This window comes from Podarcis raffonei, chromosome 1, assembly GCF_027172205.1.
Source record: "Podarcis raffonei isolate rPodRaf1 chromosome 1, rPodRaf1.pri, whole genome shotgun sequence".
Taxonomy (NCBI): Eukaryota; Metazoa; Chordata; class Lepidosauria; order Squamata; family Lacertidae; genus Podarcis; species Podarcis raffonei.
In genome coordinates, this window is record NC_070602.1 from 115376418 (window position 1) to 115448506 (window position 72089).

The 72089-nt window shown below is 42.7% G+C and overlaps 1 protein-coding gene across 6 annotated transcripts; it reads left to right on the forward strand.

Annotated features, from left to right (window-relative positions):
• Positions 1–4466: 4466 nt before the first annotated feature.
• Positions 4467–47346, forward strand: LNPK (lunapark, ER junction formation factor). 6 transcript variants are annotated; one of them, XM_053410496.1, is made up of 14 exons: positions 4467–4658; positions 6299–6373; positions 8558–8650; positions 14874–14918; positions 16256–16443; positions 20740–20798; positions 24088–24128; positions 32143–32226; positions 32307–32358; positions 35164–35388; positions 40271–40376; positions 41884–41954; positions 44653–44823; positions 46378–47346. In XM_053410496.1, the coding sequence occupies exons 3-14, from the start codon at positions 8624–8626 to the stop codon at positions 46572–46574; spliced, it is 1266 nt and encodes a 421-aa protein (XP_053266471.1). In that variant the 5' UTR covers positions 4467–4658; positions 6299–6373; positions 8558–8623; the 3' UTR covers positions 46575–47346. The 6 variants fall into 6 exon arrangements, with proteins under 6 accessions (XP_053266471.1, XP_053266508.1, XP_053266461.1 ...); XM_053410533.1 differs by having other exon boundaries at positions 14877–14918; XM_053410515.1 differs by lacking the exon at positions 4467–4658 and adding an exon at positions 4881–4895.
• Positions 47347–72089: the final 24743 nt, after the last annotated feature.

The following is a 72089-nucleotide window of genomic DNA, read 5'->3' on the forward strand; positions in this document are numbered from 1 at the left end:
ACCGTTGTCAGTTGACAGTTGACAGTGCACGCGCTTACTTGCCATTAGAACGTTTGTCTACCAATGCTTATACGACTGGTTAGAACACGCCTTGTAACATAAAATGTGTTAAACCCGATACATAACAGATTGATTGTTAAATCACTCTGCAATCTGTAGCTCTCCTAACAACTCCCAACATCCAGAGGTCTTGAGGGGAAGTCATGGCTGTTTCAAGTGGTATCATTGTTGGCATCTGCCTGTCTCAAGAGACCATAATGGACTGCACCTTTGGGGGTGAAGTCAAACCGCTGCTTTAGCAGCACCAAAGTGACCTTCCTGAGGCACAAGCCTGGGCATTGTGTATAGAGGTCTTGGGCTGCCCAGATGACAATACCCCCCCCCCACTCGGCCTCGATGATGTGCTCCAAAGGAAAGCAAAATGTTCGGCACCAGATTAGCTGCAGGAGTTGCTGAAAAGAGGCGTCCAAGGCGTCATTCAACTGTCCTAGGGGCTCCACTCTGGATTTACGCCTTAGCATTTTCTTCTCCCAAAGATATCCCACAAGGCAGCAGAGGTTTAGAGTCAGAGTTTTCCTTCTCCTACATGGGCTACCTTCCCAAGTTGACAAATCCCATCTGCCCCTCACTTTCCTCCACAGCACATGCAAAAACTGCCTTCTTGACTGTTGGACCTGCTATTGTCTCATCTGCTCAATCCGCTGGAGCCTGTCTTCTTTGCATGCAGGGGAAGCCCCTAACTTGCAGGGAGGTTGAAACCCATTGGCTACTCTCACCTGGTTTAGCTGGCCAGCCGAAGCAGTTCCCGGGGTATGGCCACTGTCGCATGCTGACAGCTTCTAGGAGCCACGGGTGAGAGCTGAGTGCAGGGTGGGGACCAAAGGTGGACAAGCTACCCCAGAAGGAGCATGACGTGTCCCCCACCAGAGGTCCTATCCTTCTTCTAACACCCGATATTGCTTCAAATATATGTTATGAATGTGGCCATGTTGTGAGGCAGTATATCATGAGAGCCAGTGTGGTGTAGTGGTTAAGAGTGGTAGACTCGTAATCTGGTGAACCAGGTTCGCTTCCCCGTTCCTCCACATGCAGCTGCTGGGTGACCTTGGGCTAGTCACACTTCTCTGAAGTCTCTCAGCCTCACTCACCTCACAGAGTGTTTGTTGTGGAGGAGGAAGGGAAAGGAGAATGTTAGCCGCTTTGAGACTCCTTCGGGTAGTGATAAAGCGGAATATCAAATCCAAACTCTTCTTCTTCTATATTTTAATATTCATACAACTGAAACTTATGCTAAATCATTCCTGACCTGTCTGACCCCAACTGGATCATTTATTTTGTGGGCAGTTGCCGCCCTCATACCATCTGACCCTCATAACTGACTAGAGTTCAGTCTGCAACATCCTGCCAAACGGTGAGGGTAATTTTACCACTCCCCTGATTCTATGAATTTCTGATTGCTATGTGGGAAAATGATCTTCAAAATGCATGGCAGGGTAATACAGGTGGCTGCCTGACAAAGCAGATACATGCAGATTGTGGTAAGTTACCAGTTTGATAAACGGCTGTCTACATTCACCTACACTGATGATAAAGCGAGACCTTTAATCAGTGTTGATGGAAGTCTGCAATTTTATAAGCTTCACAGTACTTGCAAGCCCATAGGATAAAGCTAAAATCTGTTTAGTTTGGATGGTTTTCATAGGCCAACACCCACTGTTCCATTATGCACTGATCTAAGGTTCTGTGGTCTCTGGTGAACTTATTCATTTGCTGAAAAAAGGTGGGTAAAGCAGTTATACGCAGACAACTGAACAAACAAGAAGACACAGAGTTATCCATGTGACTCAAGTGTGTAGATACCATGGTACTTTGGTACTCAGATGCCTTGGTACTCAAACAACTTGGAACCCAAACACTGAAAACCTGAAAGTAAGTGTTCTGGTTTGCGAACTTTTTTCAGAAGCCAAACGTGCTCCATTTTGAGTGTTACGCTTCTGTTTTGAGTGCCACACTTGAGTGTTATGCTGAGGTCTGCCTGTTTTTGCTATCTATTTTGCGTTCTTGTGGCTTTTTTTGTTTTGTTTTTGCAACTGTGTGGAACCCACTTCAGCTACTGATTGATTGATTGTGTGACTGCAGTACATTGTTTATTGCTTTCATTTTATGGATCAATGGTCTCGTTAGATAGTAAAATTAATGTTAAATTGCTGTTTTAGGGGTTGTTTTTAAAAGTCTGGAACGGATTAATCTATTTTACATTATTTTCTTTGGGAAAGCATGCCTTGGTTTTGGAATGCTTTGGTTTTGGAACGGACTTCCAGAATGGATTAAGTTTGAGAACCAAGGTACCACTGTACTATCTGGATCAGAGTGATTGCTTCACACCATCAAAACTGGTGTCATGCCAATTTCCATTCATTGCCTCTTCATACCCAACCGTTTACCCTTTCCTTTTAATCTGAATATACACATATATTGTAAGGAAGATTTCTGCAAGTTAGGGGAGCTAATCAATAGTTAAGAACGGCAAGGCTTCTTCTGTTTCCCAGGATCTTCTCCTATTCAGCCAATGTCCAGAAATCCTAATTTTTGCCAAAAAAAATTGAATTTTTTTTATTATGACCCATCCTCGAATACTTCTGGATAAATGTGGATGCGATCATAATTAATACTGTTCTATCTTCAGATGTGCCTACCTTCGAGAAATTAGTAAAGTAATTTATCATGAGCAGATATTGTGTCCTACATGCAAATTTCAACTTTGTCCCAAAAGGACTGCAAGTTGCTCATATGATGTTGCTTTTTTTTTTTTTTGCACCTTGGAGTCTGGTATATTTCTGACACACTAAGACTGGAGATAGGTACACTGCTTTCTTTTCACACACACTTCCACCTCTTCGTTCTGATAATGAATATTGAAGCTATTCTATGGAATCAGGCGAACAGCTGTAAGAATATACAGTATTTGTCTGAAACAAAAGAACAGTTGTGGTCAGTTTACGAACACCAGCAGCTGCTGTTACAACATGGTTACAAAATGACTACAACATGGGGTAGAGCTTTTTTAGCAATGTGTAGTAACAATTGCAGAGAGGGGTAAGAACACTTTTGGGGTCTGCATCCACACCAAACTTTAAAGCATGGGTAGATAAACTAAGGCCCAGGGGACAGATTTGGCCCAATCTCCTCAATCTGGCTCGCGGACGGTCCGGGAATCAGCGTGTTTTTACATGAGTAGAATGTGTCCTTTTATTTAAAATGCATCTCTGGGTTATTTGTGGGGCACAGGAATCCGTTCATTATTTTTCTTCAAAATGTAGTCCGGCCCCCCACAAGGTCTGAGGGACAGTGGACTGGCCCCCTGCTGAAAAAGTTTGCTGACCCCTGCTTTAAAGCACGCCCCCCCAATAATTATGGGAACCATAGTTCACTCCCAATAGACCTAAAATTCCCAGCACACTACCATTTCCAATATTTTTTTGGGGGGTGTGTGTGGAATGTTTTTCCAGTGTGTTCTAAAGGTGTGGTGTGTGCTGCTGGTAAACCAATAGTCCAGTGATACTGTAGATGGGGCACTACTAGATCTTATTATTATTTCATAAAACTTATATACTGCTTGATTGTAACAGAAAAATCCCTCGAGCGGTTTGCAAAGAAGAATATCATCATGTCAGCGAGCCTTATATGGTGCACTTGCCAAAGAACCAGTCCAGAGCACTTGGGGAATTTCCCCACCATGGTTTCCAACACAACATACTTTGGGGCTGAAATAATGACTTGCCCTAGGAAACCGATTACTTAATATATTTTAGAAGCCCTGCCCGACAAGTGACCCCAGTAATAAGGAGTCACTTTCCATTCCCTGCTGGCTCGGAATAAGTGTTTTGCTTGGAAAGCAGGCATTTCTAGCTAGTCAGCAATAAAAAGCGCCTTCGGAAAACGTGATTTCACTCCTTCCTTCCACCTCCAGCTAGACGCGCGCTCTCAAAACTCCCGCGCAAGATCCAGCAGCGCCCCGTCCTCCTCCCGCCGAAACTCAACGACAGGTAAAGGGGCGGAGCCTGATCTGGACGGCTGACAATAGCAGAAGCGACAGGCAGTCGTCTTATTCCCCCCCCCCGCGCTCACCTTCGCCCCGCCTTCCTCCCAATCCCGCTTGTTACGTTGGTTCCTCTGCCCTCCCGCTCAAGAATCAAGCTCGACTCGTCCCTTTTGCCCGCTTCCAAAGGCAGCTTCAGCTTGGCTTCCAGAGCAGGCGCGGGCGCTTTAAACACAAAAACAAAACACGCACAGCGCGCGTTGCGTTCCAAAAGCAGGTGTTTTTATCAGCCCGACCGCAGCGGCGGAGGCGGGGCGAAAAGCGATGGACCCTTTTTCCCTTTTCCAAGATGGCCGCTCTGCGCCCGTTCCCCCCCCCCCCAGTAGGACGGTCTCTACTACACACCGCCCTTTCCCAAGATGGCCGCGCTGCGTGCGTTGCCAGCGCTCGCACGTCGTTCCTAGATTTGAGGGACGGGGAGGAAGTTGGGGGCGGGGAGGGGGGCAGACGAGGCGGCGACGAGCCCCGTCCACCTCCTCCTCCTCCTCCTCCTCGCGGCAGTGCGGCTTCCAGCGGGGCGGGGAAGGTGCGCGTTCAAAACCGAGGCGCAGAGAAAGAGGTGTGTTCGTGGCGTCTGTAGGAGGAACGAGCCTGGCTGAGGGGAAACTCGGAGGGGGGGAGAGGCAGGGGGAGGTCGTGTGGGAAACTGGTAAAAGTAGTAGCCGAAGGCGGCCTGTGGAGCTCAAGGGGGGGGGAGGGGGCGGGGGCAGCGGCTCAGGAAAGCAAAACAAGGCGAGTTGGGTCAGTCAGCTCGTCAGAATTCGGCCCAGTGAACCTGTTAAGGTCCACGTCCAGAGTGAGAGAGATTTGCCAGAGTATAAATACCTCCCCCCAGCCACCGGCTGTCCTGCTCTTTAATCCTAAATACGTGGGAACAACGTTAGCCCAGCAGCCCTAACCCAGTTTACCTGGGAGCAAGACCCATTGAATTCAATAGGAGTAAAATATGGGGGGGCGGGCGGTGCCAGGAACTCTTTGCATGTTTACAGGCGTGGATTTTAACAATTTCGCAGGCCTGGTTTTGAAAATAGATTTTGGGCCAGGGTGAGGCATCCTTGGTGATCACGTTTTAATTTAAATCCCAAAACAGCATGCGGCCTTTGCTACAGTTGCTTGGGGGAGTTTTCCTAATGGGTCACCATAACTACCTGAATTTCTCCCTCCTACCTCTGTTTTAAAGGCGATCATAATCAGGGATCATTTGTGTATGTGTGTGTGTCTACACACACACACACACACCCACACACCCACACACCCACACACACCCACACAAATTATATACATATATACACATACGATCGATCTATCTACACACACACACATTTATACATATACACATACACACACACACACACATGTAACTGTTTGTGTGTGTGTGTGTGTGTGTGTGTGTGTGTATGTACATACATACCTCTATATATGTGTGTATATATGGCCTTACACTCTTCTGGTAAATTTTAAATGATTTGGCGTGTTTCACAGTTTATTTATTTTGTGTAAATGTGATGCAGCGAAGGGAGGAAAGTTGTGTAAGGAAGGATTCTGGTTGTGGCGAAGTATGCACTACATAGGCACCCCCACATCTCATACATTTTATGTGCTCTAGACCCAAATCTGGTTACTTAAGCATGAGGGCAACTTTTGATTTTTCTGGTCTTGGTACTGATTCAAAAGGAAGAGCGTATTTTGGATTAGCTGCTGTCAAGTATGAAACATTAGTTAAGGGACCTTAAAAGTGTGTGTCGTTACTGGCTGAAACAAGTCACTGATTTTTATGGGGGTGTTTAGTGGTGGAGGAACCAGGAGAAGTCATCCTGTTTGGGCTTTCTGCCTTGGTTGGTGAGAAAAAAACATTGCCCTATTCTTCCCAGTGAACTGCCTAGGCCCAAAGCAACCCCACCATTTTGCTTCTTTGTCACCCTGTGTGATTTTAAGATAGCATCTTATTAATTTACAGTCTATAACTATTGTATCTGTCATGTCTTTGAGAACAAGTACAGGCATTTGGTGTCCACTCTGGAATTAGACATGTTATAATAGCTAAAATATATCATTTTCTTCTGCTTCTGGTATTGTTCCTTTGGGTTAGTAATTTACCCACTTCAAAGCTTACATGTTTTTTCAGTAATTGCCCAGATGTATTTTTGCTGAAATTGTGGCTTGGCAGTGATTTAAATACTCGAATAATGTTTTCTTCAGCATCCCAAACTATTTCTGACCTCACAAGGAATGTTCCCTGATGATGAAGTAAATGTTGAAAGTGTTGCAACTTGAAGATAAAAATGTAGACTAGTGGATATGAAGGGAAACTATGTGTTAAAACTATCCGCTGCTCCTCAACTGTATAGTTGCTTTAGTTTACAGCCTCCATGGCTACATTTTGTAAATACATTTTCGGGATAAGCTATGTATGGTTGGGAAGCCCTCGGTTTAGGGTAGCAGCCTTGATGATGATCCATTGATTCCTGAGTCCAGTAACAAGTGTGCAATCATAAATACCATATAAGGTTTAGTGTGTCATAATTCATGCAATGCAATTCTATACATGTTTGTTAAGAAAGAAACAAGCTCTGTTGGGTTCAGTAGGCTTAGTTAGAAGTGAGATTATATAGGACTGTAGCCTATCAGGAAGGAAAAATCTCTTCTTTTGTTTGTTTGTTATTTAATTAATTTTATTTATATTCCGCCCTTTCCCCAAACTGGGACTCAAGACAGCCTACAAAAATTCAAACAACATGGATAAAATAAAAAAAGCTAAAAATATATAAATGACAATGCTTAAGAAGTAGTTAAAGTATTATAGAATTAAAACTATATACTGTAAAAGCAAATCTATGGACATACAGATAGTAAAAACAGCACAGCCCTTTTAAAATGTGTTTTGGGGGGCTATTGGGTTGTTGTTTATATTTTTATTATGTATTTTGTGATTTTTTATTTTGATTTTATTCTGTGAACCGTCCTGAGACCTCTGGGTATAGGGCGGTATATAGATTCAACGAATGAATGAATTCTCTTTCCTTAAAAACAGCCAGTTCCCCCAATCCTGTCAGAATTAAGCAGCCTTCATCTGCCAGTGGAAGGACAGCAAAGAGGGAGCCCGTATAGCTTCTTTAAGAAGGAAGTTCCAAAGTTGGGAACAGCTACCAAGAAGGCCTTTTTCTCCCATCTTCCCACCAAATGTGCCTGTGAAGGTGGTGGGAGAAGGGCCTCTACTGAACATCTCAGAGCCTGGACAGGTCCTTCAGATAGCCTGGGCCTAAGCTGTATTTTTTTTACATAGGAAAGAACTCTTTTTGTTAGATGGATTACGATGATTTAGTTTAAGTTTATATTTCTGAGTAGTACAAGTAATTATTATAAAATACCTGTTTTCATTTTTGGGGGGTAAAGGTTAATGTTTGTGTAACATTAACCCCTCTCCTCATGTCTAAGAAAATAATTACTAGCCTTGAAGCATCCATGATTGATATTGTGTTCTATTCTAGCATATGAATAAGTTTTGGTAGCTTTATCGGAATAAATCTGCATAGACTTGTTTTTAAAATTACCTTAACTTATAAAAGTTAAAAATGTTAATTTCTTGGACACCATCTAGGAAGATATTCTTTCTTTTCATTCCTGCTGGCAATAAGACCACTGGTTTCTATTGTGGAAACACAAATAATTGCTCTGATCCTATTAGTTAGTGACTGACTGACAGCTCTATTCTATACATGTCTACTCAGAGGTAAGCCCCATTTATTTGGCTTACTCTCAGGTAAGTGTGTTTATGATTACAGCCTTTTGAGTGGCATGTGTAGGCTATTATGATACGATGTGGTGCTTTCTGTCCAGCTTGCAGAGAAACCCCCATGTCAGAAACCCTGTTCCACAATTTGCATTGACAGGTATTCTAGATTCTCTTGGCCATTATGCCAAGAAATTGAAGTACCATTAAAAATACTTTGAGGCAAGTGAATTAATTTGAGTTGTCTTACACCATATTTGCATTAATGGAAGTCTTGAATTTCAATAACATTTCTCTGATACTTGCACAAAGTTCATAATAAAATTAATATTGAAATTCTTGCAAAATATTATTCATTTCTTAGACATCTCATTGTAGATCTGCAGTTACTAATCCTAGTCACCTAACTGATTGGTAACGTGCTTTTAATTTTAAGATTTGCTTATAATTTATGGAGTAGAATTGTATAGTACTTCTCTGGCTATGTGGTATTGTAGGGTGTGGGTTTTCTAATGACTTCAGATTTGCAAAACAGAATATACAATCTGAAGCATAACGTGAAACACATGTATGTTAAGTTAGAATGTGATGGAAAATATGGAAACTATAGGCCGTTTATGTTTTGTCATGTAATTGTGTGGGTGACTAGAATGCTGTTTGAAATATCTTTATACTTCTTGGATTACACTGCTGGTGTATTTTTAATTAAACACAAATGCTTTAATTCTAGCTGTGAATTCCATTACAAGATTGGTTATAAGTTACCAAAACGACCTGTCTTCACAAATATAGAAATGGGTGGAATCATTTCCAGATGGCGGGTAAGTAAATCTTCTCACCTAGAGGTGCACATTTTTGTAATGCAAGAACACTGTCTCAAATGCTGCTTGTAAGTAATTTGCTGTGATGCAGAGCAGAGTACAGAACTTGTTCAGCGTGCCTAGGTCAAGAAATTTGTCTTAGTTTCATCGCACATATGGTACTTTATCAGTGTACTGGCTCCGTCTTAAGGTACTCCTATTTCTGTTTGAATGGTGTGCCTTCAAAACAAAACATGAGACTGAAATTTTGACATTGCAGAATGACTTCTCACAGGTCTCAAAATGTGCCCAAAGTAGCCGTCTTTTCCCCGAACGGTGGCAAGAATGCAAGATAAAGTTACCTGTACTTGGGCTGCAATTGCAAAACATAATCTGCTGTGCTGGGAAAGGATAGGGTAGAACAGGATAGACTTCTCTCTCCACCCAGCCCAAAATAGCTCCATCAGCCTCCAGCCATGGAGTGATGCTGTTGTCACTCTGACGCAGAGCCCCCGGTTGTGCCTGCCAGTTGGGTTCCCACTGACAGTAGCCCATGGAAAGTACCAAAACGAGGTGTTCCAGGGGAGAGGGTGGGGCTGAGCTGGTTTGGGATCTTCTGGACCCTGGGTGTCCCCATTGTCACCACCCAATAGCATCAGGCCTGATTGTTATGCCAGCTTCGAGCGGGCCTAGTGTGGAGCAGGGGTTTATTTCCCCCCCCTCCAGCTTCCACCCTAGCCAGCTTAGTGGCACTGCTGCTATACTCCTGTCATACCACTGCCTGACAAGAGATAGGATCGCACTCTTTGTAAGTTAAAGTCAGTGGGCTTACGTATATTTTTTATTTTGTTGGGATTGTATTTAGTTCTATTTGGAGGAGATTCCTTGGGCAGAAGATCTGGAAGAGTATGCCATCAACAGTCAAGCACTAATTATGTAGCTGTTCATTGTCTATAAAAAAAGTATTTGTTGGCATGAAATCTGAGTGTTTGTATGCCAGTTTTGTGACCTCTGAAAAATAGCCTGTGGAGCAGCACGGCCTTTCTGTTAATGAGAAGCCCACCTTTATTTGTTTTGGATCACATTTAACTGTTTTTGGACCATGAACAAAGAATATTACTTGCTTAGTATTCAGAATATATATTATCAGTCAGCTTTATAAAAACCCTGTAAAGTAGGCCATTATCATCATCCTTGTGTTACAGATCAGAGAGGGGGAAGGGGAGCTCTGGCTGTGAGGACAGTAACTTGGATTAGAGTTGTTAAATCCCAATCCTGCTAAAATTAGTCAAGGTGATGGCCTGTTGAGAGCACCTGAATGAATTCCCTTGGTGTTCACTTGAATTGTGAATAAGATCGTACTGAACCGGCATAGGTAAACCCTTAAATATCATTGGAAAGTAGCCTATTTCTCAGTTCAAGAAATGAAAGGTTTGCCTCCATCATGAGCTGAGCATGTTCCAGCTTCTTGGCCCCACTCCCTCTGCTTGGGTCATCAGTGCATACTACTGCCATAGAAGGTGGAGATCCACACTGGTTGGCAGTGGCTCTCTAGGGTTTTAGACAGGGGACATTGCCAGTCCTACCTGGAAATGCCAGGGATTTCTGCATGCAAAGCAGATGCTCTATCACTGAGCTACAGCCCATAGCATGTGGCTATGTTACGGCTGCCACACACTTTGAGAGCCTCTCTGGGCTATAAGCGTACTTTATAAACAAATAAGTAAGTTTTCTTTGGCACTGAGATTGAAAATGTAATTAAGTGAAAGCTATGTCTACCTTGGTTAAGATACTTGTGGCTTACAGATGCTGCCTTGAGCACTGAAATATATAAATAATATATGACAATTCTTCCTATGCTTGGACATAAGGCAACAGCCTTCTTCTTAGTCATATAGAGAACATAGTGCTGTTGGTTTGCAGGTGTATTTTGTATATGTGGCGTATGTTTACCTAAGTGAGCAAATTTCATACTTCACTTACACTGGAAAAGACACATTGGCTTAAATAAGGAATGAGGCTTCTTCATGCATAAAGGAAAAAAGTATTTTTACTAAGGAACCAAGAAGATGTTAACACTGTTGTATGTGAGAATTTGTACATGGATTGATACATGTGTGCATATTTGCCATATTTGCTTCCCTCCTCTTCCCTGACGGAGCTCAACTCTATAGACTCATAATTATACACATAGTTGGTTCTTGTTCTTGTCTTAGTTTCATCGCACATATGGTACTTTATCAGTGTACTGGCTCCGTCTTAAGGTACTCCTATTTCTGTTTGAATGGTGTGCCTTCAAAACAAAACATGAGACTGAAATTTTGACATTGCAGAATGACTTCTCACAGGTCTCAAAATGTGCCCAAAGTAGCCGTCTTTTCCCCGAACGGTGGCAAGAATGCAAGATAAAGTTACCTGTACTTGGGCTGCAATTGCAAAACATAATCTGCTGTGCTGGGAAAGGATAGGGTAGAACAGGATAGACTTCTCTCTCCACCCAGCCCAAAATAGCTCCATCAGCCTCCAGCCATGGAGTGATGCTGTTGTCACTCTGACGCAGAGCCCCCGGTTGTGCCTGCCAGTTGGGTTCCCACTGACAGTAGCCCATGGAAAGTACCAAAACGAGGTGTTCCAGGGGAGAGGGTGGGGCTGAGCTGGTTTGGGATCTTCTGGACCCTGGGTGTCCCCATTGTCACCACCCAATAGCATCAGGCCTGATTGTTATGCCAGCTTCGAGCGGGCCTAGTGTGGAGCAGGGGTTTATTTCCCCCCCCTCCAGCTTCCACCCTAGCCAGCTTAGTGGCACTGCTGCTATACTCCTGTCATACCACTGCCTGACAAGAGATAGGATCGCACTCTTTGTAAGTTAAAGTCAGTGGGCTTACGTATATTTTTTATTTTGTTGGGATTGTATTTAGTTCTATTTGGAGGAGATTCCTTGGGCAGAAGATCTGGAAGAGTATGCCATCAACAGTCAAGCACTAATTATGTAGCTGTTCATTGTCTATAAAAAAAGTATTTGTTGGCATGAAATCTGAGTGTTTGTATGCCAGTTTTGTGACCTCTGAAAAATAGCCTGTGGAGCAGCACGGCCTTTCTGTTAATGAGAAGCCCACCTTTATTTGTTTTGGATCACATTTAACTGTTTTTGGACCATGAACAAAGAATATTACTTGCTTAGTATTCAGAATATATATTATCAGTCAGCTTTATAAAAACCCTGTAAAGTAGGCCATTATCATCATCCTTGTGTTACAGATCAGAGAGGGGGAAGGGGAGCTCTGGCTGTGAGGACAGTAACTTGGATTAGAGTTGTTAAATCCCAATCCTGCTAAAATTAGTCAAGGTGATGGCCTGTTGAGAGCACCTGAATGAATTCCCTTGGTGTTCACTTGAATTGTGAATAAGATCGTACTGAACCGGCATAGGTAAACCCTTAAATATCATTGGAAAGTAGCCTATTTCTCAGTTCAAGAAATGAAAGGTTTGCCTCCATCATGAGCTGAGCATGTTCCAGCTTCTTGGCCCCACTCCCTCTGCTTGGGTCATCAGTGCATACTACTGCCATAGAAGGTGGAGATCCACACTGGTTGGCAGTGGCTCTCTAGGGTTTTAGACAGGGGACATTGCCAGTCCTACCTGGAAATGCCAGGGATTTCTGCATGCAAAGCAGATGCTCTATCACTGAGCTACAGCCCATAGCATGTGGCTATGTTACGGCTGCCACACACTTTGAGAGCCTCTCTGGGCTATAAGCGTACTTTATAAACAAATAAGTAAGTTTTCTTTGGCACTGAGATTGAAAATGTAATTAAGTGAAAGCTATGTCTACCTTGGTTAAGATACTTGTGGCTTACAGATGCTGCCTTGAGCACTGAAATATATAAATAATATATGACAATTCTTCCTATGCTTGGACATAAGGCAACAGCCTTCTTCTTAGTCATATAGAGAACATAGTGCTGTTGGTTTGCAGGTGTATTTTGTATATGTGGCGTATGTTTACCTAAGTGAGCAAATTTCATACTTCACTTACACTGGAAAAGACACATTGGCTTAAATAAGGAATGAGGCTTCTTCATGCATAAAGGAAAAAAGTATTTTTACTAAGGAACCAAGAAGATGTTAACACTGTTGTATGTGAGAATTTGTACATGGATTGATACATGTGTGCATATTTGCCATATTTGCTTCCCTCCTCTTCCCTGACGGAGCTCAACTCTATAGACTCATAATTATACACATAGTTGGTTCTTGTTCTGAACACTGCAAATAATACTGACATACAGTAGGGCATCTGGGAAACTTCAGTTGCTGAGCTGAGATTTGAACCCAAGTCTCCCTAGCCCAGGAGGGTCTAAACCACAGAGCCTAGGGTTTTCCGATCAGAAGGTCGGCAGTCCGAATCCCCACGACGGGGTGAGCTCCCGTTGCTCAGTCTCTGCTCCTGCCAACCTAGCAGTTCGAAAGTGCGTCAAAGTGCAAGTAGATAAATAGGTACCGTTCTGGCGGGAAGGTAAATGGCGTTTCCGTGTGCTGCTCTGGTTCGCCAGAAGCGGCTTAGTCATGCTGGCCACATGACCCGGAAGCTGTATGCCGGCTCCCTTGGCCAATAAAGCAAGATGAGCGCCGCAACCCCAGAGTTGTTCGCGACTGGACCTAATGGTCAGGGGTCCCTTTACCTTTACTTCCTAGCCCAGAGCGCTGCCACTCTATAACGCTGGCTATTACGTTGGAGAAAGAATCTCCAATTACTGCAGTTGTTGTGTTTTGTTGCCCTGTTAATTACACAATAAATTTATCTTACCAAAAATTACCCTCATTACTGTTTATTGTAGGAATGTCAAGAAACTTACCATTGAACAGTCATGCTGCCAATGTCCCTTCCTCATTTGTTAGCGTGTTAAGGTATAGGACCCAATCACTTTTTCTTTTCTGTGCTTGTGTGCAAGATCATGATGCAGTTTAGCAGAACTTTAAACATTTTCCAAACACTACAAGTTACCTGTTTCTCAATCCAGTTTATCTTCTTTTAACTATTAAAAAGATCACTGAGAGAGAAGGGGAGGCTAGAATGCATGTGTGTACACAGGTATGCACACCTATAGTTGCTTAGGATCCAAGTTTGTGCATGGATGTCCCTGCCCATGAGATATTTTGCTGTAGAAGCAGGTAAAATTGTTTCCCCTGATTTCCCCCTGTAGATCCCTGTTCCCCTGAAAAGCTGCTTCAGAGGGTCAGAGGAGCGGCCAAGGGGAAGGAGGAACTGGTTCAAGTCACGCCTCCAGCCCATTCCTCCTGGAGTGTCCATAGTATCTTAGCTCTTTCTGCCAATGCAAATCTGTCTCCAACCATAGTCTCATGTTCTCTGTTTTTTGCTTTTTTGTAGATTAAGATCAGGCAGGTACATTTTATCTTCAAATAGTCCATTGTGTTCTTCTCAAGTTTATTTTCACCTTCCTGCCCTGGAGTATTGAGCCAAAAACCACATTATTGTTATTTTTGAAAGACCTAAGGACATTCAAACAATTTCAAGGAAGGTTCACCAGGTTCCTTCTTTCAGTTGCTTATTTGCAGCATGGTGGTGTGTTTGCTGAATTTGAATAAGCAGGGATGACAGAAGAAATTTTGGGAAATATATGTGCCATGGTTTTATTATATAAAGGCTACTTTCAAATATGAGAATCAATTAAAAATTCCCTGTGCTTATTTATTTTCTTTCCCCCTTTCTTCATCTGTTCATACATTTTTAGTTTTACAACTTTCTTCACCTCCTGGTGAACTTTCACATATTCTTAACTGATCTACTGCGTTTGTGCACCACGGCTTTGATCCATAAGACCAATGCTGTTCTATGTGTGTATGGTATAGAATGTGCTACTCTTGAAATTCCTCCACTACTCTGTAAATGTTGATGATGGTCTTCATATTGCACTTCTTTCCTCATATAATCTGAGGGAGGGATATTTGATTATTGGAAAAATCGTGGAGCTTTTGTTTTAAATGTTTCTCTAAGTATGTTGTTGTTTGTCACTTGCGGCATATATCATGTTGGCATGATGTGACTGAGGAACTTGGGATGGTAATATTCAAAATGAGGTTTGAAGATATTTAGTGCAGTACTCTATGTAGTGCTAATCATTACATTTTCCTACAAATATGATATTCAATTGTTGGCTATATGTTTATTATTACTTAGATATTGAGGGCAAATTTTCACAGCTTTTTTTCTTTCCCTTGTAAGCAGACAAAGTCTTCCACAATAGAAGTATTGGAAAAAATAGATAAGGTATGTTTGATCTCTTATTGCTTGCCTTAATGTTAAGAATCTTAGATTTAGCTCTTATTTCAAGTGTCAGCAGTTGCCTTTTATGGTTGGAATTGGACACTGTCAATACATTAAGGCTGGTTCTATGAAGGAATGGCAAATAGATTACAAATTTTAATATACTTGATATCAGTTGTACCTTCTTAGATAATCGGTTGTTAGGGGTCTAAAAATCTGTTTAGAAAGACCAGTTTTGGTTGTTGCATTAAACATGCAGTTCATTTTAAACTATGGTTTAATGTTAATGAGCAGCAAACTGAGACATGCTGCTGCTTAAGCCATTGTTTAAAAATTAGCTATTGTCTAAAGTGAAGTGCAAACTGGGCCGATGTTTACAACATACGTTATGTGGGTGCATATCATTGTAGACACTGACCATGATTCAAATAAGGGAAAAAGAGTGTGCAGGGAAACAGCAAACCAACTGCTGTTTTGGATGCTGTCCCTGCCACCCTTGTTCCAAATGCCAAGAATTTAAGACAGGCATAGGCAAACTAGCTAACAGGACCAGTGGTCAGGGATGATGGGAGTTGTAGTCCCAAAACATCTGGAGGGCCAAGTTTGCCTATGCCTTATTTAAGACCATGCCTTCTTACCCACATAATAATTGTTGGCACAGTCAGTGCTTAGAAGAACAGTCAACTCTCCTTTTAATTTACAAATGCTTACATGATCGTTGGTTACTCCAAGTAACTGGCTATTCACAAGCCTTATATGACAGCCAACGATACTTCCTAGAGTTCAGTTCCATCAAAATCGATGGAAACGGCTTCAAAGTAAAAATGGTTAGGATCAGGATGTTACATGGGGGCAGGGAATATTGGCCATCTGATGTACTGAGTCCACAGTGATTCTGGAAAATAACCTCACATGAAAGCTAAAACTTCACACTTTCCTTGTTTCTATCATTGTCCTGGGCATATTGTGTTATCCAGGACAGGAGATTTTAAAATTCAGCTTAATAGTGCTTATTTTAGAAATAGGAAAAAATATAGTGAAAACCTTGGGTTGATAAGGCCAGCATAATTTCATTCATCTTCCTCCCAATCACAGGATTCCCTATGCTTCTCCCTGCTTCCCCATGTGCAGTGTGCAGAATATTGCCCTTGTGCGAGGGCTGTGCATGTGTGTTGCTGCACACCACTCACAGATCACATCATGCCTTAGGTTAAATAAACCAAGGATGTTAAGTATATTCATTACCTGGCTTCATTCTTCCGTCTCAAGATAAAATGGCTGGAATGTACAATCTTGGCACATGAGGTTAAATGCTCAAAAGATTTGTTTTTAATTTACAGGATATCCAGGCACTAGAAGAGTTTAGAGAGAAAAACCAGAGGCAGCAGAAGCTATGGGTTGGAAGGTTTATCCTCTATTCATCTGTTCTCTACCTTATTAGCTGTCTAATTATCTATTTGTGGTATCTGCCTGATGAGTGGACAGCAAGGTTCGTCATGACTCTTCCACTGTTTGCATTTCCGCTGATGTAAGTAAAACATGACTTCTTTGCAAGCTCCTTTTTTCTAGTGGTGATGCTTAGTGAGTTGTAGTACAGGGTGTATATATTTCACAGTTCTAGAGTTGTCATAATTTACAGGCGGTTTTTGAAAAGGTTAATGTAGCAGAATATCTCTGCATAAGAAGAGACCTGTGGATCAGACCAAAAGCCTTAAAGCACAGCATCTTGTCTTCCATGTTGTCTCACCAGATGCCTTTGGGAAGTCCACAAGCAGGCTATGAGGGCAATAGCATTCTCCTCTTTGGGTACCCCAGAAACTGGTATGCAGAATTATGTTGCCATTTTCTAAGGTCCTCTATGAATTCGTCTAATCCTCTTTTAAAGCCATCAGAGTTGGTGGCTGTCATTGAAATCTAAACTGGTGGGCATATTTCTGAAAGAGCAGATTTCTGAAGTGTAAGGTAATTATTTTGATTTCTGAATAGCTTTTAAGTTAACCCATTTCAAGCGGCAACATCATTGTGCATAAAAGTTAACTGAAACACATAATGAGGGCAGTTCGGAATATAGGACTGATGGACTTCGAGAAGATACAACTGGTGTGGGCAGAAAATATAGGCACTGAGGCAACCCTTTACAGAGTTTTGTCAATTTTGCCCCCTCCCTTCCCCCTTCAGACTTCCCTACTTAAATGAAATTAGGTTAAGAGTTGCATCCTGTTCTAGAGAGAAGGGGGAAGGTTACTCTGAGAAACTGGCCTCTACAATTTGCTTCCTCAATGCAGTCTATTGTTTAAAAATTAATAATTCAGTATTCTAAGTTGTTTGACAACTTTATTTTATATGAGCTATTTTCTTGTTTGTTAGATGCCAGACCCAGGTCGCCTTTGTTTGAGGATGTGGCAAATGCAAATCTGTATTGCTATTTGAAAAGTCCAGCATCCATGAACAGCAAGTGATTAGTTAGCAAAATCTACTCAGACTGATCCAGTTGGATAATCTGATCATAGGGACACTCCTTTGGCTTTTTAATGCATAGGAATCTAATGCTTATGTAACACAATTGGTTGCTTTTTGAGTCTCTTGTTACTAGTGAAACTATTTAGTGGGAAATTTATATATCAAGTGTATCCATATTTTTACTTACCCTGCCTGGTCCAAGCCAAATTTATTTACATTTAATATTTGAGGACCTTTATAATGGTTGCCTCTGGGTATGAAATATTCTCCCCAAGGAAGCTAACCTGGTGCCCTCATAAGTTGTCTTTTCCTCACCAGGTTAAGTTTTTTCTGTTCTCTTAGTAGGCCTTTTTAGAACTTGTTTTTAAGTCCCTATGCTATGCTTGGTAATTTAGTGTGCATTTGAGGCTTGTTTTAGTTTTCTGCTGTATTTGGTGTATTTCTGTGCTGGTTTTGTATTTGTCTTTTGTGCTGGTTGTCTCTTGTAGTACGGTTTTATTATTTTCAATTTTTGTATGTTTCCTTGAGAATTTTTTGCAAAGCACCTTATGATGCAATAATTTTGCACACTTTTGTTAGCAATCTGTTTTGAGACGGACCTTTCAGAACTTATTGTTAATGGTAGCATATAGGGAGCAAGTGTCCCCTCAACACTTCCATGTTGATAATTAATGCGAAGGGTGTGTTGTCACTGTTCAAGACACTGGTGTCTGCTGTTTGCCAAGTCTTTTGCTGGATCTTTCAGTGCATTTCAGTGTTCAGGTAGGTCTGTAGGTATGTGGTCCAGAACTTAAATTTCGACTTGTATGGCTTGCAAAAAATGCAGTCCCACTCTTCGTCTGCCCCCAGAATAGTTTAGTTTTCCTCCTCGCAGGAAATGAATGAGTGGTAAGCAGTTGCCAACTTGTCTTTGTTTGTGGTCAAGTTGTGGAGCTGCACCGTACATCTGGTGTGATCCCCAGCACTAGTTCTAGACGTTTTTCATCCTTAAGCAAGTAAATTAAGCCTGCCTTTTCCAATTGGCAGTTGTTCCCTGTTCAGCAACAGTTGTTGCTGTTTTGGCTTACTCTCGAGGGTCTGATTGTGTTACTAGTGCTGGCAAAATGAGCTGGCTTCCAGGAATATGTAGTTTGCCTAGCTAGATGCCTGCATTTCAATTCCTGTTTGAAAAGTTGAGAAAATAACAACATGGTTTTACTTCTTTAAATCTAAAACATTGTACAAATTCATTATGCAAGGATTTTCTTGAATAAATTTTTGAAAATAAACCTTCATTTTTGACTCTGCATACTAAAATAGTAATCGAAACATTAATACTTCTCTGATCTGCTGATCTATTGGAAAAAAGAAGTGATTGCCAAAAACATTTATGCTTCTCAACTTACACCTAAATAGTCTTTTCCTTGATCATGCATCTTGTGCAAAAGGTGTTTTGCAATTCATAGAATGAAATTGCTTGCAAAACTCTTGATCTAGTGTGACTTTCAAAAATGCCTCATTGTATTGGTCAGCCTGTATTGTGTCAGGGCCAAGTCAAAGGACTGTTTTGGCATGACAAAGTACCGTATTTTTCACCCCATAGGGCGCACCGGCCCATTGGACGCTCCTAGTTTTTTGGGGGGGAAATAAAGGGAAAAACAATTCCCCCCCCCAGGTGCGGGGCTGGGGTGGGGGAAGCCGGAGCTTCCCCCGACCCCAGCCCCTAGAACAGGCTGCTAACCGCTAGCCGTGGGAGAGCTGCGCAACTTCGCGCAGCTCTCCCACGGCTAGCGGAGAGCTGCACGAAGCCTGAAGCTTGGGGCGTGCTGAGCTCAGCGCGCCCCAAGCTTCTGGGTGCAGGCAAGCTCTCCGCTAGCCATGGGAGAGCTGTGTGACTTCGCGCAGCTCTCCCACGGCTAGCGGAGAGCTGTGCGAACCCCGAAGCTTGGGGCGCGCTGAGCTCAGCACGCCCCAGGCTTCGGGGTTCGCACAGCTCTCCGCTAGCCGTGGGAGAGCTGCGCAAAGTCACGCAGCTCTCCGCTAGCCGTGGGAGAGCTGCGCAAAGTCACGCAGCTCTCCGCTAGCCGTGGGAGAGCTGCGCAAAGTCACGCAGCTCTCCCACGGCTAGCGGAGAGCTTCCTGAAGCCTGGAGAGCGAGAGGGGTAGGTGCGCACCGATCCCTCTCGCTCTCCAGGCTTCAGCGAAAGCCTGCATTCGCCCCATAGGACGCACACACATTTCCCCTTCATTTTTGGAGGGGGAAAAGTGCGTCCTATAGGGCGAAAAATACGGTATATTGAGGCTGCTGGTTTTTCCATGATAAAATGGCTGCCGTGGTCAAACTGATAATAGTGTAGTTATGGGCTGAGTTCTACTCATAGTGAAGTTGTTCGCTTCACAATGAACAGAGCTTGCAATTCAGAACAATTTGAGCATAAGGCCTGCTGAGACCCTTTGCCTGTCTTTCACACAGTAGTTTTGTAGTACTTCAGTAAGGGGAGGGGGTAAAAGCCAGGAGTTCAAGTGCTTAGGTCTTTATGCTGTCTAACAACTAGGGAGTTGCTTCAGCAGGATCATTCCCCCCCCCCCCCGGACTTAGAATGTTACAACTGCTGCTCTATTCAGCATTGATCAGGTCTCCTATGGAGTACTGTGTTCAGTGTTCAGAGTGGTTTTGACAATTGGGAAAGGCGATCTATGAATGCAGTAAAGAATTGATATAATGTAAGAGAATAGGTTGTTTGATCCTGATGCTGGGTAAGCAGGACAGGTTAGGGTTTCTGCTGGTTTACCACCCACCTCACTGCCCATCAGTCCTCCTCTCTAAGGATTCTCAGACTGCTGGTTTTGGGGGGACTCCAGCATTCATGCCAATGCGGTTGGCTTTGGGATGGCTCAGGACGTTATGGCGGCCATGACAACCATGGGGATGTCTCAACATGTCATCGGCCTAACGCATGTGACAGGCCACACTCTGGACCTTGTTTTCACAACTGGGAAGGAAATAGGGTTTTCTGAAAGTGATCTGAAAGTCTAGATAGTATAAATGTCCAAGTTGGGGCATGGGCTTGTTTGGATCACAGTTATCATTCACATACTTACTTTGCACTCAAGGGATTCTATTTTGCAATCTAAACGCTCTTTCTTTTAAACACTTTTAAAACAATCCATGTAAGGAACCCATTCTGCTAATATTAAATGAGGTTTCTGTGAAGCAAGCTGATTTGTCCCTAGTTGCTTTTTGAGACTAGCATTAATTGTGAAGTTTTAGATTAAGTTATGTTAAAGTCTGCTGAGGAAGTTAATTCCATCCATAGTGAAGAATGGCACATTCAGTTTCCTTTTGCCTAGATTTTAATAGTGGAAATTCTTTCTTTCCCCACAGAATTTGGTTCATAAGAACACTCCTCATTTTCTTCTTTTCTAAAAGAACAGAAAGAAACAGTAAGTGTATTTTTCCTTATCCACCCCCCACCCCCAGATTGTGTTAGCCTAAGCATGGACTGTATAGATACAATTACATAACCTATAGTTGTCTTGTGTTAAAATACCTTGTGGATGGTTTTGTAGGTGAGATTTATGAGTGAGTTTCTTTTAAGACTTCATGAAATCTACTCAACCTTATAGTCAGCTATAAAATGGAAAATGAATATAAAATGTTTTGAAGATGAATGGATTAATTGTTAGGTACTTAAATGTGTCTGAAAGCTGAATAGCAAAGGATATTTAAATACACTTATCTTGCTATACTAATAGAAAGTAATTATGACTAATTTATCTTTTGGTAAATTCACAGTATTTTAGATACTCGTGTATTGTACCCAATATACATCAAAGCATCACTGGAATTAAGGAAGTATGTGTTTGTTCTACGTTATGAAGCAGCCAGTGTGGTCTAATGGTTATTAGAACGTTGGACTGGAGAACTGGAGAAATATATGCTCAGGCACTATTTCTGAGTCAAACCTATCTCAGGATTGTTGTGAAGCTAAAATGGTGAGAGGAATGGGAACCAACTTCATTTTGGAAGGAAGTTGAGATGTATAATAATAACAATAGCAACAACAATATGGATTCAATCTGAAGTTGGATGCAGCTTTAGCAGGACTGTCCTTGGTTAACCTACTGAAGACCCTTTTCTTCCCTTGGTTATTAAAGAGTGCCTGGTTTTGTTGTCCTCACTTGCATGACATTTGTGCCCGCAGAAAGGGTCTGGTTTAGAATCCCATGTGCTACTGTTAAACATGATTCAGTTCCCCAAGAACCTGATAAGAGTCTTATACTTAATTTTTGTTGGTCTGTGACTGATAAATTCTTTTAAAAGGTGAGTTAGAACTCAGGTGGTGGAATTGACTCTCAAAGGCTGTATTGATGTCATGACAGCAATGCAGGTTAAAAAATTAAGTGCAGCTTCCTCTCTTTATTTTGCTACTTTTAAGTTCTGCTCGTTAATGAATTTTGCCCAAAACTTAGGGTTACCATGGCACCGAAGAACTTGCTGTTGCTTCTGCATGGACAGTTGTGATTAGAGCAGTGGCTTTTCATGACAGATGTTGCTTCTTCCTTTCTCATTTAAATGATTTTTTTAAAAAAGGAAAATGGCAGAAGAAATCTTTACTTAGCTAAGGCAAATCTACCTGGAGGTAATGTGGACTGGAGGTAATGGAGGTAATGTGCACATGGGCTTCCTAGGGAAATGAGAGGAACCCCAGGTTTGAGAGTTATTTCTTATGCAGCCTCTCTCATGCTAGTGGCTTGTGGCTGAAATCTGTTGTGCTTTTGCCATATTCACAGTCACATAGGTGTGAGCATTGTTTGCAACATAAGTGACTGTTAAAGTCATTTGTTCACTTCTGTTATGCCTTTCTTCCTGCAACAACCCAGTGAGAGTGATTTTACCCAAGGCCAGTTAGCAAGCTTCACGGTGAAGATGCCAACCTGGTTTTTCCAGTTTCATGCAACATCCAGTCTCTTTTTTGCATTAGCTCTCTCTATTTCCAAACAGCCCAGAACCTTGTTTGAATGGTTTATAATAGCCTTTGCCTGCCTGGTACTCTCCAGATGTTTTGGACAGTATGTCCCATCAGCCACCACCACATGTAGTCCAGAACATTTGGAGGATGCCAAGTTGGCAAAGGCTGGTTTATAATAAACCTGTTGCATTTCACAGTTGGATGTCCTTCGCAAGACGTTTCTCTGTTCATTACTGCATCTTGACACGTTCCTTTCTGCTTAAACCCTTAAAAGCCTACTGCTCCACAAACACTGTAGGTGTGCTAGGCGCTTTACAGAATTAATACAGGCCCTCACTGGAGGGCTTGCAACAGATCTGTATTACTACTACTTTGATAGTGGCTTCCTACATTGAGTTTATTGAATTTGAAAATGGAATAGTGTTAACTTAATGAAAAATCCCACATGCATTTCCACCCCCCCCAAAGAGGTTTAGCAGTGTATTTTTGGTTTTTATGGAAGCCGCCCAGAGTGGCTGGGGAGGCCCAGCCAGATGGGCGGGGTATAAATAATAAATTATTATTATTAAATTATTATTATTATTATTATTAAAACTGCATTTTTATAGTGTTTCTTTTCTTATATCTCAGTAGAATGGCTTTCCGACTAGCAATAACTTGTTTAGGCAAAAAGAGATTATATTAATTGTGAATTTCTGATAATGCACACTAATTCTGGGGGTGACATTTAACAGTTTATATTGAGAAGCTTATTTTTATTTTTGTATTTTATTTTACGAAATTTATATACAGTGCTGCCCTCCATCAAATGATCCCGGCTGTGTGCAGTATAAAAACACAAAAATATATAACATAATAACAGACAAAACAACACACACACCCCAGTCTAAAAGACCATAGATTAATTTGCTAAAGGCCTGTGAGAAGAGGAATGTTTTTGCCTAGTAGCTAAAGCTATGTAGTGAAGGTACCAGGTGAGTCTACCTGGGAAGAGCATTCCATGAATGGGAAGCCGCCATAGAAAAGGCCCATTCTCATGTTGACACTCTCTGGACGTCTCATGGAGGAAGAAGGGCCTTGGATGATGATTTCAGGGTCTGGGCCAGTTCATATGGAGAGAGATGGTTCTTGAGGTATTGCAGTCCTGAGCCGTTTAAGATATTATAGATCAAAACCAACACTTTGAATTGGGTCTGGAAACTAGTTGACAGCCTGTGCATTCGGGCCAGGATTGGTGTTATATTCTCAAACCATCCTGCCCTGGTGAGCAGCCTTGCCACTGAATTCTGCACCAACTGAAATTTCCGAACCATCTTTGGAGGTAGCCCCATGTTTAATATGTATAGCTCATTGCAATACTCTTACTTAACCTTCAGCCAAATTCACATCTTTATTAAGTGGCATGCCTTCATCCACAGCTTCACATCAATATTTTTGCCTTTTTTATTGAAGTTCTTATGATGGGTCAAAACAATTTTAGTTCTAATAGCAGCTTGATTGATAAAGTGTTACATTAAAAGGGTTCATAATTCACCACATTCAGTTGCAGTAAAAATGGTAAACTGCTTGTGAATGATGATGCATCTTAAAAAACTCTTCCATTAATTAACCAAGAGACGGGGTTTGCTAATGTTATACTCGAATGCTGGCCAACATATTGTATTCAAATTCAGAGTACCAGTGTTTTTATTTATTGCATATGCATGCATATTTGACATGTCACCTTGGTATTAAATATTGATTTAAATCTTCTTCTTTAGATGAAGCTTTAGAAGTTCTAAAAGCCGAGAAGAAAAAAATAGTAAGTGTATATTTATAAAGACGGCTTGGCAAAATCTTACCTGTAATATCTCGTCAAATAAACTGTATAAGTTAACAGGATTTGATTGGGCTGAATGGATGAAATCCAATTTTGTGTGAGTGCCTCCTCCCCCCTCACAATGAGATTTCCTTCAGATTTGGGGGGCATGGAAGCTGGAAGGGGTAGGATAAGAAGCGGGTGGGTTCTGCTCTGTGAACAGAAGTCAAGTGCACAGATACCCTGCCCCCACTTTGCTGGGTATGCAATAGTTGGGCTCAAAATATGGCAGATAGCCACTTTCTGTTTTGCAGTGTTTATCATGCAATTTTACAGATACCTGTTTTTTAAAGGTAAAATAATATGAACATGGCTAGGACTGTATTGTGCAGGTCCTGAACTGAATAGTAACAAAGTAGAAATGCTTTGTGTTCAGTCAGAAACTTTGCTTTTGCTACACCACTTTTTTGATGTAGAAAAGGAGAAAAATAACAGTAGCGGAATTAATTCACACACACACACAAAGCTGTATGTAGAATTAGAACTAAGAATACAAGCTAGCCAGCAACCCTATGTCTTGGGTCCTCTTAAAAATGGATCCAGGTAAAGATTGTCACAGTGGCTTCAAGTAATGCAGCAATCACCTCTTTTATTATTCAGCCATATATGCAGTTTTAAAATCACTACATCCCACCAGCTACCCACTCCTCGGAAAACTTTTCAGTATATGAACAGCAATGGAAGGGCACCCTGAACTTCAGGTCAGGTACCAGCAAACCTGTAGATTTTAGTCAAATCTTTTCGGTTGAACTGTTTGGTCATCTCAGTCATATCCCTAAGCCATATCCAACATTTTAACCTGTTAACAAATGTTGCTCTTTTAGTGTATATCAGGGTTAAGTCAACATGCCCTCCAAATGTTGTTTGGCTCCCAACAACGTTAGCCTTAGCCATCATGGGCAATGATCCGGGATGATGGGAGTTGTAGACTAGCAACATGTGGAGGCACCATGTTGGCGGCTCTTGCTTCAAACTATTGGAGGAAGCAAATTAGTTGGAGTTTGCAATTCATTCTACTGGAGGTTTGCGTTAAGAGACTGGAGAGTAGGGCGTGGCCAAACACTTCTCGCTCCCAGTCCATTAATCTTTGTAAGTCTTGGACACCATTAATAAGCTGTTCCAATAGCAGAAGTTATTTTTTATGTATTTGCAGAGAATTTCTAGAGCACTTAATAATAGAAAAAATCCTAAACAGTGCATGGATACTTTGACTGTATTTTTATTTGGTTGATCATTCACAGACTTATTAATTCTTACTAGTAGTAGGTGGAATGCATTTAGGCGGTTGGATGCCAGAATTAATGTTTAATCAGGGACTTTAAAATAAGTTTTAATCTTGATTTACATAGGCCTTTCTGCAAATCTGATGCTGCTTAAAGATAATATGCCCCTAGGTAGATCAGGGCAGAAATATGAAAACGTATTAGTAAATGTGAGGTGGTGCTGTCAGCTTCAGGAAGGAATGCCTGGAGAACACATATTTGCACATCTGCTCACTTGTTAGAGCTAAATATGCACATATTTGTTAAGGGCACACCACTTAATCTTAGAGGCTGTAGTTTTTAAGGGTGCTGAATGTTAGGAGACCCTTATTTCTCTCAGAGAGCTACAATTTTCAGAGTCGTTCATTTTTCCCAGGAAGTCTGGGCATTGCAGCTCTCCGATGGGAATAAGAGTCTCAACCACTCTCAGCACCCTTAACAAACTACAGTGGTACCTCGGGTTACATACGCTTCAGGTTACAGTCGCTTCAGGTTACAGACTCCGCTAACCCAGAAATATTACCTCGGGTTAAGAACTTTGCTTCAGGATGAGAACAGAAATTGTGCTCCGGCAGCGCGGCAGCAGCAGGAGGCCCCATTAGCTAAAGTGTTGCTTCAGGTTAAGAACAGTTTCAGGTTAAGAACGGACCTACGGAACGAATTAAGTACTTAACCAGAGGTACCACTGTATATGCAAGGTTGGGAACACCCTGCACCCAGAGAGATTGGTTGGAGGAGTTCAAGGCCTTGTCAGAGATACAGTTCTCCACATGATGGCTCCCAAATGGGAGCAGGGTGGCCGAGTGCCACTGTTGGTGTATTCCAGTAGCTGTTGGAATACAACCATCATTCCTTTCCATTGACTATGCTGGCTGGGGCTGATGGGCTTCTGAGTCCTAAACAGCCAGGTTGGGCAAGGCTGTTGTAACAGAATCTTTCGTGGCGTGTCCCTGAGAAATAAATTTCGTGGGAACACACAAAACCCTGCTGGGTCAGCTTGTTAAGGTGAGATGCTTCCATGGCACATGTCAAATTGATTGAGGGAATCTTAATGGAATGAGATGGGTAGGTAAATACAGGCTTTCCTTACAGTTGTGACTTCTGATTGTGTGGCCTTTAAAAGAGATTAGAAAAAAGCAGCTAGTTTAGTCTTCGATAAAGGGTTTTGAAAGGGCAAAAATGTTTTGTGGAAATGTTCTCCGTAACTTATAAGAATAAGAACCTATGTAAAAAGGTCAAGGGAAATACTGTTTGTGAGCCAATGAATTTTCTATGACCTTTCTTATGTAAGTTTAGCTTTCAAGTAGCACTTGCGTCTTCCACATGCTAGTTACTTGTGCCAAATATTTTCCTCTGCAAATAAATATTATACAACTTTTGCCCAGAGATTGTTGAGGGCAGCAGCAGGTGGTGTGCCATGAATGTCCATTGCTCATTTTGTGGGGATGGACTTGTGTACACCCTTAGAATTATTTTACTCTGTTGCTCCCCCACAAATCCTTTCTTCAGTACTGTTCAAGCGAATTGTGACAGCCATCTGTTTGGCAACATATATGGTCAAGGCAAGGGCACCGAGCACATTTATTTATTTAACAAAATTTCAAAACAACTAGTTTATTTAAAACAACAACTCTTAAGCAGTTTACATGATCAGATGTGGATTTTTAAATGTGTGCATTTTGGGAAATAAAAAATCTACTTAAAGAAGCAATTTAAGCTAAATAAGTGCTAAAAAAGGAAAGTGAGTACTCTTCTAACTCCCTCCTTCAGCTTTATGTACTTTTAAAGGGTGAAGAATGTAACCATTCTCACCACCTCATGACTAAGGGGGACACTGAGTAGGTAGGCTTCATGGATGCCAGGGGAAGACTTCAAATGCTGCCGCATTGGCAGCTGTTACTGTAATGGGTCTCTGGATTTATGTAAGTTGTGTATCATTTAGATAGTGGCTTCATTCTCTGCTCTACTGGCATGACAAAGAAATAGAAGCCCATTCGGGCAATGCACTTCTACACAGGTCCTAAAAGAGCTACATTGGCTCCTAGTACATTTCCAAGCACGATTAAAAGTTTTGGTACTGACCTTTAAAGCCCTAAACGGCTTCAGCCCTGTATACCTAGTGGAGCATCTCCACTCCCATCATTCAGCTCAGACACTGAAATCCAGCCCCGAGGGCCTTCTGGCCGTTCCCTCCCTGCAAGAAGTGAAGCTACAGAGAACCAGACAGAGGCCTTCTCTGTAGTGGCACCCGCCCTGTGGAACGCCCTTCCATCAGATGTCAAGGAAATAAACAAGTATCCGACTTTTAGAAGACATGTGAAGGCAGCCCTATTTAGGGAAGTTTTTAATGTTTGATGTTTTAGCGCATTTTTAATATTCTGTTGGGAGCTGCCCAGAGTGGCTGGAGAAACCCATCTAGATGGGCAGGGTATAAGTAATTTATTATTATTATTATTAGTAGTAGTAGTAGTAGTAGCAGCAGCAGTAGTAGTAGTGATTGGTGTAGTGTAGCTGTAGCTCAAGTGTAGATGGAGCTGTAGTGTAGCAGTAGTGTAGCTGTAGCTCAATGGTAGAGCATCTGCTTTACATTCAGGAGGTCCCAGGTTCAATCCCCAATGTTTTCAGCTGGGACTGGGGAAGCTGCACTCTCTCTAAACCTTGGAGAGCCACTGCCAGTCATTGCAGACACCGCAGAGCTAGATGGACCATTGGTCTGACAGTGTATCAGGCAGCTTCCTGTGTTACTATCCTGGAGCAGTGATGCCAGCTTCAGTGTTGATGATGCTGTTTGGGGCAAGCGTTGGAGGTGCGGGTGGAGGCAGCAGAAAATATCCTTCTCCCGTCCCCGACTGCTCTACTTGGCAAGGCAGTTTAGCTACCGAGTGGAATGTGCTTGGTAATGTGAGAGGACACCACTACGCTAGGAGTGATCGCCAAAGAAGAAGACTCCTGTAGCTGCTGTTGCCATCAGTACAGTTGTAGGGACTGGAACAGATCCTTAATTTCTCTAATCCCTTTGGCAGTGGAGATGCTGATTTCAGTTTAGGGCAATGTAAAATGTACCGCATTTTTCGCTCTATAGGACACACCCATCCATAGGACGCACCTTGTTTTAGAGGGGGAGAACAGGAAAAAAATTCTCCCCCTCTCTGCTCAGCGCCCCTTCAGCGAAGCAGCAGGAGAAATGGAGCCCCTTTCATTTCTCCTCCCGCTTCGCTGAAGGGGCGCTGCGCGGAGAGGGAAAACTGTGTAGCGCCTCTCCAGTGAAGCGAAGCCTGGAGAGCAAGTGGGATCAGTGTGCACTGACCCCTCTTGCTCTCCAGGCTTCAGTGAAAGCAACCTGAAGCCTCCAGAGCGCAGCAGGAGTTCCCACTGCGCTCCAGAGGCTTCAGGCGGCTATCCCCAAGCCTTCGGAGCACAGCGCGAGTTCCCGCTGCACTCCGAAGGCTTCAGGCGGCTATCCCTGAAGCCTGGAGAGCGAGAGGGGTTGGAAGGAGCACTCCCTCTGCATTCGGAGGCTTCGCGTTGCTGTTGCTGAAGCCAAGGAGCCTGCATTCGCTCCATAGGATGCACACACGTTTCCCCTTAATTTTGGGAGGGGGAAAAGTGCGTGCTATAGAGCGAAAAATACAGTATTTTTGCTTGGAGTGCTTTAGGCTTTGCCTTTTGTCCGTTTGGGCAGTTAGAAAATGGACTACAAATTTGAATCTAGGTTTGGGAGTGTCGAAAGTTAGTGGGAGAAGAGAGAAGCACAGGTGTGGTAGGGATGTAAATATCAGGGTTGGGAAGGTGAGGAGAGCGTGCTGAAGAATGAACTGGGTTGGGAGGTGGATGTGGGGCAAGGGGAGGAATGAATAGGGAGGACACAAGAGCCAAACCATAGGAAATCTGCTTCTTAGCCTGCTAACCGGCTCACCAGTCCAGAATAATGTGATTCTAGAGGTGTGTTAAAAAATGCTACTCACTTGGTTTCCTAAGTAGGTAAATATTGCTGCCTAGAATATTTGAAACTTCTTTCAGGCCTAGGAGTCTGAGTGATCTATTCTGAAGCATTCTTTCACTCTCTAGTACGTAGAGTATTACTTAGTCGGATATCATCTAGTATTCGTGGCTGAGCAAGCAGATAACTTACCATCAGGTAGAGCGTTCTTGAAGGCCTCTTTAGATTATCTTGTGTGTTGCTCTAAGCTGCTACTTTAAATGAATTCAAATCTCCTTGAGCTGCACCCTAGGGTACTAAAGAAGCTTGCAAATGTAATCTCGGAGCCTCTGTCTATAATCTGGTGAATTATGGGAGAACAGATGAGGTCCCCGCACACAACATTTGCTTCATGATTCTATGAGAGCAAGGCAGTGGAGACTGGTCCATTAGGGCAAACCTCAATTTGTCCTTAGCCAACCCCCAACCTACCTGCCTTCAGGTTTACAACCAGTCCGGGGGGGGGGGCACTGCCTGCCAGTTTCTGACACCTTAGCCTCAATTTTAGCAACGTAAAACTCAGCAGGGGGAAGGATGGGGACAGAATTAGAACTAGTTGGCTCCACCTGCCGTTGTCTCTGGCACCCCCTACTGCTAGCCTCCATGCATGCCACCCTCCCAGCCCCAATGGGCACCGCCCTACACTGCGCAAGGGAAAAGGTAGATCCTTTTTAACTTAAGCTTCTTGGGAGTTGTACTTGCCTGGAAAGCGTAGACTAGGGAGTTGGACTTACTGCGGCAGCTGTTAATGTTCTATGTGTTCCTGTTTTTTAGTGCTTTTGGCAGTTATTTACACAGATTGCATGCACACCCTGAATAGGTACAATGGAGTGGTGGTTAAATCACCCTTAACTCTTCTAGAGTGTTAATGCTGTTTTAGTCTTTCTCATTTTCTGTCCAGGTTTCTAGCTCCTAAGTGTGTGAAGCATAGGGCTGGCGATGCACCTTTTTAGCCTGGGGCACTTATCTTTTTTGGACCTTTTGTGTTGTGATTTTGCTTTCTAATAGATTGATGCCATCTTACTGTATTTTTGTTGCAATACTCTTGTTACCACTTTGGGGGGTGGGGGCTTTGGGCCGAAAAGTGGTACATAAGTTGTAGTAAATGATCATAACCATTATTGTTTTTTTAATTTATAATTTGGTCACAACTAATAGGTCATGATTTGCTAATGTTCTTAACATCTGAAAGTAGAGTACAAGTTGCTTATCCTAGTTTTATATGGAATCTCAAGACATGCTAAGGACTAGAAGGGGTTAAACCATTTTTTAAAATTTTGCTTCAGAATTCTGTATGGGGAATTCTGGTGTCCCTTGTAGTTTTTGATAGTCCTTAATGGATAATGTGGATAATTTTTATTTCTTTCTCTTTAAAGGGTTCTTAGCATTGAGTGTTAGCTGTCAAATAAATGCTTCATTTCTTTGAAAGTCAATATTATTTATTATCTACTTTTTATATGTGTATGAGGATATCTTGTGGTGGTATATCATTCCTCTTATGGTGCAGGTGAGCAACTAAAAGTTTTACCTATCCTACACCACAGAGGAACAGTTTGATCGTTCTTGCTCTGTTTAGAGTGAGTCCTGTTTAGCAATGAATGAGGGACATTTAAAACATGCATCTCTTGGCCTTAAAAATGCCAACTATTTATTAAACAAACAAACAAACTGTGTGTGTGTGTTTGAGAGAGAGAGAGACAGAGACAGAGAGAAGCTACTGTATTAATAGAAGGGTAGGGGAGATTTCTACCATTGAGAAGAAGAACTTGGAGAGACATAAATCAAAATGTACTGTGAAATGTTTTATATTCCTTGTACATGTTAGTCATCTGTCACAACTTTAGAACACAAATATTCATAGTTAAACTTCTTCTGATGCTGGCTATTAACCGCTAAAATGATATTTTACTAGTGATTACTTTTTTAATTAAGCCCATGTATTAGCTATAAAGCCACTTGAGTGCATTGTAAATAAAATGCTGTAATAATGAAGTGCTTTAATTACAATCCCTAAAGTATGCATAGTACTCGGTAAATTTTTTATTTAAATTCTTAGCATGTTCTATTTTTTTCCTGAAAGGCAGTTTGAATATAGCCATAAAGGCTGGTGCTTTAGCCTTTAAAGCCATTTGAGCAAATTCCATGGCTGCTCTCCCAGTTAGTGAGTTTTCATGGCATTTGCAGCAAGCTAATTGCTTCTGCTAATAAATAATCTAAAATCAATGCTGACAGCAGTTAATTGGCACAGAGACTTTATTCTGTAAAGCACTTGGCTAACGACCTTCTTTAAATTAATAGCATTAAGTGCTATGAGGAAATAAATCTGAGGAATTGCCTGTCATTTGCTTGTCATGTCTAATAACTTCCAATAATGATGGCTGATAGATTTTTGCACATTCCATTATTGAAGTTGGTGCATGTAATTATTCTCCTCATTATATGTAAACAATTAGCAATATTTGGTGTTTCCTTGCAATAAAGCTGTTGAGCACAAGTAGTGCATTAGAGGTTAGAAACGATTTTTAAAGCTAGATTTCATTTCCATTGAACACATTGAAGTGATGCGTGTGTGGTTGTGGTTTTTGCAGGATTCCTTTATCTTAACTTATGCCATTAAAGAAAAGCATTGGGGGTTTATTCCCCCTAAAGCTTTGGAATTTAAATTCTAAAATGGCCTATCTTGACCGGTAAAACATTTTTTTTAATTTATTTTTAGCTTGAAGAAGTAATGGAAAAAGAAACTTACAAGGCTGCTAAACTAATCCTTGAAAGGTTTGATCCTGAAGCCAAGAAGGCAAAGGTAGGATCTGATCTCTGTACTAATTTACTACAAAGTGCACCACAGAGCAAAACACTTTGTAATATTATTATAATTGACAGGATGTTGAACCGCCATCTGCTGGAGCATCTGCAGTTCCAAGACCCGGCCAAGGTAATAGCTCTGTAAAAACTGCTGCTTTTCATGAAGAAAACTGTATTTACACCATTTAATTTTCATTCCAAGAGGCTTGGAATATTTCAGAACACAGGCCTACCACAAATGAAATCTCTGTTCCTAAACAGGAATTTAATTTGGGGAAGAGAGGATGGTGCTATCTGATTTTTTAGAAGTTTATTTAGTAGTAGGCCAACTTCTTGAGCAGATTAGGGCAACATTGTCCCCTTGGCCAGCTCACCGGGATCAGTAGTCATTTGCGGTGAGAGAAGGAAGCATGCAGGAAGATGGCAGGAGGTTGATTCTCTTTCACTAGTAGATGTGGAGGGTGCATGGACATGGTGGGCAGAAATACCCAGAGGTCTTCACATCTGCTTGGGCCTCAGAATGAAGAGAGGGGTGAGTTCAGTGTCTCCTAGCTTGACCTAGTGGCATGCGGGGGCAGCAGGCCTAGTCCATCTTAAGACATCAGCCTCACACCATTGATCTGTGACCAGCCATGCCCTCCAGAGTACAGGAGTACCCATTCATTTGTGGTAGTGGTGACCACTAACAGGATATGGCTTTGCTGTATGATTTCATGTTTTGATTCCAAAACACAATTAATGTGCTTACAGTTCTGGATATATATTTTTTTCCTGATCAGAATGGTTTGCTTGCTTGCAGCAGCAGCACACTTGATCTTCCGGGTCCTTTTGCATCTTTCTTTACTGTAATTAGTCTTTCCGGTTTGGTTTTTGTTCCCATTTCGTGAGGATAGGGCCAACTCAGTGAGACAGGAGGCAAAGTAGAAATGAAATAGATACTCTTTTTTTAGAGTGGGAAAGACAGTGTCTCTGGAAAAAGTTGCTTTTTATACCGTATCTGAAGATTTTGTTGGCTTCATCAACACGTGTGAGAGGTTGCACGTATTTCATTTGAGGGATGGACTATGTGACAGTTTGCAACTGCTTCATATCTATCTTTAACTTTACGCTATGCCATGCACGAGGACTTGCTAGAAGACAGTGAAATTGATTTTACTGCAAAAGGAATTGTATTCTCCCCACCATCACTGGACCAGAAACACAAAGATGTGAGAAACCTGGATTCTCATACAAAATGTATCCCGCAGGCATTGGAAGGCACAATCTTGAGGCACTTGGGATTACAAGTCAGGGAAAGTATGTGCAAAAAGAAGATAGATAAAAATACATATAGTAGTAACATGTATACTGAAAAGGCCCAAAGTATTCACAATTGCAAAGGGCTTTAATGCTGGTGGTCGCTGAGTTGTAGAACTGAAATGAAATGAGCCACTAGATCTAGATATAACAGAAGATATGGGGTGGGTGGGTGTGGAAGTGGGTCAGGGATGGGGGAAATAATGTTGCCTTAGTATTAATATTTTTTTTTCAGCTGAGTGCATGATTCTCTAGGGAAAGAAAGGGGCTGAGGCTGTTGAGTTGTACTTTGAGTTGTGAAGATCTTCAGGAAAAGAAAGCTCTTAGTTTTGGGCTGTCAAGATTGTCCCACTACGTATTGTTACCGCTTGACCATGCTGCATGGATAATACTGTTAAAGAGGCCCCTAAGGGATGTAGATAAAGAGCAGTTTCTCAGGTGTTTAGGGTGGGGATGGCTGTTTGAATTAGGTTCTGAAGGCTATAAAAATCACACAGATCCTGTGATCATTAGTGTTGTGTACCATTCATTGACAGCTGTCATAATCTGCAACCAGTAATGGTTTCTTCAGCTAGGACCTTGCAGGTTATGAAAACCTGAATGAAAACCCTGCATCCAAAATTGAGAGAGTGAATTACAGCTTTTTCAGCAGAAAGGTTCTAGATACAGTGGTGTACACTGAAGCCTGCAAATCTAAATGAGTGGCTAGTCATTAAGAAGTGTGCATGCAATCTTCAGGTTGGAGCCTGCCAAGCAATCATTATCTTGGTCTTGTCCTGAACATTTTTCAAGTGGGTCCGTCATTCATGTCTGTTCCCCAGTCACAACTAGCAAAAACTACAGGATCAAGGTCAGATCAGAGCAGCACCATCAGCATATTGATAGCATCTTAAGGTCTACTTCAGTACTCATTACCTATGGCAAATTCCCACAGAGTCAAAGGCAGTTCTATGTATGTGAGAAGGTTTTAACAAGACTCACAATTCCCTTTGGGCTTGAACTACTCTTATGACACACAACTCATTCCTAACTAGGTGTCTGTTCTTTTTGCACACCTATCCAACTCTTTCCAACAGAAGCCTAGCCATGAACCAGCGAAAGTGGTGCATGCAAACACCCACCCCATTGCATATTTTCCTATTGGAAAATGCAAATCTTTAGTAAATTGTAATGTAGTATAAAGGAACAAAATGGTGTGGGACTTGTGCAAAATAGCTGTGGTTCTTAATAGCCTGAGAATGACTGAATGGTGTGATAATGCTTGAAAAATTAATAAGTGGCCTCGAGGTCATTTTGTTTACGTTCTAATATAATTTAATTTGTTTACATTCTAATCTAGATTAACTGGTCCTTTATGCTAGTTAGAGAATGCTGAGAGACGCAATTAAACTGTTTTATTAATGCCATTCAAGTGAGAGCCACTTCTGAGGGAGTTTAGAAACCAGATGGTAGGCTCAAATTACAAGAAAGGGTCTATTTGAGAACTCGGATCTACGTATTGTTGCACTTCAGCTGGTTTGTGTGCGGATGGGTGGGGGCAGCCTTTACAAATGTTTCCCTTACCTTGGTTAACTTACAGTAATGCCAGGTCTTGAGTCATTTTGGTACAATAAGCATTAACGTGTGGCTTTTCTGTCAGAACTTCGTCATCGGACCCCAGTGCGAGGCAACATGTCTCCCCCGACCCCTGCTTCACCAAAACAGGGATCTCCAAAAGGACCAAGCCCAGCGCCTCCAACTCCTGGCTTGCAGAGAGAGATTTCGGCACCGGGCGGACCTCCTGAGAGATCTGTTACATCACCCTTGCAGCCAAATGTGTTACCAAGACATCCCGGGTCCCGTGCCACTTCAGTGCCTGGAATGGGTAAACAGAGCACTTTATGTTGTTTACAGTTTATATTATTTTCTCTGGTTACCAATAAAACAGGCCATTTTCAGACAGTATGGAAATGGCATTTTGTTTGGAAGTAGAGGAGCCGTTATCTGATTAAGCAGGAGTTCCATATTCAATTAGCCATAACTCTTTACAGCTGGCACCTTATGATACTGAAACCTATTGCCTGAGCTCATTTAACTGTTATGGCTTCTTTGTTTAAATGGTAATAAAACTTTGCAGTATTCTGTAGTCAACAATATAGCATACCTTTTTATGTTCTTGGTTTAGTCAAGCCTCCAGACTTAGATAAATCAGGTATATAAGAAAACACTTTTGGAATTCATTCATGCTTCTTACAAAGCCCTGGACATATTTTTTAACTTTCATTGTGACATTTATTCAAATGCTTATTCTAAGCCCTCCCCGAAAAAGTTCACGCTGCAAAGATTAAAACATAAAATATTTAATAACTAAAGAGGTTTCGTATTAGGTAGCAGAGCTTTCTGAAGTAGAAAGCTGATGAACGGGGGACGGGGGAGAGTTAACATCAGTTACCTTGTTGAAACATTTTACTTCTAATTTGTGTCTGCTGAAACTACTAGCTAAACTCAGAAGCACTTTAAACCTTTTTCATTGCTGGATTGATTTTCTGTTTTACAGATGTACTTTTCAGTTCAGTTGTGTATGGGGTGGTAAAAGTCTGTAGTGAGACAACTCTTAGTGAAAAAATTATTCATGTGTGCCCAGCATGTCATTGTGTGCTTCCTGCCCACTTTCCTTTGCCTCCAAATCTCCTAGGGTTGAAATTACAGATAGGAGGGTCAGATTCTGAGAGAAGGTCGGAGCTGCAATTTTTACTCAGCTTGTGTCTAATTTGCTGCTTTTCCTTGCATTAAAATGATTACCTATTTGGAATTCCCTCTGGAATAGCAAACTCTGGTGTTGTGTTAGGGATGGAGAAAACAAGGGACTTACGACCTTGCAGCAGCCTGATCAATCCTGACCATTGCCATGCTGGTTTAGGTTGAGTTGGAGTCTTGGCTTCCAAGGGAGGAGCAGGCTAGTAGATACAGTGATACAGTGTACCTCGAGTTACAAACGCTTCTCCGCTAACCTGGAAGAGTTACCTCGAGTTGAGAACTTTGCCCCAGGATGAGAATGGAAATCATGTTCAGGCGATGCAGCGGCAGCAAGAGGCCCCATTAGCGAAAGCACGCCTCTAGTTAAGAACAGTTTCAGGTTAAGAACGGACCTCCGGAACGAATTAAGTTTGTAACGAGAGGTACCACTGTACCTTGGTTTTTGAACAGCTTAGTTCTCGAATGTTTTGGCTCCCGGACGCCGTAAACCCAGAAGTGAGTGTTCCGGTTTGCGAACTATTTTTGGAAGCCAAACGTCCGACATGGCTTCCAATGAGTGCAGGAAGCTCTTGCAGCCAATCGGAAGCTGCGCCTTGGTTTTCAAACATTTTTGGAAGTCAAACGGACTTCTGGAATGGATTCCATTCAAAAACCTAGGTACGACTATGATGCATGAGAGGGCCTTACTTCACCCTGAATGACCATATGCATTTTAGAGTGCTCAGCGCAGCAGCTGCACGTAGGACTCTCAGGCAACAGGATGGCTGATATATTTCTGTATAGAATCTCTTCACACCTGTCTCCCAAAGTTCAGAAGGGTGTGCATTATGACTACAGTTTTGTATTAAAATTTTGATCCTGCAGTGCAGGTGTTCACCAATCTCAGGCAAATATGAAGGCTATATAGCTTTGGGAGGGAAAAAATAGTATTGCACACTTTGATGCAAGGGCTAGATGTTTGGTTCATTATTCATTTTTAAAACCGTAATTAATGGTGGTTACTTATTTTAATTAAGAGTTATTGGCAAATGTGGCAATTTTTAACCGTAACATGTTAATTAAGAAACAAGCGCCCTCTGTTAATTCAGTTCTGTAGCATACTGTTAAAAGTCATGACAAACTTGGAGGTTTATTGTTGGTGCAGGAATTTCAGTGTCTCTCAGTGTAGTCTTTCAAGTGCAACTTACTTAGAAGTTCCAAGCAACATGATAGAATATAAAAGTCAAGTTTCTTGCTATGCAGATTTCTTTCTGTCTTGTGAGAAACATCAGCTGAAGTGCATATGACTGCACTTAATTATCTTTAAACTGGAAAAGATAATTCATTTTTTCATTACATTATACTTTGTGGAAGAGAATCAATTTAACATGTATTACCACAGAGCTTCCATATGTCTAAAAATTAATAACCAGCAGGTAGTTGAGAGTTTGCCAAGCTTTGCGGAAATGGCCAGTCTGCCCACAATGATTGCTTTTGATGTTCATATTAATTACTCTTGTCCATATCAGCATGAGGAATAAGATGCGTGGTTTGAGAATTGTTAGTGTGCCAAGTAATTGGAGAGGTTCTTGGGGCACATGGTCTTAGGTTTCAGGCTTCTTTAAGATTAGTGAGGCAGCCCTTTTACTATGGGCCCTATAGTTGTTTTGAACTGAGATTGCCTTCAAAGTGTGCATGCTTAATAATACTGAAAATATTTATATGTGACATTGGATTGTTTTGCATGTAATCTTTTTTAAAAATCAGTTTTATTCCAGTGCAAGGCCCTCTTATTTGTAATGGTGTTCCCTTTAAATGTAATTGGTTTAAAGTAATTGTTTAGGTCATGTATTTACTTGCGCAAAATGTGTATATGTTCGCATCCAAAACCTCCTGGTATAGGGCAGTACAGTCGTACCTTGGATCCGGAACGCCTTGGTACTCCGACGTTTTGGCTCCCAAACGCTGCAAACCTGGAAGTGAGTGTTCCAGTTTGCGAACGTTCTTTGGAACCCAAACGTCTGACAGGGCTTCCGTGGCTTCCGATTGGCTGTAGGAGCTTCCTGCAGCCAATCAGAAGCCATGCATTGGTTTCTGAACGTTTTGGAAATTGAATGGACTTCCAGAATGAATTGTGTTTGTCTTCCAAGGTACGACTGTATATCAATTCAATTAATAATAATAATATCTGAAATGTCTGATAATTAGGATAGAACCGAAAGCTTAATGAATGTTGCAGTCTCCAACTCACAATTCGGCACACTTTTAAAAGTAGGGTGAGCAATCTGTGGCCACTCCAGTCTTCCATGCTGGCTGGTGTTGATGGTGTCCACCAATATCTGGAACATCGTATGTCCTATGGTACTGAGAGAATTTGAGCACACAGAATGATATTTTTTTGTGGGGGGGAGGGAGAAGGAGAATATATATATATATATATATATATATATATATATATATATGTCCAAGTGTTCTAAATCTCCTATACAATAAGATGATATAGATATAGATAGAACTTTTGGAATGGTTTGCCCTTAATGCTAGACCATGGTTGATTTAACAAACAACTGCAAGTTGTCCCACAGGTGATCAAGCAAACCTTAGCTCGTTTCTTCAAAGCTTGGTTTGTTTTCTGGCTGCTCTTGCTTTGCGCCTTTGGTGAGCAATGAGGGCGAGGTGGTCCAACGAACCATGGTTAAGCAAAGGTGCTCTCACATAATGCCACATCATTTAAGGGTTTGTAAGCCAACAACAAACCATGGCTTCATGCTGTAATTTGTTGGCAGTAAGCAAACTATAGTTAAAATGCTGTGCAGCAGGGTTCACACATTGCAAAACGGTGGTTTGTGTGAATCAGGCCATAATGACTGAAGGCAGAGAGCCTTCTCTCCTCCCTGTGTGTTTCAGGGACCTCTCCATACAACCATTATGTGCCCTCCATGCCAGGTAGTTTAGGCTGAGAGAGTGGCTAGCCTTAAGGCCACCCATTGAGCTTCATGATAAATATGGATTTGAACCTTTGCCTGGTTCTAGTCAACATTCCAACCACTGCCCCGTGCTAGTTTTCTATTGCATTAAGAACATCAAAAAGTAATACAATAGTCTCAACAGTGTTCATGCCCCTAGAAAAAGTGTAGGTTGCAATCCTATACAAACTTACCTGGGAGTAAGTCACATTGAATTCTGTGGGACTTACTTGTGAGTAGACATGTATAGGCTTGTGCTGTGAATCTGTGCTCAGTGTAGATAGACACCTGGTTTTGTCTCAAATAAAACTAAAATTTGACTAAGGTCCTAAATAGAGGCTAAAAAGTAGGTTTTGCATGCTCCTTGGTTGTGTTGGAGGGAACCAAAGCACAGGTTATAGATTGCTAAGTGACAAATCCAGTATGTTTCAGGGAACGTGTATATCAGGCAGAACTGAGAGAGTGAGGCATACTTCATTCAGGGGAAAGAAGCTTCAGGGCAATATCATTGCTGTAAACAGCTATCAAGGGAGGCAAAAAACCTTCCAAATCTGTTTTCACAGAAGGTGACAATTTCCCTGTTACATGTGGTATTTTCGTTTGCAAGAAAAATAACCCTGAGGAACTCACATTGAGAGCCAGTGTGGTGTAGTGGTTAAGAGCAGTAGTCTTGCAATCTGGGGAACCGGGTTCACTTCCCCGCTCCTCCATATGCTGGGTGACCTTGGGCCAGTCACACTTCTTTGAAGTCTCTCAGCCCCACTCACCTCACAGAGTGTTTGTTGTGGGGGAGGAAGGGAAAGGAGAATGTTAGCCGCTTTGAGACTCCTTAAAGGGAGTGAAAGGCGGGATATCAAATCCAAACTCTTCTTCTTCTTCTTCTTCTGACATACAGAATTAAATCTGATAATGGGATTGAAATGCACAGTACTGTAATATAATGCTAATTTCTAATACATGTTAGGGTGCTTTATTCCATTTTGTAACATACAGACTGGAAGCAAATGTCCTTATTCCTGGTGAATAAGTCAGTAGGTTGCTATCAATCCCATTTTGGTCTTCCAGGTCTTCATCCTCCAGGACCTCCGTTGGCAAGACCTATTCTTCCTCGAGAAAGGGGAGCATTGGATAGAATTGTTGAATACTTAGTTGGAGATGGTCCACAGAACAGGTTAAACGTTACTTATTATCTTCAATTCTGAAGTTATAACTCTGAGTTGCTTCTCAGGTTTCCTGCGGTTTCTTCTTTGCACCACTCTGGTAATTGCGGAAACCCAAACCCAGATGGGAGGAGCCCACACTATGGCTTTTCCTCTTGGTAGCATTGCTCCTTCCAGAAAGGGGCATGTAATAAATGTGACATGAAAAGGAGCGCTTACAATGCAATCCTATACATGTCTACTTAGAAGAAGGTTCAGTGGAACTTACTCCCGTGTGAGCAAGTATAGGATTGTAGCCATACTGTAGCTTTCTAATAACTTATGTGAACTCTTGTGCTGGAGCAGTCGCTGCTCAGAGAATCTTAATCACCACACTTTTAATTGGCTGTCAATTAAAGCGCCTTTCTGACAGTTCGTGGAATAAAAGCAGTTATATAAAGCATTGTTTTATTGGAGGAGTTATTTGTAGCTGCTATTAGCATCATTATTATCATGCACCCAACTTTTACCCTCAGGTCCAAGGGTGGGTTAGAGCATTTAAAAAACAATATTAAAAACTGCTTAAAACAAATCACAAAAATAAGGCGGATTTTAAAAATGCACACCTCAGGTGTCAAAAGCCAGGTTAATGTCTTCAGCATTCTCCAGGAGCTGTACAATGAAGGTACCAGATGCAGCTTTGAAGGGAGGGAATTTTACAGCTTAGGGGCCACCACTGAGAATCCCTTTCCTGGGCCTCAACCACCTTTCTCTAAGGGTGAAGGAACTACCAAGAGGGCCCTCACTGCCAATCGCAGCACCTGAGGCAGTCTGTGGGGAAGGAGGTGGTCTTTCAGATATTTGAGTCCTAAGTTGTTTAGGGCTTTTCAGATATTCTGCCTCCTATTTTTTCTTCTTCGATTACTTTGCCTCGTTTTGAATTTTACCAACTTTACCTAGCTGTAATTTGAATTCAAATTGATGGTGCTTTAAACCAAACAGCCAAAATCTTTTGAGTCTGAAGTGGCCGAGTCACAGTGTAGTTAAAAATACTCAGATGGCAGCTTTTAAATTTGCAGTAATGTGATACGTTTGCGAAAATAAATTTATAATAGGGTTACACACTCAGGTGCCTGCCTGCAGTGTTAGCCGCCCTGAGCCCGGTCTTGGCTGGGGAGGGCGGGGTATAAATAAAATTATTATTATTATTATTATTATTATTATTATTATTATTATTATGCAGGGAGGAAGCCTGGGCTCCCCTTTTCTGATGTTGCACTGGGCATGTGGGCAAGGCTGCATGACATCATGTCCCAAAGGGGCATTAGCAGTCCACTTCTGTGCTCCATGCATTTAAACTGCGTGTGGGAGGTGAATATGTGTAAAGGGCTTGTGCCTTTTAAATTCTGAGTTTCAATGCCCCCTTTCTGGTGTGCAAGTCCTGTTGAAGTGATCCAGTATAGTACGACTAAAGTATATTAATGACTAAAATTAAGTGGCTAAACCAATGTTTTTAACCTCTGATCTCATCTTCTTTAGATATGCACTTATATGCCAACAGTGTTCCTCGCATAATGGAATGGCTTTGAAGGAGGAATTTGAATATATTGGTAAGAACAAATGCATATATTCTGCTTCTTGAAAAAGCCTCCTGTCTCCCTGGCCACCATTGTCCGTTCAGGCATTTACAGAATGTAATATATTGGTTCTTGCTTAACTCTGTATTGGAGTGTGTCCTAAAAGTGCCAGAGCCATTAAAATCTATAAGCTTAAGTACTCATAACTCTTTTTTTGTATTCAGTTTTGTGTACTTATAATATGTTATGGTATTCATTTGTGTATACCTTTTAGAATCCATTATCCTTTAAAAAAAAAAGTTCTGTAATATGCAGGTCAAGGAACATGTGTGCAAAAGTGAGCTGTAGAAATAAGCTGCTTTCTCTGCATGCTTTCCAGATTGCACTTGGCTAGGAAACTACACCCTAATAGGTTTTTGTTTTTGTTTTTAAATCTGGGTCCTCACTTTACCAGAACTTCAACAAAATTTATCGTAACAGAGAAACCTGTGGGAGACATTGGAGATGAAGTGGGAACAAACTCCGGGGGCTATTCTTGAGTTTTACGGCTGACAATAACTTAAGACAGGCACAGCTCTTCATTGAACACAGATGTTTATTTTGCCGCCTCTCGGCAAACAAAAATCAATCTGCCAGTAATGTGAGAGAAATTATCTCAAGACATTTGAGCGTGTCTTCCTATATGCTCTTGACTCGTGAGAAGCAGCTTAACCCATTCATTTCATGTGATCTTGTATTATCAGAGGGCTAATACGTTTACTGCCGAAGCCTTGTATTATGCATGTGTGGTGAAAGTTTGGTTTAATCTCTTCTGAACGGCTCTCCCCTCCCCACCGCCCCCAGCTAAATAGCAGAAAGTTTATACTGGATACGTAGCCTAAATTTTATAAGCTGTTGTTTGCCTGAGTGTTGTGACACTTTGATTTGTGTCTGCATGAGGGTGAGAGCTTTTGAGCTCTTTTCCAGAAGTATACAGTGGGATGCCTCTTTCTCTCTCCCTTCCCTCTCCGGTTGCTATGTAAACTGTTACATCTGCCTATAGAAACCCACAATGTGCAGTACCCATTCTTGAAAATGGATTGCAATTTTTGTAACACCAGTGACTTTGATCCTTAAATTTGCCTGTTCAAAATCCGCATGCATAGATTGCCCCCCCTCCCCCATTCATACACACACTAAACGACCTGCAAAGAAAACAGAATGGGATCATGTGCTCTCTGTTGAAGTGGTGGTTCTTCAGACTTCAGCCAACGGCATAGGGTTGGCAAGGAAGAAAGCAGTTTTTCTGAATACAAACTCTCAACTGACTTGAGTCAGTTACAAAGAGTGATGCAAAACATTTGAGTAAGAACCAATATCTCACTCCAGTTTTTGAATGTTCACTTAAAAGTCAAGGGTCGTATCCAACACTGCTGTCCTGCTCAGTGGAACCTCTCCTCTTCTGCAATCCCCAGCATGTCTTCAAAATCTGCCCCAGAGAGCTGGAGGACTCCTGGAGCATTTGTGGGGGGTGGGGTAGCAGCATGGGGAGAGGAAGGGAAAGTTCTGTTGCACAAGCAGAATTATGCTCACACAACATTGGATACAACTCACGAAATGCAAGTTAGAGAGGTCACGCCTTTCACTTTTTGCACTTCTGCCCATAGTTGAAATATAAAGATGGATTGATGCACTTGTCCTGTGAAGCTCTCACTGCTTAAGACCTAGGCTCCCAAACTCAGAGGAACACCCCATCATGCAGGGTTGCTATCCATCTCTTTCCCCCCCTGAATTTTAGCACAGCATTCTTCCCAATTTGTGGATTCAGGTAAGCAAGGAACAAGCAGTGGGGTTGACCTGCAAGGAACAGGTGATAGTTGCTGTTGCCAAAGGAGCCACGAACCAAGCACCAGGTGTTTGGGCCTATCCCTCTGCCCTCCCCGCCCCCCGCCCTCTTCAGTGTTGTTGTTACGTCCCAAAGCATATCCACCCTCCCCAGCACTCCCTATTACACAACTTCTGCATGGTGAAATAAATTACAGCTGCAGCAGCCTGTATGTTTTCCCCCCTGTACCTTTCTTTCACCAAGGCTGGAGCCAGTGGGAGGCAGAAGTGAGGAGTGCTACTGATAAAAATGAGAGGATAAAATAGGGAGGAGATTAACCATGTACACTGCCTTGAGTTCCTTGGAGGAATGGAAGGCTGCAGAAGTTGCAATAATAAAAGAGAGAAATGTTGCCTTAAACGTATAGCTTCTCCAGTCTTTTTTACCTTCTATGCATTAATTTAACGTGAAAGAAAAGAACATCCACATAGAATTTTGAACAGAAGACCCAAATTATAACCCTCCTAGTGGTGCAGCAATGGAACGTCTAACACTTTTGCAAAGCTAAGCAGGCTCCCGGATGGTTTCAAATTGGATGGGGGACCGTGCGTTGAGACTTCTGCATTGCAGGGGGTTGGACTAGATGACCCTTGGGGTTCCTTCCAACTCTATGTTTCTTTGATTTTTGAAAAACTGCGCCAGAAATTTCAAATCCGAGAAAAGACTTGCCCTACTGTAAGAAAGCAACTCTTCTTTGTTGTCACTGATAATGGGAGAAGGTGAGAGCGTGCAGTGCCGCTTCTACAAAAATCAGTTTGCTGTTCTTCCTTTCCAAGTTGATGCTTCAGAGTCTTGCAGCCATTGCACTGTTAGCACATTAAGGTTCAGTGAGCTAACTGGATACACTTGTATTAAACTTTTGTGCAGCATTTAGGTGTGCCTACTGCTTCTTTCTGAATCCTGCAAGAAAAACAAGACCTCAAGCTCCACGACTTCCAGATTTCAGTGCTGAAAAGAAGCAGCCCACAGAGGTACAGAGCACGACTGAACCGCTGCAGTCGGAGGAAGAAAAGTTAGAAGAGGATCAAATGGCTGAAGGTGTGCATTGAGTCCTCTACATTTGCCAGAAAATGTAATTAGGGTTTGAAGCATTTTGGATTTTGAAGCATTTTGCTTTTCCTTGCAGTGCTGCTTATTCAATCTTGCCAGTGGATGTTCGCTGTATATGACAGAAAGAGTGTTGCTCATAGTCAAAAGCAACCACGATACTATATCTCACATGCAAAAAATCTTTTTTCATCTTTATTTCCTAAAAATAGAATGATCTTGGGTCATCCTGTGGTATATTTTGCCTTGTTGGTTTTTCAGAGTTGGCTGCCAAGGATGTTTTTAGTCAGTCTGCCGCCCCCCAAGCTGTAGTAGAATCCAAACTTAATTCACTTTCTTTTTGAACAATAGATTCTTTCCATCCTATCTAGCAAGATTATCGGTCTCTTAAATTTTCTTTGTTTACAAAGCCCTGTTCTTCTACTTTTTTTGGTTTTTTTTTTAGTATCGATATTAGCATTTACACTGTGTAATTAAAGGATTTGGATCACAGAATGGTTAGATTTCATTGTTTTCCCCAGGTCATTGGGTTGAGGTGGGGTTTAAGTTCCTGCCTTTGTTCGTTAAGCTGGTTTTGCTGTTTTCCCCAGGGCAGGAAAATCTAGTAAAACTGACTTGGCTTTTTAAAAAAATAAAAATAAAATAATGGGTAGTTCAAAGACAAATTGTCAACTTTAATTTAAGAAAGTTCCTTTTGAGATGGTTTATAGGCTTGAAAATACAGTAAGCATCTTGTGTTCAGTTAACAAGAGCATGCCACATTCTAAGAACGTAGCTTAGACTATCACTCTGTACTTATTTCCTTAAAAGTATTTTGTTATATATAAAAGTATCTTTTTGTAGGTGGCTCTAAACAGAGAAGTTTCTTGAGAGCATATCCAGAAATGATCACACCACCAAGTGCTCTTAGATGAACAAATATGGCATGTAATGCCCATGTATGACAAGGTTTATGGTGGAAAACCTTTGTAACCTTCTACAATTTGATGCAAACTGTTATCAATTTCCCTTTTATTTTTATAACCCTTTCTGCCTGGTAACAGGTCTCCAAGGCTACCCATAATAAAAGAAAGCAAAATAAAGCACAGTGTATCCGGATTTTACCTTCCATGAACAAAAGAGCAATCTTAATAGAGGGATCTGACTAGGAGAAGCGGGGAGGAGGCTGATGTTTGCCAATTTTCCCCCTCCCCCTGCAACATCTCATCCCACCCTCTTCCAGAGAATCCCCCAGACCCCAAAAGTAGATTTTTAGGGGGCACAAAAGGATGTGGGGAAGGGGAGGAATCAAAATTTCATTGTCTCATTTGGGGTGATTTCTCCCTTCCCACCTCAGCCCTGTATGACACAGCCCACCATTTATTGTATACCGTACTGATGTCTTCAGAGAGGCCTCAGAGATGTCTTCAGAGAGGCTTTTCAAGGACTACAGAGGGGAGGAGGAAAAGGAGGGATCAGTTGTGTGAATTTTACATTCCACAAGCTGCTTTTTTCCTCAGAAAATAATCACACAATCAGTGTAATCAAACTTCGTGTCTCACGCAGACCCTTTAGAAGAAGCCACCCAACTTACTGAGACAAACCAGGAAGATGACCAAGCTTTGACTGTTGAAGACCAAAGCCATGACATAGTTGGGGCAGCGGCTGAAGAGCAACCAGGAAGCGAAGCCAAAACTGCCACCACAGACTCCGAGTTTGCTGTTCCAGCTTTCCTGCGACAAGAACCACTAGCAGAAGAATAAAGTGCCTAATTATTTTTAGCTACACTCTTTCAGCTGTTACTTTTTTTTCCAAGGTGGGTTGCTTTCAAAAGCTGCAATGTCGCCACTCTCATGAGCTCAGACTGCCACTATATGTTGAAGCTAAGTGTACTACGAGGTATTTTGTTGCAAGAGTGTGGGCAAGTTAAAGCACTTCAGAATGTGCCAGTTAGCTGAAGTCAAACCCAAGCACAGCTTCCTTTTTTTGTTTTGCATACTTTCTAAAAAGACAACCTAAAAATGCCTAAATGGAGTATTTTACATACAAGTGATTTAAAATATAGTATTATTTGGTTATTGAACAAAGAGTGCTGTAAATAACTAAAAGGATGTGTAATTCTTGGTTTAGTAAACTTAGGGTTTTTTTGGGGGGGGTGTTAATATTTAGGTATTGAATGAATTTTGAATATCTAGATGTTTACAGGAGAAATGGTGCTTAGGTATTTATCATAAGCAGTACGAAAGTGTCAATACAACTAAAACTTAGTCACTCCTAACCCTTTTTTATTTTCCTTTGAGAGAATGCAGGTTGTTAAAGGGTTGTCCAAAGTATGATATATCCTTTAGGGGCTATATGCACAGCAGATGAGCTAACAGCATGTGAAATAGAAAGCTAGTTTGTGTTTACAAAAAGCGTAGGAATATCCACACTTGACTGTACTTGAATACTGCGCATTATTTATACCTGTACAATAATGACTAAAAAAGTGAATTTTGTGTATTTTGTTAAAGGAAAATAAAGACTGTAGCATTATTTACTTGTTTTGTATGTTCTTTTAAGCTTTAGACAGTCCAGAACCGTGTACACGTTACTATTTTCATATAAGCATTTACTTTGATTTCTCTTTCTGAGTACTGGATTATTTCTTTGGCACTTAACCAAACTTTTCAAGCTTGGTGGTTTCCATAACGCCTGAGAACTGGTCAGTGCATCAGCAGACTTCATTATGAACACATGCCTGGAGAGTAGTCCAACAGCACATAATGGTGTTATGTAAATCTAAGAAGGTCTCTGTCCAGCCAGTGCCAGGTGTAAATCATTCGAGTTTCTTAATGAGAAGAACAGAATATAAGTATAATGAATAAGTAGTGTGCTTGACTCTCAAAATATGAAGGAAAACTTGCTCCTTCAGATTTCATCTGACACCTGTGCTGAAGACTGTAGACAGAATTGCCAGGGGCAATTTCAGACTAGAGCAGGTATCCAGGCATGCTAGTTTGCTTGGTGCACCCCTTCAAATGATATGCAAACCAGTTCCTGTCATTGAGCAACATCAAAGATGCTATCTCCTTTTTTCTTTTCTCACTAAAGCGTGAGTTCTACTGGACTAATAACTCATTGGAAGACTTCAGCCTAGCAATATGTGTGTTTCAGTCAGCTTGGCTTCCTTCCAGCAGTAGCTCCTCCGCTTCAGACCATGTGCTCTAGCAGAGAACATAGCCACACCCACAAACAAACTCACAATCAAGCTTCCACATAGCCCAGACAGGCAAGCAGCCTTAATCCAAAAGACACAAGCTCACTCTTTTCAGTCTCTTTCACCAAGATCCTGCCAACACCCCTGTTTACGAGTCCTTTTCACGGGCTCCCAGGGACACAATCGGCTCCAGCCAGCATTGCCAAATGGTCAGGGATTATGGGGCTTGTAGTTCCAGCAACATCTGGAGGGTACCAGGTTCCTCACCCCTGTTCTTGGGGCTCTGGTCTGGGCTGTTGCCTCTTACTGCTTTGCCCCATTGGAGGTCCTGCAGCGAGGGGGATAGGTAAAGGTAAAGGGACCCCTGACCATTAGGTCCAGTCTTGGCCTACTCTGGGGTTGCGGCGCTCATCTCGCTTTATTGGCCGAGGGAGCCGGCGTTTGTCCGCAGACAGCTTCCGGGTCATGTGGCCAGCATGACTAAGCCAGTGCACGGAAACGCCGTTTACCTTCCCGCTGGAGCGGTACCTATTTATCTACTTGCACTTTGATGTGCTTTCGAACTGCTAGGTTGGCAGGAGCAGGGACCGAGCAACGGGAGCTCACCCTGTCATGGGGATTCGAACCGCCGACCTTCTGATCGGCAAGTCCTAGGCTCTGTGGTTTAACCCACAGCGAGGGGGATACTGCTCCTTAAAAAATTCTGCCCTGTGCAGCTGCCAAGGGGGTAACCCCAGCTCTTGTTACACACTAGTGCAGGTTACAAACTTCAGTTAGAAGCCAATGGCTTGGAACAAACTCTGACTGATGCTTCTTCTCAGCATAAGCCATCCAAGGAAAGTATCACATGTTTTAAAAGTTTTATGTATTTACTAAAGCAAAAAACAAGGCCCACCAAATCAGTTGGGGTTGTGCATCCTTGAGAAAGTGGAGCACAGCTGAAGACAGCTGCCTAATTGGTTTGCTGAAAATGGTCATTTGATCTTAGCCAAATGGCCGAGAAGTGATGGTTTGCTGAAAATGGTAATAATAATAATAACAGCCACATAAAATAGGGGAAGAAAAGTGATTCTTGGGACTGTAAGGTCTCTAAACAAGAACTATGTCACATATTTTATGTGCATCTGTTCAAGCAAAATACAAAATAGTAACAGAAATCGTCATAATAGTATAAGTACTTTACAGAGTACATAGTAGCAGAAACACCAAAGTAGTAAATTATTATAGTGGTTACACTCCAATTTATAATATTACTAAAGCACAACTGTTTAGGGATGTACTAAATATTTGCCAGTTTCAATTTTTGGGTGAAAACCCAGCAATTTCAAGGGTGTGTATAGAAATGTGAAGAACACTGTGTGTTACATAATTACTTCTGCACATTGTTTTTCCTTTCTATTGTTACACTGCTGTTTTGCCATACTTTTTTTTGAAAAAGAAAAATAAGAAATCTAATTGAAGCTTTCCCTCTACCATAGGCCTAAATGAACAGAAGCTAACATGGGGCAATTAAAAGAGGCTATTCAAGGGGCAATAGAAGCCCTTCATCATTAAGAGGAAGCAATAAAATGAGAAGGACCCATAAACAGGAAACTTTTAGTTAATGACACAGAAACTGAAAAAAAACCTCAGTAGCACTTTTTCTGTTCAGCACGAAGAGCATAGGCAACGCTGAACTGCAGTAATTTAGCAACATTGTCCAGATTTTCCTCCAAAGCGAGTGAGGAAACAACAGATGGCAAATCCAGTGAAAAATGCTAGTGTTGGGAGCAACCTAGTTCCAACTCACTTTGCTTGGTTCAAGAGAGATTGACCAAGCAGAAGTTTCGTATCTTTGCTTAGACTGAGACCCCTCTTTATATCCTCTAAAAGGAACTGGAAACTTTCCACTTACTGAGGAGGTATATTTACCAAAGCTTTGGTATGTGTGGTTATGTTTACAGTCTGGATCAAACATTCTTCAACCTGGTCAAAACACCTAGGGGGTACTAGATAAGAGAAGGCTGTACATAGATGTACAGTACATTTGGGGAAGGCGCAGATGTTATCCAAATGCTCATTTGGACGATGAAAAAGATGGGTGCAATTTTCTTCCTAAAGGCTGATTCTCATGTTGAGATGTGTCAGTGAATAGTTCAAGTCCTGTTGCAAATGCTGTAATAATAATAATAATAATAATAATAATAATAATAATAATAATAATAATATATTTATACCCCGCCCTCCCCAGCCAAGACCGGGCTCAGGGCAGCTAACACCAGGTATAAAAACAATTGATTAAAATACAACTTAAAACAAGATTAAAATACAGCATTAAAATGCAGCCTCATTTCAGTAGAAACTCAAATCAAAAACTTTTTCGGGATGAAAATGTCAAATCTTCACCAAGGCCAACTATCCAGACTGGTCCTATGTGGGCCAGAAAAAAGCCAGGGAAGTCCCCAAATAGGAGTTCCATCACAGAAGGAAAAAGGAAAGAGGGGAAGGGGATCAAGTTGATTCCAAGCCAAAGGCCAGGCGGAACAAATCAACTACGGCAGTCAAGCATTTCATAAGCCTGCCATGAAGCTCATAGGTGATGTTGGGCCAGTCACTGCCTCTTAGGGGTTGTTGCTCCTTGGACACAGGTGGGAAATAAATGCAATAATGCAATAAATAAATAAAAGAACTGACTCACTATTTGCTTTGAAGTCACAGCAGCCACTGTGGAGAAATTGTTTCAATGCTCTGGATTGAAATATACCCTGTGGATACAGCTTAATACAGCTTAATCTGTAACATAAAAGATTTTCCAAGTCTGTCTTGATGCCGAGTGAATGGCTGCATACAAGACTTAACATCTGTATATGTATTTGTCCTGGAAGACAACACTTAATGCTTGGTAATTGTTTTAAAATTTTGTAATAAAAAGGGGGGAGGGAAGAAATTGGAGCCTTAATATCATCTGGCGGGTCACTGTTTAGCCATCCCTCCTCCAGGCAAAGGAAACTAGAAGTTCCATTGTTTTTGTAATAAGAGAATTCATTACTTCTCCCATTAAAGTCAATTATTCTTGAAAGGGCTTATATGGAGCTGGATCATCTTTGTGTTTGAAAGACAGGATTTTTATTTCCGAAGGATTTGTAGCTGAAGTTCAGTGGGACTGCTGGAGTCATTGTAAGATCCCTGTACCATGCAAAGGTTGGTATTTGTTCTATGCTGGTTTATTTTTGGCTAAGCTGCAGAAGAGCCCCGAGATGAGATCTCCTGTTAAAAGTCCTAATGCTACATGATACCCTCGTGCCTGTGTTGCTGTCATTCTAACTAGTTCTTTAGCAATGCATAAATCACTTCTGGATGCTTGTGGCATGTTCTTGCCTTTCAGAGCAGTAGATAAAGCCAGGATCCCACAAAACAAAGCTGATCTAACATGCAGCTGCAGTGCAGTGGAAACTTAAGTTTTTGTGAAGCTTGGGGCTTAGAAAAGGAGTTAACTTTTCTTTTTAAAAAAGGTTGAGGAAAGAAAGAACTTCATCTCAATTCTTCAAAACCTATACAAATAGTATATTTAATAAAATGTGGGGAGCAGGGCCGGATTTAGGCTTGATGAGGCCCTAAGCTACTGAAGGTAATGGGGCCCTTTATATGTCCAACTGTCCTTTGTCAACAACAAATTGTCACTGTTTTTTGTGTTGCATTTATGCTATATGGTAATTTATGGACCTAATAGGTATCTAAAGCCTTTTGCACATAACAAAATATGTATTTTATCAAAGTAATTGTTGAACTAAAATACAATTAAGAAGAAGTATATTAATAGTGATTTTTTGGGGCCCCACCCCAAGAAAGTGAGGTCCTAAGCTGTAGCTTGTTTAGTTTATACGTAAATCTGGCACTGGTGGGGAGGCAGAAGAGTCTCCCCTTACGTTTCCCTCACTCCAAAGTCTTCCATTTATTTTTCTTCCTATCTCTCTCTTCCTTGTTTCCTCTCTCTTCATTGTTTTTCTTCCAGCTCCCCTTCTTTGCTCCCATACACTACCATCAGTCCCTCTTGAAATATTCCTTTGTCTTCTTCTTTGTCAATTTCTGTTCTTATTTCCACAAAAAGTTCTAGAGGAGTAGAATTCATGGTTTGTTGGTGAGCACTCTTCTGGCTCAGTAAAAAGAGAGAGCTTGGAATCAAATCCTCCACTATTATTCATGTGGTCTATAGATGTTGGGCACCAAGGGAGGGCCTAAACTGCAGTGCCTACAAAAGCACCTCAGTGATTCCAGCGTTGCAGTTTTCAAATCAGTGTTTACAAAAATGAATATATTAGGAGCAAATATGCATAACAATGAATGAAAATAATGCACAAAAGTGCATCCAGTAGCTTGCCAAAATGTATACGTTAATCAAAACTGCATACAAAAATGAGAAATGTGTGCTAAAATGCTGAAGAATTTTCAGTGGATTTCTTTAAAATTACAAATTTCTGCAGAAATGTGGATATAGTGGTACATACGCTTCAGGTCACAGACTTCGCTAACCCAGAAATAGTACCTCGGGTTAAGAACTTTGCTTCAGGATGAGAACAGAAATCGCGCAGCGGTGGCGCGGCAGCAGCGGGAGGCCCCATTAGCTAAAGTGGTCTTCAGGTTAAGAACAGTTTCAGGTTAAGAACGGACCTCCAGAACGAATAAAGTACTTAACCTGAGGTATCACTTTAACTGAATTTAAGATTGGAAAACCGAAATGAGCAGAGCCTTCCATCCCTAAAAGGTAAAGGTAAAGGGACCCCTGACCGTTAGGTCCAGTCGTGGACGACTCTGGAGTTGCGGCGCTCATCTCGTTTTACTGGCTGAGGGAGCCGGCGTACAGCTTCTGGGTCATGTGGCCAGCATGACTAAGCCGCTTCTGGCGAAACCAGAGAAGTGCATGGAAACGCTGTTTACCTTCCTGCCAGAATGGTACCTATTTATCTACTTGCACTTTGACGTGATTTCGAACTGCTAGGTTAGCAGGAGCAGGGACTGAACAACGGGAGCTCACCCCGTCACGGGGATTCAAACCACTGACATCCTGATCGGCAAGCCCTAGGCTTAGTGGTTTAGACCAGAGCGCCACCCTAATAAACACAACTTCAATAGTGTTATGAGACAATAGCATCTCAAATATCTCATTAATGCCTCCTTTCTTCACCTGCTGGCTCAAAACGACCTGAAAATAGAGACAATGCACGTACTTTTGTAACCCATGAAAATCTTTTAATAAAACCGATTTAAAAAACCAAACAAACCACTGAGTTAAAAAAACCCCAAAAACCAGCAACACAGCTTGTGTGTGTATGTCACCCCTTTGGAGCAAAATCTGACTCTCAAGGTGTAGCGGTCACTTGGCAATACAACAACACCAGATTTTTCCCTGTATATGAAGCTGTTTGTGGGAGCAGCTCATTATTGCTGGCAGTCCACACTGGGGACAGAGAAACCTGTGGCTTTCCAGATGTTGCACTCTCAATTCATAGCAAGCAATGGGGGCAGTTGTACACTACAGGGCCCTTGTTTCTGGATTATTTTATACTGGTTAAAAGCAAACAAACCTACATTTAAGTGCAGCAGAACATTAAAAGCAATTTAAATGTCAAAAAGCAAGCAAATGCAAAATTGATCAGTGCTCATCTGCAGTGTTTAATACAGCAGCCACCACTAGTTTAACCAATTATTGCCATTCTTTATTTTATAGATGTCCTCACTCCTCTATATGTTATAACACAGGGTTAAGGCTACTGCTTCTCTCTCTGCGTTGGCATGTAGCCAGTCAAAGGCCTTCACAACATGGGCAGATTGTGGCTGTACCTCTACCTCTTTGCAGCTACCTGGGGGAATACAATTAACTACCCATTGTTCCAAGCTTTATTTCTGTTACTCCCATTGTCTCTATGTACACCCTTAGCAGGTCTGTCTCTCTTTGTGATCTGAATTCTACTTACAGAGTGGACTATAAATACTGTTGATAAATAAAGGGGTGATGGAGGAGAAAAAGAGTAACATGATGTCGCAAAACTTGCTTATACTGCACATAGAGATTCACAGAATTCCATCTTTCTGAGAAATGGTGATGTAGCTGGGCTTGTCTTAGCCTGAATCAAAAATGAACTGTGGGAACAGTGTTGCCCAAACTTGAGTCTGCAGCTGTTTTTGGACTACGGTTCCCATCATCCCTGACCACTGGTCCTGCTAGCTAGGGATGATGGGAGTTGTAGTCCAAAAACAGCTGGAGACCCAAGATTGGGAAACACTGCTCTGGAGATTAATAAGGTGAAGTTGCCCGTTAAGACCTCTCCCATCCCATCCTATCCCACTCCACTCCCTTAATACTCTTGGACTTGGTTCAGCCATAACCCTAGCCCATCCCTAAACCAATGGCGATGTCCTTTAAAATAATAATAATAATAATAATAATAATAATAATAATAATAATAATAATAATAATTTATTATTTATTCCCTGCCCATCTGGCTGTGTTTCCCCAGCCACACTGGGCAGCTTCCAACAAAATATTAAAATACAATAATCTGTTAAACATTAAAAGCTTCCCTAAACAGGGCTGCCTTCAGATGTATTCTAAAAGCCTGGTAGTTGTTTTTCTCTTTGACACCTGGTGGGAGGGCATTCCACAGGGCGGGTGCCACTACCGAGAAGGCCCTCTGCCTGGTTCCCTGTAACTTGGCTTCTCGCAGCGAGGAAACCGGCAGAAGGCCCTTGGTGCTGGACCTTAGTGTCCGGGCTGAACGATGGGGATGGAGACTCTCCTTCAGGTATACTGGACCAAGGCCATTTAGGGCTTTAAAGGTCTTGAAAGGACTACAAATCCAAATGGACACTGTGATGGAGTGTATTAGTATTATTTAGTATTATTTAAATTTGTATATATAAATTTGTATTTAAATTTGTGGAGCTTAGGGCATCTTCAGCTGCTTAGGGTTTTTTTATGTTGCTTGCTGAAAAGAATATAATATTGGGGGGTGGCGGTTGTCAGAAGATGGACACAAACGTTGGATCTGGCTTTAAGTATTCAGCAACTGATAACAAAATACCATTTCCCAGTTAGAGAGTCTGGGAAGCCTGTGTGTGAGAATGGATGCAGGCACCTTCTACTTAAGGAATGCTAGACCTAGGCTGAATTCATAATCAGTAATAACCAGCACCTTGGACTGAGCCCAGATTTACTGGCAGCCCGTATAGTTGAACCAGCACTGGAGTAATCGGCTTTCTCCAGCGTAGCCCAATTGTGAGTCTCTGAGCTCTCCAGCTTTTTCCAGAATAGTGTGCAGAGTTTATCCCTTCATTGCTGCATACAGGAAAGGCACTGGATTGTCCACTTTATGTTCAGGGGTGGGATTCATGGAGGCAACAGAAGCGTTGAAAAGTATGTTTGAAAAACTGTAAGGGTAACCATTTTGTAGAAATCTAATCCGCAGAATAGTCATTTTGTTTACCAACCTCACTCGGGAAACGTCCAATTGCCGTGTGGGCTAATTAGGGGCTATAATGACCATTAGTGTTCCTGTTTTCCAACTGCGTATTTAATAATTCAAATCATTAAATGGTGGCAACTGGATATCCATGATTATTCTGTGGTCATAAGGCGCTCATAGATGATATGAATAGTTGCTGGGTTGTCCATACTTTCCCAGATTAGAAGGCGGCAACTCTGTTCCAGTGTTGTTTTAACTGAACGCCATGATCTCATTGGCTGAAATCCAGCGGTGTTCATCGGCCAGCAGGATAGACACCACTGGCACAATGGAGACTCCGAAATCTGCTTTGGAGGGTCGGGAAAACTTCTGGAGCAGATCTACTGTGAAAGGAGGGCTAAGGGGAGAATTGGGAAGGGAAGTCCTATTGCATGAGCAGAAATCTGCTCTGACGACATGTTTCCCTTTATTCCCAGTGGTTTTCTAAAGTTTGGAGCTGTGCCTAGCAATTAAGACATAAATCCCATTAAATCCATTGCATGTGTAGGATTGCAGCCCATATGAATAACAACCAAATGATGACAACCTCCAGAGTGGCAGTCACATTTATCTCTTGCAACAAAGCAATGAAGAGTCTTGTGGCACCTTAAAGACTAAGATTTATTATGGCATAAGATTTTGTGAGCAAGGTCTACTGCATCAAGGCGCCAGAAGCGTACTGGTGTGTACTTGAGTTGAGAGAAAAGCATTTGGTCTCATAGGCATCCACAGTAATTTTTACAGGGGAATAGTAATGTAAGTACTCCTTTTTTAAAAAGTTGCTAAATAACAAATAGCTAGTACAGTGGTACCTCTGGTTATGAACTTTATTTGTTCTGGAGGTCCGTTCTTAAGCTGAAACCGTTCTTAACCTGGGGTATCACTTTAGCTAACGGGGCCTCCCACTGCCGCTGCGCCGCCACAGCACAATTTCTGTTCTCATCCTGAGGTAAAGTTCTTAACCTGAGGTACTACTTCCGGGTTAGCGGGGGTCATTACCCGAAGCATTCGTAAGGAGGACGGTACGTAACCCGAGGTTCCACTGTGTTAGAAAGCAGAGCTATTATTTCTGGTAGATCTAGGGACTGACCAGTTGTGAGGCCTGAGTAGACCTGGCCTCTGGGAAACTTGTATCCAAGGTCATACCCTCCATTGTTTATCAAAGGTTAGACTTGCTCACCATCCACAGTTAGACTTGGCATCCAGACAACAGCCGAGATTCACCTAACAAATTGCAGCAGTAGAGGCCCTGCTTTCAGGGGCTTCTGATACAGGGCTTCTCCCTCCTCTCCTCTGCCTTCACCCCCCAAAACTGGCTCTGGAGAGGTGATCTGGAGAACATTCTTGCACAGGCAGAATGTCTACAATAGCAGTGTTGAATTCATTCATCCTCTTTCCACTTGCCTCTGAAACCCTCCAGTTACTCCTACTAAGCCTTACCCAACCTGTAGAACTTGTCCTGTGGGGGCAGGGCGGAGTTAAGGATCCAACCGATTGGCCAGATCCAGTTCCGGATCCTTGCCTTAAGCAGTTTGGGGCCAGGTTATCTGAAGGGCCACCGGAACTCATAAGCCCTTGCTTGGTTGCAGAAGCTTCTTTTGTGGGCCAGCCACCAAGGTAAATTATACTGGCAGGCATAAGAGATGTGATATTTTTGTTGGTGGCCCCAAATTTGTGGAATTCTCTCTCAAAGGAAGTATGTTTGGCTCCTTCCTCATCGGCTTTCAAATGGGCCTTAAAGACCTTCATCATTGCAACCTGCTTTTTTTTGCTAAAGGTGCCAGGCTGGACTGCAAATTGTTGTCATTTCTGTGTTTTAAAGCACGCTAAATTGCCTAATCTGGTTTATCTGCACTGGGGTGCATCTTACCTGCTGCATAATTCATGTTTCATGGTTGTGACTGAGAGCCACATTGACAGACCTTTTGCTCTGAAAGCCAGGCATTTAAAAATACTGAACATAAATAAAATTGGGCATTTTGCAACAAATAAAAACCATGGCTTGTATGCTTCTGGTGTCCCTCAGCTGACAGAATGCCTTTTGAACTAGTGGAAGGAGGTGATTTTTGAATATTCCTTCTCCCCCTTCAGCCCCACAGCCCCACGTCCCAAAGCAGATTTTCAAGGGATCCATGTGGGCCGAAATATTCCTACATTGCAGGAGGTTGGACTTAGACAATCCTTGTGGTCCCTTCCAACTATTCTGTGATTCTAATCCTGGGACACAGAGGACAGCAGGAAGGACGTGTTTTGCCAAAATTGCCTCCCTCTCCATTATGCTGACAAAAGCACCTGTTGAATCAAATCATTTCTTAAATCAGTGGAGGGGAACCCCATTTAGATACAGCCCAATAATTTTATTTTTCGCTTTTCTCTTTTCTCTACGTGTGTAGATATAGAGATATAACATCCACGAAAGATTATGATGGTTCTATTTCTAGGGTCTGTCAGATTTGGACTTCACCAAAATGGATGAGGTGACAGAGGTCTGCCTAACAGCAGCTGGCTGAAGTCCACACATTTCATGCAGGTCAATTAACAGGTGTTTGACCTACGGGGGCCAATTTCTTTGGCTGCGTCTCGGAATAAAAAGCGAGTCTTGGAAAAGAGGAAGAGCGAAGGCCTCTCTCCCTCAAAACCGGACACACATCCCCACTTCAATAAAAGAGAACATTTGTTACTCTTTAAGCTTATGGCAGTTTTTAAGGTGCCACAAGACTGCTGTGTTTGCTGCAACATCTAACATGGCTGCCCCTCTAGAAACACACGGTTGTGTACCTGTAACATTTATTGTGGCGCGCAGGTTGTGCTACAGAGCCGCATATTTCTCTCTCTCCTATATAAACAGTTGTCTGCCGGTTCTGTTTCTTTCCCCTCCTGCTTTTCTCCTGTCCCCGTTTTTTTTCAGTGGGATTTACAATCTGTGACAAGTTCATCGAATGCTAGAGTGTATTACATTTACAGCATTGGGCGGGCAACTGCCACAGCACAGCTGCTCCCACACTGCAAAGGTAATGTCAGGCTCCAGGATGTTGGAAGAAATGCAAGGTAGCTCTTCCCGCAATGCTGAAATTATCCCTGCTAGAAAACACAACAATGGTGGCCTGGGTTAGAGCCACACTTACTGCGTGTGGTCCAGGGCTCCTCAATGCTACCTGACTGAGCCATGTGGGAAGGAGCGGAACTGGCTGCAATTGCCCCTGTGCTGCAAAGGTAACACAAGAAAAGGTAGCAAATGGGCAGTGTCAGTCAGGGAACTTTAAAGTCGGAATTCAGTTCCCTTACCTTTTAAAATTAAATAATTATTTTTGTGTGATTCTGGGGACAGGGGGACGGGGCTGAAACGGATATACACCCAATGCCTGAGCCAAAAACCCACCCATATTTGTAATAAATAAACAACAAACAACTTTTGTGGTGAGTCCCCCCCCCCAAAGCACTAGTATCAGTTTTAACTACATTTTAAAATTATCTTTTAGGCAGTGATTTTTTCCTGGGGGGACGCAGGGGTACACCCCCCAAACATTTTGTGAATCTAAGTTTGGCCTCATTGAGGGGCAGTATTTCAATATGATTAGGAAAGTGAGAGTACCCCTAAACATTTTTTTAAAGAAAAAAAAGGTATGTTTAGGTATGTTTGCTTTTGAAATGCGCCAAACAAAATACTGTCCTGCAGATAGAAAATTAGCACAAAAGAGAGAAGGCTGGGTTGGACCTGCCCCACGCCCATGATACACACATTTGCTACTTATCCTGCATAAAAGCACTCCCTCCAACAGTAAAACATTCCTGCAGAATTAAGTGGTACATTTATACAGTCCACCTTTCCTCCAAGCCGCTCAAAGTGGTATACACTCTGCTCCCCTTTCCCATTTTATCCTTACAACTTAGGATAGTCTGAGAGGCAGTGACCAGCCCATGTGAACTTCTTGAATGAATGAGGATTCGAATTCTGGTCTCCTGGTCCTAGACCAACGCTAACCACTTACAGCACACTGACTCTCCCACTTCACCTTGTGAGGCACAGCAGAGGCAGATATAGAGGAGCACGACTGGTTCAGCCACCCTGGCGTGGAGACCTGGGGGTGATGCAGGGGATGCCACAACTATGATTTAGAATGGAGCATGGGAGGTGGGGGTGTGAATTTTGGCATTGCACAGGGTGCCGCTGAAATTTAAGACCCTAAGGTCTACCACTGCACAGTTGCTCTGAGAGAGAACATTTAGCCCGCCTGCCAGCTGCCTCAGTCTGTTTTCTTTTGCTATCTAGAAGCTGGGACAATGACACTAAGGCTGCAGTCTTATACATACAAACTTACCCACTGAATATTGTGCAGCTTTATTCGATGTAGACATGATTGTATTGTTAAATCTGTTTTTAATAATTGCTTATGTGATTTTATTACAATGGTACCTCGGGTTACATGCGCTTCAGGTTACATACGCTTCAGGTTACAGACTCCGCTAACCCAGAAATATTACCTCGGGTTAAGAACTTTAATTCAGGATAAGAACAGAAATCGTGCAGTGGTGGAGCAGTGGCAGCAGGAGGCCCCATGAGCTAAAGTGGTACTTCAGCTTAAGAACAGTTTCAGGTTAAGAACAGACCTCCAGAACGAATTAAGTTCTTAACCTGAGGTACCACTGTATTGCAGCATCATCATCATCATCATCATCATCATCATTATTATTATTATTATTATTTACTTCAATCGTAAGTCGCTTCAGGACTTTCTTAGTCAGAAACAATGTACAATCAGGGCTTTTTTTTCACCCGGAACTCAGTTCCGGCACCTCTCAGATGGGCACCATTGCCATTATAAGAGAACTAAGAGTACTGGCACCTCTATTTCTAGAAAAATAGCAATGTGTACAATTCTGATAAAGTTAAACCTGGGAAAACCTTGCCGTCTGTCTAAATGTGGAACTGAACCACCAGGTTCCACCTAGGCCTCTATGTACTGAACCCCACTGTTAAAAGTGAATGGGAAAGAGAGAGCTTGGGGGGTACTGTGTGAGAACTCTTTCCAAATTGCTCATTAGGGCTGGCATACAACATTAAAAAAAAAGTTGCATTTTCAAAAACAGGCACAGAGAGCATATTTAACCCCCTCCCCCCGTCCCACTTACAATTTTGTACCAAATGCAGCATGTATACATATACCATACGACTTCCCTTCCACCCTTTTCCTGGTTCCTTTGCTTTTCTACTAGTCCATGTAACCCACATCTTTTTAATCATCCAATTTGTTATCTATTAAATACTCCTATCTACTGTATTGGCCTGAATATAAGCCTCACTTTCCCCCCAAATTCCAACCGTGAAAAGTTAAAGTGCGGCTTAAATTCGTGACCTTACAAAAACCGACTTTTACGATATCGCTGCTGAAACAGACATATGGTAAAATGGAACGGGTTGGAGTGCCTACGGAATTTTAAGGGAGCGGCTTATATTCGGGTATTGTATCCCCCCCCCATGAATTTTAAAGGTGCGGCTTATATTCGGGCCAATACGGTATTTCAACTCTGCTGGATTTACTTGAGACCTGCTAAGCTATGTATTTGTCTATACTGGTTCTTGAAGTAGTCAATAAACATTATCCATTCCTCCTTATATTCCTTATCTTCGTTTTCTCTTATCCTGTTTGTCAGACCAGCCAGTTCAGCATATTCAAACATTTTACACAGCCATTCATCACTATCCTTATTCTCCACCTTTGTGCCAATAAGGTTCTAGCTACAGCAGTGGCGTATAGTAGTAAACTCTTTTGTTTTTTTGGGACCTCCGTTGTTACCATCCCCAGGTGGAAAATCTCAGGTGTTTTGGGGAAAGTTTTAAAAAGTATTTTTTTAAAAAAATTCATTATATATTGTTTCCTAATATTCTTTAATTATTCACCACATGCGAATAAAATATCCCTCAATTTCATTACACTTCCAACATGTACCTTTTTCTTTTTTAGACATTTTCGCCAATTTGGCAGATGTTAAATGCCGTCTGTGGGCCATTTTCACCATATTTTCTTTTATTGCGTAACATGCCGTAAAATTCCTATTTTGTTTTCCACAACTTTCCCCATAATTCATAATCAATATTGTGACCCACATCTTGTGCCCGCTTAATCATGCTCGATTTCACATGTTGTACCGGCATACAACATTTTATGGTCTTTGGAAACGATGTGAGTTCGTTCCCTGGTAACCATTCTTACCCAGTTGCCTTGAATTGAGTCATATAGCATCTAGGAACCTTTACCTAGGTTATACTGGTGGTGTGGAAGCCATCGCTGAACTAATGTGGTAAAGGTAAAGGTAAAGGTACCCCTGCCCGTACGGGCCAGTCGTGTCCGACTCTAGGGTTGTGCGCCCATCTCACTTAAGAGGCCGGGGGCCAGCGCTGTCCGGAGACACTTCCGGGTCACGTGGCCAGTGTGACTAAGCTGCATCTGGCGAGCCGGCACCAGCGCAGCACACGGAAACGCCGTTTACCTTCCTGCTATAAAGCGGTACCTATTTATCTACTTGCACTTAAGGGTGCTTTCGAACTGCTAGGTGGGCAGGAGCTGGGACCGAACGACGGGAGGTCACCCCGCCGTGGGGATTCGAACTGCCGACCATACAATCGGCAAGTCCTAGGCGCTGAGGTTTTACCCACAGCGCCACCCGCGTCCCTGAACTAATGTGACGACCTCCCATATTAGACGAATCCAGACTGCAGCTCCTCTGCACATAAGAACCTATCTATAGAGCAACCAATTGCATAAATGGTCGAATCATGTTATCAGCAGCTAGCTGTCCTTTGGGTTAAGAAGGAACAAGACTATTAAGTCGTACTGGGGAGGTGCCTGGCAAGTCCAGGCAGTAGTTGGATCCTATTTTGATTACTTCGTTTTATGTTGAGAATTGCATCTTCACAAAAGTGCACCAAACGGGGAAACTGCGGACTTTTTGTCCTGGGATAGCTTATCAGTAGAAGATGTAAACATTTCAGGGGAGCTGTTATAGGCTTATTGTCTCTAAATGGTGATTTATGTCCTTATTTCTACATTATTGCCCGCCTGGTACTGCCCCATGTCATTTTTCAGGTGGTTTTATTTTCATTAGTATAGCCACTTTAGCTTGTGATCACTGCAATGCATTGCATTAGATTCATAGTGCTGACATCTAACCCTGTCAAGCCGGCTCATTGACCCCTCAGCCTCCGAAACATCGGTTTATCTCCCGGTGCCGCCAGCGTCAACGCTGCCACCATCTGCAGCCGCGTGATGCTTAAAGCTAAGAAACTCCTCTATCCGTTTCATGTACATTGCGGGCAGTTTAAAGGCTGATCAGAATCAAATATTGCTCTTTCAAATTTGATAATGTATGACTACAAAACAGTGACCTTTGATACATAGTAATACATCAAGATGACAGGAGCAGTAAGTGCTGCAATTACCTCTACTACAAGTTGAGATTGTGTGTTAGCTCCCATCTTGCAAGCAATTATTTCCAAAAAGAGGGAGAAGAAAAGAATTGTGTGTGTGTGTGTGTGTGTGTGTGTGTGTAATATACAGACACACACATAAGAGAGAGACAGACAAGGATGTGTCTTGGGTTTTTGTGCATGTAAATAATGAAAATGCAGACGTGAATATTCTTTCTGCATATTTACACACTTATTTGAAACCTATGCAGGTATCTTTCTCCCCAACAGTTCAGTAAAAGGACAAGAGTTCTTTCTACTCCTACTCCTATTATTATTATTATTAGTAGTAGTAGTAGTAGTATTAGTATTAGTATTAGTATTAGTATTTGCATGCCACCCTTCATCTGTGGATCTCAGGACTATTCATGACATAAAAATAGGGTTGCCATACGTCTGGGAAATCCTGGACATGTCCTCTTTGGGGGGGCGTACATGCCCACCCAGGGGGATTTTTACAATTGCAAGCAAATGTCCGGGGGGTTTTTTTGGGGGGGGGTGTTAAGAAAAAGTGTGTGCGCACAGGCAACTTGGGTTTCAGGCTCTGGGTCTGTTTCGGGCTTGGCGGTAGTGGCTGGCTGGGAGGGGGGGGCGAAACTTTGTTTGTCTGGATTTTTGCCTCTGGAAATATGGCAACCCTAAAAGTACATAATAAAAACTAGAACTGAAACAAAACAATAACCCCACCCTCACCCCTCCCACAAACACCTTTGAAAGGGTATAGGATGTTAATCAGCCAAAGGCCTGGTTGAAGAGGAACGTTCTCCTTTGCAGTTTTGACATTTGTTGCATTGTAGTTCGTCTACGAAATTCTGCTCTGTAGAGACTACCACCACCATAGTGAGAAAGGGAATAATTTTTTTTAGACATGGTACAATTTTAAATGGGACGCGGGTGGCGCTGTGCGTTAAACCACAGAGCCTAGGACTTGCCGATCAGAAGGTCGGCAGTTCAAATCCCTGTGACGGAGTGAGCTCCCGTTGCTCAGTCCCTGCTTCTGCCAACCTAGCAGTTCGAAAGCACGTCAAAGTGCAAGTAGATAAATAGGTACCGCTCCGGCGGGAAGGTAAACGGTGTTTCCGTGTGCTGCTCTGGTTCTCCAGAAGCAGCTTAGTCATGCTGGCCACATGACCCGAAGCTGTACGCCGGCTCCCTCGGCCAATAAAACGAGATGAGCGCCTCAACCCCAGAGTTGGTCACAACTGGACCTAATGGTCAGGGGTCCCTTTACCCTTTACTTTTACTTTGCATACAGAGTTTATGAAGTGGATCAATGCATAAACCAGCCATAGATGTATTAAAAAAAACCCTCTGTGCTATCTGAGTAAAGTACAACAACATTGGGGAGATATATTCAGCGTAGCTCAGATTTCATACATTTGGCTCGTTCAGCCACTTAATGCTAGGGGTGTGAGGTGGTGCAGTTTTGTTAAAATATTTGGGTACATTTATCTGTTTTCTTCGAGGCGTCTTAGCCACCTGACTTAAATGTATACTGATCGATGATTTATGTTCGAAAACAGAACTGATAAGAAGCATAAGTGTTCCTGATATTATGTTTTGTCATATCTAGCTAAAAAGATTGAAATCCCGAGAAACAATTTTCTGAAGAAATGAAACCATATGCCCTCCTGAACTCTTGAGGGAAAATCGCCTCTCAGTTTGCTCAGAATATGAAACAGTGAAGCAGTATAAGTAAAATAGACAGCCTTGCCAAGCATGTCACATTTCTATTTGTACCATTTGGGATGATGCTTTAAAAACATTTTCTAGTTATTTTTGATAAATAAATGGTGCAAATAACATCTGCAAGTGAACTCTGCTGAAGTCGGGATTTTCTTTTTTGGACAAATTAGATTTGGCTTTGGCTTTTGTTCTTTTAGAAAGGCTGGGAATTTGCCTCGCAAAACTCAGCCTGTAGAACACTCCCCAAAATGCGCAGAACAAATGGAAATATTTGATATTCATTTCACCCCACCTTAAAAAAACACAAAACTTCTTTGTTTGACAGTTTTTCAGTTACAAAAAAGCAATACACCAATCAACATGTTGCCAATGCATGTTGCATTAAACACTCATCTCAAATGCAACCAAATGCGATGTACATCAAATATTATTTCATGAAATATTTGTTTTATTAAATATCCATATGGTCCTTTTCTGGGTAAAACAAATGCAAAGCAGCTCACAGGAAATAAAAAAACTACAAGTATAAGAGATTAACAGTACTAAAACCAAGAATAAAGCTGACTTACAGTTAAAAACAAACCTAGAACTCCCAAACACTCTTTTCAGAATCACTGGAGAGCAAATACACTGAAAGTATAAAACACAGTACAGTTTTACCTTGGATCCCGAACGCCTTGCAAGTCGAATGTTTTGGCTCCCAAACGCCGCAAACCCGGAAGTGAGTTTTCCGGTTGGCGAATGTTCTTTGGAACCCGAACGTCCACCGTGACTTCTGCAGCTTCCAATTGGCTGCAGGAGCTTCCTGCAGCCAATCGGAAGCCGTGCCTTGGTTTCCGAACGTTTTGGAAGTCAAATGGACTTCCAGAATGGATTCTATTTGACTTCCAAGGTACCACTGTATATTAGAAAGCACAATGGGTTGGCTCTAGACAGGGGCGGAAGAAGGGGGGTGCGGTGGGTGCGGTCTGCCTCGGGTGTCACCACTGAGGCGGGTGACAAAATGCAGGGTGGCACTCACCCACACTTAGGTGGCCTGCAGCGCACCTGAGCCACACATCTCTCCTGGGAGAGACACGGTAGCTTGGGCGCACGCAGGCTCCATGCTGCCCAAATGGTCCGCCCGTTGCCTCTCCCCCAGCTGTAGGACGGCTGAGTGGAAGGAGGCAGGCAGACTCCAAAGGTCCCGCAGTGTGCCCTGCCCCTATGGGCAGCTCGCCCTGCCCTTGCTCACCCCGCCCCTGGGCAAGCCATCCCAGGTGCCCAAGTGGCTTCCTCCGCTACTGGCTCTAGACTTAGCCATGCTTAGAGTAAACACATTGAAGTCAGGCATAGAATCATAGAATTGTAGAGTTGGAAGGGACCCTGAGAATCCTCTAATCCAACCGCCTGCATTGCAGGAATATGCAGCTGTCCCATCTGGGGATCGAACCTTCAACCTTGGCCTTATCAGCACCATGCTCTAACCAACTGAGCTATTGGGACTTAAATTACCGTATTTTTCGCCCTATAGGACGCACGCCCCCCCCCCTCCAAAAATGAAGGGAAAATGTGTGTGCATCCTATGGGGCGAATGCAGGCTTTCGCTGAAGCCTGGAGAGCGAGAGGGGTCGGTGCGCACTGACCCCTCTCGCTCTCCAGGCTTCAGGAAGCTATCCGCAAGCCTTGGGAGCCCGCAGGAGTTCCTGCCGGGCTCCCTAGGCTTGCGGATAGCAACCTGTTCTGGGGGCTGGGGTTGGGAGAAGCTCAGGCTTCCCCCGCCCCAGCCCTGCGCCTGGGGGGAAATAATTTTTTTTCTTTATTCCCCCCCCCCCAAAAAAACCCTAGGTGCGCCCTATGGGCCGGTGTGCCCTATAGGGTGAAAAATATGGTACTTAGTGCCTCAGTAGGTCTGCTCTAAGCATGGTGTGAAGTCTGCATCCATTCCATCCTAGGCAATGGATTGATTTTAAGGGTTCGCCTGCGGCCTGTCTGCTCACGCCACTGTTTAAATTATGTCAGTGTGGTGTAGTGGTTAGGAGTGGTAGACTCGTAATCTGGTGAACCGGGTTCGCGTCCCTGCTCCTCCACATGCAGCTGCTGGGTGACCTTGGGCTAGTCACACTTCTCTGAAGTCTCTCAGCCTCACTCACCTCACAGAGTGTTTGTTGTGGGGGAAGAAGGGAAAGGAGAATATTAGCCGCTTTGAGACTCCTTCGGGTAGTGATAAAGCGGGATATCAAATCCAAACGCTTCTTAAAGGAGAAAGGGAGGTGGTTGCTTCAAAGGGCCCTTTGCAGAAGTGGTCTTCAAAGTCCATGTCCCCCTCCTTCAAACTTTGGCAAAGGACTTTAAGACAGCCCCTGCTTCTGTTTGTGCCATTGGTGGCTCAAATGGTTCGGAGGCTGTCTTAAAGCCTTTGTAAGTCTATGAAATTGCAGTGTGTGTGTGTGTGTGTGTGTGTGTGTGTGTGTGTGTGTGTTAAAAAGGTTGGGAACAACTTGCATCAGCAGTACTGAGCTGGATGAACCAAAGATCTGACTCAGCTCCTTGTGTTCCTCCCTAGACCTGTGACAGGCAATCTTACAGAACTCCTGGGCTTATCAGTTTCTTAATACCAAACACCTATATTACCTTCACCCTAAGGTCACAGGGTGGGTTGCAGCATGTAGGATCAAAACAGATTACAAGCAAAGGGAAGAAGAAGTATAAACATTCAATATATGAAGCAGACATGTACATTTCTGATTTGAGAAAGGCAATTTCCTTCTCCTGCAACTACTCGAAGGCTCGATGAAATAAAAATGATTCTAGCAGTCATTGAAAACTCATAGAATGTGTCAGCTTGCCTGATTTTGCGGGGGAGCTCATTTCCTAGCTGGGGTGCCAGGTAACAATTGCCTAGTATTGCAAAAACTCTGGTTTGGCTCCCCAAGCACTCCTTCTGCAAATGGAAGGGACTTTCCCAATTACAAGTGACCTTCTGATCCTGTGCAGGCTCTCACAGGAAGGGAAAGAAAGTTGTTTTCGCCAGTTCACCCTTCCTCCTATGCAACTGCCCGTATATTTCCATAGGGTCCCTACCCTGGCAGCACATTCCCCTGAGTGGCGATCCAGCTCACGATCCAAGCTGCAGATTTTAGAACAGGTCCTTGACCAATAGTGACTCACTAAGGCTGAGTACACGCCATACATTTCAAGCACATGACTCCCTCCAAAGAATCTTGGGAACTGTAGTTTAATCCCCACAGAGCTACCGTTCTCTACATGCTAAACAAACTACAGACCCCAGGATTCTTTGGGGGGGGGAAGTCATGTGCCTGAAGTGTATGGTGTGTAGAGTAATGGTCTAAGTGCATGATATTGTTACATGCCACACACGAGACTTCAGGGGTACTGAGATGATTTAAATCTTCATGGCCTCTTCTCTTAGGCTGTGTCTTACATTTGGAACTCCCTTCCATCTGCACATCACCTCAGTTTCCATGTTCAAGTCGTTCCCATTTTGCCTGTCCATTATGAAAGATGAGAAGTGAAGGCTGAGGCAGGGGACATAATGGGAAAAGAGGGCAGAGAAGTGAGCATGAATGAGACCACAAAGAGCAGGGAAAAGAGGCAGATGTTAGATTTGACATGGCACAGGTAAAAAGGTAAAGGTAAAGGACCCTTGGACGGTTAAGTCCAGTCAAAGGCGACTATTGGGTTGCAGCACTCATCTTGCTTTCAGGCCGAGGGAGCAGGCGTTTGTCCGCAGACAGCTTTCCTGGTCATGTGGCCAGGAGGACTAAACCGCTTCTGGCGCAATGGGGACACTGTGAGGGAAACCAGAGCGCACGGAAATGCCGTCTACCTTCCCACTGACTGGGTGGACAGGAGGTTGCTTGATCTTGAGGAGTTACATTCCCTCTTAAGGAGCAGGTACCTAGCTTGGGCGTACTCCTGGATCCATAACTGTTGCTTGAGGCCCAGGTGACCTCAGTGGTGCGGAGTGCCTTCTGTCAGCTTTGGCTGGTGACCCAGCCACACTCCTATTTGGACAGGGATAGCCTAACTTCTGTGGCCTACGATGTGGTAGTCTCCAGGCTGGATTAAGCAATGTGTTGTATATGTTGGGCTGCCTCTGATGATAGTGAGGAAACTTCAGCTGCTGCAAAATTCAATAGCCAGACAGCTCACCAGAACAAGATGTTTTGAGCACATCACACCAATCCTGGCCCAACTGCACTGGCTGCCAATCAGTTTACGGCCCACTTCAAAGTGCTGGTGTTGACCTAAAAGCCTTACATGGCTCAGGACTTCAGTACCTTAAAGACCACCTCTCTCCATACGAACCATCCCAGAACCTGCATCTGAGGTCCTTCTCTACGTCCCCCTACCTGAGAGGTTTGGAGGGCGGCAACCCGAGAACAGGCCTTTCCATGGTGGCTCCCCGACTGTAGAATGCTCTCCCCAGAAAGGCTCACCTGGTGCCATCAATCAATCAATCAACCAACCAACCAATAATAATAATTTATTACTTATGCCCTGCCCATCTGGCTGGGCCCCCCCAGTCACTCTGGGTGGGTGTCAACAGGATATTAAAAACACAATAAAACATCAAACATTAGAAACTTCCCTAAACAGGGCTACCTTCAGATGTCTTTTAAAAGTCAGACAGTTGTTTATTTCCTTGACATCTGGTGGGAGGGCGTTCCACAGGGCAGGCACCACTACCAAAAAGGACCTGGTTCCCTGTAACCTCACTTCTCACAGTGAGGGAACTGCCAGAAGGCCCTTGGCACTGGACCTCAGGCGCCAGTAAAAAAAATTCGCTCTTTACCCTGGCTTTTGTCCATTAAATAATCTATGACCTATTAAAACTGGGGTGGGGAGGGAAAACAACAGGATTATTATTACAGTCATTTTATTATCATGCTGTCTGTTACAGTGGTACCTCTGGCTACGTACTTAATTCGTTCCGGAGGTCCGTTCTTTACTTGAAACTGATCTTAACCTGAAGCACTACTTTAGCTAATGGGGCCTCCTGCTGCCGCCGCGCCGCCGGAGCCCGATTTCTGTTCTTATCCTGAAGCAAAGTTAGCGGAGTCTGTAACCTGAAGCGTATGTAACTTGAAGCGTATGTAACCCGAGGTACCACTGTATTATGCTTTTTATTAAGTTTTTGTCATTGATCGTCTGTAAAATGCATTTTTAATGTTGTATACTGCCCTGGGATCCTTTGATAAAGGGTGGTATAAAAATCGAATGAATGAATGAATGAATGTTTACTTTCCTCTTCATTCTATTGCTGGAGCCTCCTTAGAGCCTCTTCTACACAAAGTTATCTTCTGGCTGTTCAAATGAAATCTCTGTGCCTGGTTAATCAGTATCCTGGATGAAGCTTAATGACATGTGGTGATGGGCTACTCCCAGGAGACGGTGATCCTAAAAACCCTTAACGAAGATTTCCCTGTAGATTGCTGCTCCTAGCGGGCATCTGGCAGTGCTTGCTTTCCGTTGTGTGCTTTGGCGTGGAAACATGGGCTGTGTGCCAAAGAGAAACAGCATTATGACAGACCCCGGCCAGGCCGGTCTAATCTCTGATGCAAGGATGCTACCATTCCCCTCTGCCCACCACACAGAACTGCTGCCTTTAAACCAGTGCAGCACATTCCATTTATATAACAGGCACAGACAGCTGATTACATTACCAAAAAATAAATAAAACAAACAAAAACGCCAGGCATCGCAGAGCCATTTGCCACCAGTTCCATTGATTGTGCCCTCCACTTCTTAAAGTGATTCAGTCTTCACCCTGGGCAAAATGATTTTGAAGCGATGCATCAGGAGCACAGCTTCGTTCAGACTGAAACAAGAGATTCTCAAAGCTCCTCATAAGTCTTCCTAACTGGAGGAGAATACAGCTGGAAGCTCTCCAGGCTTATCAGAGACAAAAGTAATGAAGGCTCGTTGGGGGGGGGGATCAGGCAGGCGAGAGCAAGTGCAGCTTGTAATGGCAGCTTGTAGAATGATCAGTGGTGATCTGGCGATCCCTGGTTACATTGTTGGACCTGGGAGGGCAGTGTCTAAAATCAACCGCTCAGCAACAAAGCTCAGGGGGTGACCTTGGGCCAGTCATTCTCGCCTCTCGGCCGAACCTACCTCACAGGATTGGTGTCAGGATAAAAATGGGGAAGGGAGAGAAAAACATGCATGACTTCTTGAGCTCTGAGGAGGTGGGATAAAAAAGGTAAAGGGGACCCCTGACCATTAGGTCCAGTCGTGACCAACTCTGGGGTTGCGGTGCTCTTCTTGCTTTATTGGCTTCTGGGTCATGTGGCCAGCATGACTTCTGGCAAACCAGAGCAGCGCACAGAAACGCCATTTACCTTCCCGCCGGAGTGGTACCTATTTATCTACTTGCACTTTGACGTGCTTTCGAACTGCTAGGTTGGCAGGAGCTGGGACCGAGCAACGGGAGCTCACCCCGTCGTGGGGATTTGAACCGCCGACCTTCTGATCAACAAGTCCTAGGCTCTGTGGTTTAAATGCAATAAATAAATAAATAAAAATAAACCTGACTTCCAAGGAGTCAGAATATTGGCTCATCTAGCTCATCTAGCTCAAGGTTGTCATCCCTTTTTTCGAACCCAAACATGGAGATGTTGGGGATTTGAACCTGGAACCTTGCACAAGGTAAGCATATAATTTGCCTGTGAGCTACAGCCCTCACCTGTTGTTGTTTAGTCATTTAGTCGTGTCCGACTCTTCGTGACCCCGTGGACCAGAGCACACCAGGCACTTCCACTGCCTCCCACAGTTTGGTCAAACTCATGCTGGGAGCTTCGAGAACACTATCCAACCATCTTGTCCTCTGTCGCCCCCTTCTCCTTGTGCCCTCCATCTTTCCCAACATCAGGGTCTTTTCCAGGGAGTCTTCTCTTCTCATGAGGTGGCCAAAGTATTGGAGCCTCAGCTTCAGGATCTGTCCTTCCAGTGAGCACTGAGGGCTGATTTCCTTGAGAATGGATAGGTTTGATCGTCTTGCAGTTCATGGGACTCTCAAGAGTCTCCTCCAGCACCATAATTCAAAAGCATCAATTCTTCGGCAATCAGCCTTCTTTATGGTCCAGCTCTCACTTACCCTCACCTATTCCCCTCTTAAGTGGAATACAAGTAGCCTGCATGTCTAGGCTTGGCATCATGGGCCCTGAGCCACTGCCACCCTCTGGAATCTCCTGACGCTGCTGCTCCTGCTTGGTCTCACTGCCAGCTCACGTCCCCTGCAAGAGCAGAGCGAGGAAATGCAGTCTTACTCCTTCCAGTTGCCTTTCTTTCTCCCTCTGGGCGATTGTCTGGTTTGGGCCTATGAAGAGACAGGGCAAATGAATTGACAGCGGTGAGGAAGAAATGGAACCCAATCAGATGATGGGTGGCAGGACGGCAATGAGGGTATCTTGCCCAAGCCCTACCCCCAAAATCTTGCATCCAG

Excerpts from the sequence above, each read along its gene's own strand:
- LNPK (XM_053410496.1), top strand. The coding sequence starts at position 8,624 with ATGGGTGGAATCATTTCCAGATGGCGG. Across the intron at positions 16,444-20,739 it reads CTGTTTGCATTTCCGCTGAT|AATTTGGTTCATAAGAACAC; the intron begins GTAAGTAAAACA and ends CTTTCCCCACAG. Across the intron at positions 32,359-35,163 it reads AGTTCCAAGACCCGGCCAAG|AACTTCGTCATCGGACCCCA; the intron begins GTAATAGCTCTG and ends CTTTTCTGTCAG.